Source organism: Heptranchias perlo, chromosome 5 (assembly GCF_035084215.1).
Source record: "Heptranchias perlo isolate sHepPer1 chromosome 5, sHepPer1.hap1, whole genome shotgun sequence".
Classification (NCBI taxonomy): Eukaryota; Metazoa; Chordata; class Chondrichthyes; order Hexanchiformes; family Hexanchidae; genus Heptranchias; species Heptranchias perlo.
In genome coordinates, this window is record NC_090329.1 from 7,893,030 (window position 1) to 7,965,118 (window position 72,089).

Sequence of the window (72,089 nt, forward strand, 5' to 3'; positions counted from 1 at the left end):
TAATGGCCAATTCCTGTATTTCTGAGTTCCATAACTGCTTTACCATTGTTCCGAATGTACCTTGATGGTTCACCTTTTGTCCTGCAATCACTTCCTGCTCGAATTTTGATGTGTTGGCCGGCCATGTTGATAGCTTGCCTCAGGGCTAGAATGCAGCTGCATTGTTTAAAGAAACCTGTCTGAGACACGAAACCTGCCAAGTTGTTGAGAATGCAATTTCAAATCTGCCAGTCCTCGGCCATGTGTCTGACTGCAGCCATTTTGAGAGACCTTGGATTTTTTAAAACAGTCACACCAGGGTTTCTTTAATAACTCCAATAAATCTTCGGGGTGGGGGGGAACATGTGAAATTTTGCGAATCCCTTCAAAGTGCAGACTGGTATGAGAAACACCCACGTTTTAAATCTGTGAATTAGAAATCCCTATGATACATTTAATTGTCTAATTTTTCTGTAGTACTTTTTGACTCTTGAGCTAATCTGTAATCTTATGTATTACCACATCTTCATTCAGTATGAGCACCCATTTGATACACAATGCACGCAAAAGATTCCATGCCTTATTTCTTTTACTCTTGTCTCTCTATATGTTAAATATATTCAGAAATGTATGCATCTTCAAATCTCTGTTTTATCACTCGCAATCAAGGGGACAAAGGTGTTCATCGATTTTACCAAACCTAGTTGAAAAGTTTAAAATAAACACTTGCTTAAATGAAATTAATTTACCTAAAAAATGGCAGAATCCAAAAATATCATGAGAATTGAAAACAATAATTTATGGAAACTCAACAAATGTAAAACTGAGTACCTCTGACAATTCTCTCACCCATTCATAGAAAAGAGGAAAGAAATAAGCAATATTACCTGTACAGTGCATCAAATGGATAATCAGACTGAACAAGGATATGGGTAATATTTTTTTTGAGAGAAGTTAGATGTAAAGCAATGGCCAGCATATAGTATATGAATCACAGGGGAATATTTCCTCTGTACTTTATAGGGGAAATATTGCAAAGCTCCACTACCAGCATGGAGCCTTGCTCATGACAAGCAAGTGTTGGAGAATTGGGGCTGTAGTGATAAAGCCCTATCTGTGATCTTCACTTGCATCTAGCTAGGATCTGTGCCCATTCGTGTTGTGAAATCGTAAACAGTGCTTAATAAATGGCTGATCCATTTTGTTGCACACAGTACAGTGAGGAAATTGGAACCCCCTTCCACCATGTCACTGGAAGTTTGTTTGCATGTAGATAAATAATTGACCCCAAGTTAAAAGAATATTTGACTGTGTGAAAGTTTCATAAACAAATTCCCTGCAGAAACTTTGAAAGAATATTAGTTGCAGGATTCTTTAAAGGATTTTCACATCACCCAACTTGAAACTCACATTGATTGGATTTTTAAAATCCTATCCTTTTGATCAATACATTGCATCTTAGTTCTTAGAAGCATTGATATTATGTCTGCTCAATATTCTTATGGACAAACATACTTAGCTAGATGGTCAATCCTCATGGAATCATTATTGGTTTTGGGGAGGGGGGGCAACTTTTAAAGGAAGGATGCCAACAAGTGTACTTTCTCTATTTTCTTTAAAACCGAGCACATTTTTCATGAACTTGCAAAAAAAAATCACTAATTATGTTTGGCCCTCATTCGAAAACCTAAATACTGTATTTTAGTAATTGATTTGCCAAGTTAATTGTTAAAGACATAGGGCACGATTTTAAAAGGAACGTGTGGGCGCATTGGGGGCGGGGGAGCAAAGAAAATCATGTTTTTTTTGAGCGGGCAGGAATCCCGGCTCCATCCCACTGAAGAATGCACACGACCCCAGAGTCATCTGGCTCCGTGCGCCATTCCCGAACCCGGAAGTCCCGCAGGCGATTAAAGCCGGCGGGACAATATTTAAAGCAGTAAATCAAGTACTTAAAGTACTTGAAATGTCCATAAATCCAATTAACAATGAAGGCAAGCAATTTCAACGCTGCCTCAGTGTGTTTCCCGTGCTGTGTGAAACATGCCATGGTGAAGGAGTCGTGTTTCAGCCGGCAGCCATTTGGACATTTAAATCCCTGTTTGACAGATGGGGATAAAAGGTGAGTTATTGCAGCAGGGCACTCAGTTCTCTCAGACAAACTTTTGGCTGGGAGATCTTTGTGTTTAGACTGAAAATTCTTGGTTCACACACAGAATTGTTGTGTTTACATATATTTACCAACTTTTCGGACCCCCTCAAACTGACACCATCAGGATGGGGGGGCACGATGGCTGCATTCACCAGTACATCCGAGGACGAGGAACATCACAATCCTCGCCAGGCACGGCATGCACTTCCACCACCTGTAGCTCCACAACACAGTGGTGCGCCACAGGCACCTGAACAAGAGCACAGAGGGGAACATCAGAGGGACTGAGGCTCAGCTTCCTGGACCTCTCTGAGGAGCAGTGCACACGGGGGTTGAGAGTGAGTCACCAGGAGGTCGCAGACATCTGCAGCCTCCTTCATGCCGAGCTGCTCCTGGCTGGGCCTGGCGGTATGTCATTACCCATCGCAGTTAAAGTCACCACTGCCCTGAACTTATTTGCCTATAGATCATTCCAGGGTGCCACCGGGGACATTGCCGGGGTCTCTCAGTCGTCTGCCCACAAGTGCATAAGGCAGGTCACTGACGACTTGTTTCGCAGGGCCTCGCTCTATGTCAACTTCCCCATGGACGACCTCAGCCAGACGGAGAGGGCAGTGGGATTCCACGCTGTGGCTGGCTTCCCACGGGTACAGGGTGCAATTGATTGCACCCATATAACAATATGAGCACCTCCACATGAGCCAGGACTGTTCATCAACAGAAAGGGCTATCACTCCATCAACACTCAACTCGTTTGTGACCACCGCAAAAGATTCCTTCACGTGTGCGAGATTCCCTGGCATTCTGAGGGAATCCAACATCCCGGCCCTCTTCCACGGACCAAACAGCCCTAAGGTCTGGCTCCTCGTGGACAAGGGATACCCCCTGCACACGTGGCTCATGACAACTCTGAGGAACCCCATCAGCGAGGAACGGTGTTAATACAACGACAGCCGCATCGCCACCAGGTCTGTAATTGAATATGTGATAGGACTGCTGAAGATGCGATTGCGGTGCCTCGATCATTCTGGGGGAGCGCTTCAATACGCACCAGACAGAGTGGGTCGAATTATCGTAGTGCGTTGTGTCCTCCACAACATGGCGCAGCAGAGAGGGGTACCGGTTGATGAGGCCCCATGCAGTCATCCAGCATCCACATCTGCCATCAACATTGAGGAGCAGGAGCAGCAGTAGGAGCAGGAGGAGGAAGAGGAGGATGAACCCATCGGCAGACCAGGCTCACCTGGCTGCTCATGAGGCCAGGGAGTCACTAATATGTGAACGATTCTCATAAGGGGATCACAAAGTGAGAATAGTCCAGTCCTCAAACCACCTGGAAAGAGCAGTGCCAACACCTATCCCACCCCCTGCACAGAACAGTCCTGCAACTACACATACACCCACTGTGTGGCATTAAGTCTGGTCATTCACGATGAAGCACATGAAAGGGCGTCATTACAAAAGGCAGTCAAGAATGGGCAAGACGTGGCAGTAGTGGTGAGAATGATATCATTTAATGTGACTTTATCAAAAACCAAATATAAATGAAAAACACCCGTGTGCATCCACTTTGTGATCACAAAACCTTCGCCTTTCTCTTCCGACTCCTACGTGGTGCACCCCCTGTGGCTGCAGCAGAGGTAGTGACAGGTTGCTCTTTTTCATGCTCCGACTGCTTAGATGCTCTCGGCCTACGCCCTCTGGGTTTCGGTGCCCGTGAGGGCCCCTCCAAAGACTGCTCCACCTGCACCTGTGCAGGGACAGACGCGGCCACCTGGAGAGGAGGCAGCATTGTGGGTACTGGTTGAGAGGGGGGCAACGGGCGAGACGTGGGAGTGTTTTGAGTGGTGTCCCCACTTCCATGTCCCCTGTCGCCATCATCCCTCTCCTAGGCCAGGCCTACATCACTCCTACCACCCTGCGGGAGAACAGTTTGGAGGACATGTATGATGCCTTGGAAGCCCAGTTGTAAAGTTTCTGTCTGCCTGTTTAAGGTGGCAGAATGTTGTTCAACCTGAGTCCAAATGGCCATTGTCAGGGCCCAGATGGATTCATTTGTGAGCCGTACTTGAAGCTCAATGGAGGCTAGCCTTCCCTCCATCGCAGACATTCCCGCACTTACCTGTGACACTGTCTCAGACATTTCCGCAGTTACCTGCGACACTATCTCAGAGATTCCCTCCTGTACCTATGCCACCATTCGACTAATGCAGGAGTTGGACTCCTTCATCCCTTGCGCTATTGTGGAGCGTGTGCGTGGGACCTGTTCCAGCATCTCGCAAATGTGCTGCTGTCCCTCGATCATTCTCCTTTTAAAGGATGGCCCCCAGGGTTCAGCATCTGCATCCAGCTGAGCAAAGCCTGGAGAGGAGTGCTCCCACCGATGCGGACTCTCCTGCCACCAGTGTCTGCTCGTGCTCATATGTGTGTGGTGACTCACCAAGTGCCAACCGAACTAACTGACTATTATGACCCACTGAGTTGTGAGTATCTGCGCTGGTGGATGGCTCACTAAGATGTGAAGGTGCACCCTCAGAGGCTGGGAGCTCCTCTGAGGAATCGCCCTCTCCCGTCACTGCGGTCATTGAAGGGCCTGTAAGAGATCAGAAGGCAATATTAAGCCTCATCACAGATGTGTCATGTTGCGATGAGCATACTGAGGTGTTCAACATGCCAATCATTGTTAACATCAATTCACGTTGTGTGTGATGAATGTTAAAGTTGTGTCACCAGATGTTTGTGGGGTGCCTGTCTCAGCATCCCCCATGAACAGGCACTTGAGGGTATGACTGAGGGCCTCCTCCTTCGCCTCTGTGAGGACCACTATTTCTTGTGGCCCCCCCTCCAGTCCTCACCCTCTCCCGTGCATTTTGCGCTCTTTTCTCCTACAAGGGGAGAAAGTACAGACGTGTGAGTGAGTGAGTGAGTGAGTGAGGGTGAAGTGGCCAACCGATGAATGCATTGCCTTGGGTGCGGCTGACCGTGAAATAGGTGCATCAAAGGGTGAGTATCAGACAGAGACATCATATTGGATCAGGATTGGGGTGAGTGGTAATGGTGGGGTCACAAATGGGGAGGTGAGGAAGTGCTTGGGAAGTGAAGGTAAGTTGAAGATGATCTCCCTTTTGGTCCGTAATCGGCCCCAACCCTCTTCTTACTACCCGTTTACTGTTAACCTACCTATAGAAGACTTTTGGATTCCCTTTTATGTTGACCGCCAGTCTATTCTCATAATCTCTTTGCCCGTCTTATTTCCTTTTTCACTTCCCCTCTGAACTTTTTATATTCTGCCTGATTCTCACTTGTGTTATCAACCTGACATCTGTCATACGCCCCCTTTTCCTGCTTCACCTTACTCTCTATCTCTGGGCACTGCACTTTAAGAAAGATGTGAAGGCCTTAGAGAGGGTGCAGAAAAGATTTAATAGAATGTTTCCAGGGATGAGGGACTTTAGTTACGTGGATAGACTGGAGAAGCTGGGGTTGTTCTCCTTGGAACAGAGACAGTTGCGAGGAGATTTGATAGAGGTATTCAAAATCATGAAGTGTCCAGACAGAGTAAATAGAGAGAAACTGTTCCCATTGGCGGAAGGATCAAGAACCAGAGGACATAGATTTAAGGTGATTGGCAAAAGAACCCAAAGGTGACAAGATGAAAAACTTTTTTACACAGAGAGTGTTATGATCTGGAATGCACAGCCCGAGGGGGTGATGGAGGCAGATTCAATCATGGCCTTCAAAAGGGAACTGGATAACTACTTGAAACGAAAAGGTTTGCAGGGCTACGGGGATAGGACGTGGGAGTGGGACTGGCTGGATTGCTCTTGCATAGAGCCGGTGCAGACTCAATGGGCCGAATGGCCTCCTTCCGTCCTGTAACCTTTCTACGATTCTATGATTCTAGGAATCATATGAATATAGGAACAGGAGTAGGCCATTCAGCCCCTCAAGCCTATTCTGCCATTCATTTAGATCATGGCTGATCTGTACTTCAACTCCATTTAACTGTCTTTGCTCTCTATTGCATACATGCTATCTATCTAAGTTAACTTTTTATTTAATGCATTTTTCCTTTCACCTTACTTCACTCCTTACATCACAAGAATGTATTATTTATTTTGAAGGCATCTACCTCTTTCTCTCTAATTTTCTTTTGATTTTCTCCCCCTATCTCCCCTCTCCTAAATGGACAGGCGTATGATTCCAAAGGTTTTAGTAGCCTTTGATATCATGTCTGAGTAGCCATTTATCATGCGTGAGCCTATATAGTGAATTTTGATCAGTACTTTATCCTGCAACGGTGTGATGGTGTCTCACCAGAGATGGCTTCCATTTATGAATTGACGTAGGAACATAAGAATGTGCAATACCAGAAAAGATCATTTTGGTCTATCTGGCCAGTCCCAGTGTGTGGTAACTATGATATCCCACAATATCTTTCACATTACCCTATCAATTCTTTTCTCTAGGAATATATCCAACTCTCTTTTGAATGTTCTGATACAATCAGCCCCCAATGGCTCCCCTTGGCAGTCCATTCCACACATTCACCACCCTCTGCGTGAAGTAGTTGAATCTAAACTATCTTTTCACCATTCCCCCCCCCCGCCAAACTAAGTTTGAGGTTATGCCGTTTTATTGCATAATCTGTGATTGTGCTAAGCATAATGGCCTCAATATTAATCCCCCACAACGGGCGGGAGAGGGTTGAGGGGGTTAAAAAGTGAAATTAGCAGAACCCGGCCCCAACACATCATGCATCAGCCCGCCGCTGTTTTTATAGCGGCCGATATCGGGGCGTCTGACTGTCCCACTGAGGCGGGGCGCTTATTAACATATTTAAATCGGGCTCCTTTAATGCAATTGGGAGCCCGGTTTGAAATTAACTCGGGTTTCTCGGGGGTTGGGAAACTCGGCAGTGAAAAGGAAGGCGGAGCTGCCGGCTCCCCACGGCGAGTGGCTCTTTCAACACGCCTTGTAGGCCTGGAGGAGCAGGAGTGCACCCCACGGGCTCCTCGAGGAAACCTTCGCACTCCCCCAGCCCCGATCTCCAGCCTCCCACCTCCCCCAGCCCTCCCGACCGCAGTCCTCCCTCCGCCCTCCCGGTTGCCGACCGGAGCTTCCTTACCAGTTCCGACCTCCCCTCAGCCCTCCCGAGTGCCGACCTCCCCCGCTTCCGATTGTCAATTTCCCCCCTCCCAATTGCCAATCTGCCCCCCCACCCCACCACCCCAATCGCCGGGGACCGTCCCCAAGGGTCCCCGGCTGTGGCCACCTGCCATTAGTATTCTCTCCCATTCGCTAGGCTGTCCATTTGGCTGGCTGTCAGGTGGAAGGCGGAGTTACAAGATGCAAATGAGTACCTGCCGTTAAGATCGGCAGGACCTACAAATACTCGGTCTTACCTGGTTCACCTGTATCCTCCCTACCTCCCCATAAACATCAGGACCAATGACATTAATTTTCTCCATACCCTTTAGGATATGGAATACTTCAAGAAGTTCAGCCTGAGCCTTCGGTTCTCCAGTGGAAACATTCCAAGTTTCTGCTGCCTCTTCTCGTAGCTCAACTTTCTACCCAGATAACAAATTTAGTTTTTCCAACGCCAAGATTAATTTCCCAAAATACAGTGACCAGAATTGTACAATTTCTATCACTTGCATTAAAAATTTCTTTTTTGAACGTGCATGAACCTGAAACACATTAATAGACTGTCCAACCTGTACATCTGACATTTCTTGCACTGACTCAAGCTACCTTAGTCTATGCTGTGATTTTACTTCAAAATATATTCAAACACCCACTGGAACGTTTTGTTTCATTTTTACTTCATTTGAGTAGCTGGTACGATAAACATCGGTGTCTTGCCAAGTCTTTTCAAATTAATTAAGCAGTTTGTCAATAAATATCCAAGATTGTTGTTTGATGAAGATTGAGCAGGTTCATTCCCAGTGCTTGTATTTCTAACCTGAGATATCTTCTTGTTAACTTCACCATAGATTCACTGCGCAGATTCTATTGCACCTGTCACTGACAGTTTTGCCCAGGTAACACTAACTACTTATTAGCACCTCCATCTGAAACAGCAGCTCCTCAGAGTAAACCATCTATGCCATCTCGCTCTACTACAGCACAAGGACACAAACCTACCTGCATGATAATTCAGAATGGAAAGCCGTTAAGGGAGCACTGTTACTAAAATATCTTTAAAAACGTTTTTGTTTGGTTACAACTACATGACACGATGATGTCAATTCTATCAAATTGCGATGTCATTATGGCACACTGACTCCTGGCTTTCCCCTTCAGTAAACATTACGTTTGCAAAAGACATTTTCACAAAGATGTCCACAAATAATTCAGAACAATATTTTAGCTATTTGGAAATTATGCATACATACTAAGAATTGTTTCAGATTTTTAGTTGAATTTAGCTGACCCTAAGCCTCTTGAACTTAGACATCAGGCAGAACCATTTTCAATCAAAATAAAAATATTAACACAGTTAAAATCAACTTTGATATGATAAAATTCACATATAATAGATTTTATGTAAAATGTATAAAACACATCTATTGCAATATGATTTGTAATGGATAAGATTAATTGCATAAAATAAGTAAAACTTAAGTTCTTATTTTAGAAAAAATTCAGCTGCAATAATTTTCTGCCCTTCTTGTTCTGTAAGATAGTAAATTGCCTTGTAGTTCACTCTGACATAAAGCTGATAATGCTGCAGATTGTACTACGCTATCCAATATGTTTCCATATCCTTCATTAAAAAATTAATAATATCTCAATTAGCACTACTTTTAACTTCAAACACATTGGAAAATGTCCACATCAAGCAATTGGATCACTGCAGTAATCCAGTCTTATAAATTCAAAGACAAGCATAAACAGCCTGAGCTTCACCCTTGTAGTTTAAGATGTTACTTAAACTCTATGATTGGATTACAAGCTTGTAATTCCTTTGCAGCTATCCATTATCCTTCATGGAAAATACTAGATGCAGGCAATATTTCCATCTTTCAAATGTTTCCAAATAGTAATGTGCAAATAAAGACGACAATAGCATTGAAACATCATGGGGGAGGTACTCTCAGCCACGTGACATCTCAGAGCAAAGGCAAGGTAGTTCTCCACAGTCAACAGGATTTTCTCCCACACCACTTAATAATTAGGTATAAAACAGCGGAGGCTTGGGAACCATCATAGGTGGGGAGTGAGATGCATCATATGGATAGGGACCCATAGTAAAGATAAGAATAGTTAGGAAATAAAGTAAAAGAATATTTGTATAATGAAACGGAGTACGGTAGCATAGTGGTTATGCTACTGGATTAGTAATCCAGAGGCCTGGACTAATAATCCAGAGTCATGAGTTCAAATCCCACCACGGCAGCTGAGGAATTTAAATTCAATTAATGAAATAAAACCTGGGATTAAAAAAAATAGTATCAGTAATGGTGGCCATGAAACTACCGGATTGTTGTAAAAACCCATCTGGTTCACTAATGTCCTTTAGGGAAGGAAACCTGCCGCCCTTACCCGGTCTGGCCGATATGTGACTCCAGACCCACAGCAATGTGGTTGATTCTTAACTGCCCTCTGAAATGGCCTAGCAAGCCACTCAGTTGTAAAATCTCGCTAAAAAAGTCATAATAAGAATAAAACCGGACGAACCACCCGGCATCGGACCACTAGGCACCGGACACGACAACGGCAAACCAAGCCCAGTCGACCCTGCAAAGTCCTCCCCACTAACATCTGGGGACTTGTGCCAAAATTGGGAGAGCTGTCCCACAGACTAGTCAAGCAACAGCCTGACATAGCCATACTCACAGAATCATATCTTTCAGCCAACGTCCCAGACTCTTCCATCACCATCCCTAGGTATGTCCTGTCCCACCGGCAGGACAGACCCACCAGAGGTGGCAGTACAGTGATATACAGTCAGGAGGGAGTGGCCCTGGGAGTCCTCAACATTGACTCCAGACCCCATGAAATCTCATGGCATCAGGTCAAACATGGGCAAGGAAACCTCCTGCTGATTACCACCTACCACCCTCCCTCAGCAGATGAATTAGTCCTCCTCCATGTTGAGCACCACTTGGAGGAAGCACTGAGGGTAGCAAGGGCACAGAATGTAATCTGGGTGGGGGACATCAATGACCATCACCAAGAGTGGCTCGGTAGCACCACTACTGACCGAGCTGGCTGAGTCCTGAAGGACATAGCTGCCAGACTGGGCCTGCGGCAGGTGGTGAACGAACCAACACGAGGGAAAAACTTACTCGACCTCGTCCTCACCAATCCACCTGTTGCAGATGCATCTGTCCATGACAGTATTGGTAGTAGTGACCACCGCACAGTCCTTGTGGAGACACAGTCCTGTCTTCTCACTGAGGACACCATCCAACGTGTTGTGTGACACTACCACCGTGCTAAATGGGACAGATTCAGAACAGGTCTAGCAGCTCAAAACTGGGCATCCATGAGGCGCTGTGGGCCATCAGCAGCAGCAGAATAATTGTACTCCTGCACAATCTGTAACCTCATGGCCCGGCATATTCCTCACTCTACCATTACCAACAAGCCAGGGGATCAACCCTGGTTCAATGAGGAGTGTAGAAGAGCAGGCCAGGAGCAACACCAGGCGTATCTAAAAATGAGGTGCCAACCTGGTAAAGCTACAACTCAGGACTACATGCATGCTAAACAGTGGAAGCAACAAGCCATAGACAGAGCTAAACGATTCCACAACCAACGGATCAGATCAAAGTTCTGCAGTCCTGCCACATCCAGTCGTGAATGGTGGTGGACAATTAAACAACTAACGGGAGGAGGAGGTTCTGTAAACATCCCCATCCTCAATGATGGCGGAGTCCAGCACGTGAGTGCAAAAGACAAGGCTGAAGCGTTTGCAGCCATCTTCAGCCAGAAGTGCCAAGTGGATGACCAATCTCGGCCTCCTTCTGATATCCCCTCCATCACAGAAGCCAGTCTTCAGCCAATTCGATTCACTCCATGTGATATCAAGAAATGGCTGAGTGCACTGGATACAGCAAAGGCTATGGGCCCCAACAAATTCCCGGCTGTAATGCTGAAGACTTGTGCTCCAGAACTAGCCGCACCTCTAGCCAAACTGTTCTAGTACAGCTACAACACTGGCATCCACCCGACAATGTGGAAAATTGCCCAGGTATGTCCTGTCCACAAAAAGCAGGACAAATCTAATCCGGCCGATTACCACCTCATCAGCCTACTCTCAATTATCAGCAAAGTGATGGAAGGTGTCGTCGACAGTGCTATCAGGCGGCACTTACTCACCAATAACCTGCTCACCGATGCTCAGTTTGGGTTCCGCCAGGACCGCTCGGCTCCTGACCTCATTACAGCCTTGGTCCAAACATGGACAAAAGAGCTGAATTCCAGAGGTCAGGTGAGAGTGGCTGCCCTTGATATCAAGGCAGCATTTGATCGAGTGTGGCACCAAGGAGCCCTAGTAAAATTGAAGTCAACGGGAATCGGGGGAACACTCTCCAGTGGCTGGAGTCATACCTAGCACAAAGGAAGATGGTAGCGGTTGTTGGACGCCAATCATCTCAGCCCCAGGACATTGCTGCAGGAGTTCCTCAAGGCAGTGTCCTGGGCCAAACCATCTTCAGCCGCTTCATCAATGACCTTCCCTCCATCATAAGGTCAGAAATGGGGATGTTCACTGATGAATGCACAGTGTTCAGTCCCATTCGCAACCCCTCAGATAATGAAGCAGTCCGTGCCCGCATGCAGCAAGTCCAGGACAACACCCAGTCTTGGGCTGATAAGTGGCAAGTACCATTCGTGCAGACAAGTGCCAGGCAATGACCATCTCCAACAAGAGTGAGTTGAACCACCTCCCCTTGACATTCAACGGCATTACCATCGCTGAATCCCCCACTATCAACATCCTGGGGGTCACCATTGACCAGAAACTTAACTGGACCAGCCACATAAATGCTGTGGCTACAAGAGCAGGTCAGAGGCTGGGTATTCTGAGGCGAGTGACTCACCTCCTGACTCCCCAAAGCCTTTCCACCATCTACAAGGCACAAGTCGGGAGTGTGATGGATTACTCTCCACTTACCTGGATGAGTGCAGCTCCAACAACACTCAAGAAGCTCGACAGCATCCAGGACAAAGCAGCCCGCTTGATTGGCACCCTATCCACCACCCTAAACACTCACTCCCTTCACCACCGGCGCACTGTGGCTGCAGTGTGTACCATCCACAGGATGCACTGCAGCAACTCGCCAAGCTTCTTCGACAGCACCTCCCAAACCCGCGACCTCTACCAGCTCGAAGGGCAAGAGCAGCAGGTACATGGGAACAACACCACCTGCACGTTCCCCTCCAAGCCACACACCATCCCGACTTGGAAATATATCGCCGTTCCTTCATCGTCGCTGGGTCAAAATCCTGGAACTCCCTTCCTAACAGCACTGTGGGAGAACCTTCACCACACGGACTGCAGCGGTTCAAGAAAATGGCTCACCACCACCTTCTCAAGGGCAATTAGGAATGGGCAATAAATGCTGGCCTCGCCAGCGATACCCACATCCCATGAACAAACAAAAAAAGCCATATGCTGCCTATACAACGTCCTTGTAATGATTTGCAGTGGCAATGACTGATAATTGTAAACAATTTTACAACACCAAGTTATAGTCCAACAATTTTATTTTTAATCCCACAAGCTTTCGGAGGCTTCCCCCTGCCTTGACTGATAAGTAAGAGAACATTGCACGGTGGTATAGCTAGCTTATTACTGAGTTACTCAACTTAAGACCATGGCAGCAGTTTTACTGTTAGTCCTTTATATGTATATCACCTTGGACAGGAGGGAGGAAATAGTCAGCTGCCTGATACACATTCCTTCTCTTCCCTCTGCGATCCCACCTCATTCCTGGCATCACGACGTTCCTTGCCTTTCCCTATTTTATCGATACTGCTCCTCTGAACTCCCGCAAAGTTCTAGACCTCGCATCTACCCGCTTTTCCTCTTCCATCTCACATCACCCCATCTCTTAGTCTAAGTTATTCTTTCCTGAGCTGCGGAATTCCTCACCTCCTTCAACCTTCGCTTCCTCCTGCAATGCACAGGCTTTTTAAATCTCAGCTTGGCATCACCTCACCGTCACTGCTCGTTCTATGTCAGGCTTGGTATTGACTAGCATTATGGGTTTTGGCCCTTTTATCTGGAATGAACTACTTCATATTTCATGTACAGAGAAAATGATTACCATTTGTTAAAATAAGCAAGTAAAAGAGGAACAGATCTCATATTTGGCTTATTTTGTCAAAATTCTAATAATGCTGAAATCTCTTTGTTTTTTTTCCCTGACCGAACCAAGTTTCAAAAAGAAAATGAAATGCATCCTCTGGAGTAATCACCTGTGAGATGCTGTAAAGATCAATGAATTACCGTTCTTTTTCTGTCACTTTTGGAATGAAGTCAGACATACAGATAGATGGAAGGGTCTAAAACTATATAGCTTTTCAATATAAGAACAGGATAAGAAAAGATTTGATTTTTTTAAATTCAGACAATTAATTGCAGTCTCCAAGATGCAAACAGCTTGAAAGTAAATCCATGCCATCTGATGTTTTTGGATTACCAAATATTTATGCATTCAGTTCTAATTATCATTCACAAGTGACTCACAGCCGTACTCCAAATATTCAAGCAATTACCGAACTTTATACATCCATTTCTGCCTTATAATTAAGTGTTTTTGATAACCATAAATTGCAGAAATCCAACTTCATATTTTTTCAGCAACAGAAATCATGTTGTCAGGATTTCCAAGGCAGATAATTTGCAATTAGTATTCTTTTCATTTGCATTCATCCTAAAACTGTATGCGTGCCCTGAAGATTTTGCGTTATAGAAATGGTAGATTTAGCTCGAGTCTTTCTAAAGGCACACAGTACAACAAAAACATTAAAAGCACTTCATTGTATCATGTTATGGCACAGCACAGAAAGAGGCCATTCGGCCCATCATGCCTGTGCCAACTCTTTGAAAGAGCAATCCAATCAGTCCCACTCCCCTGCTCTTTCCCCATAGCCCTGCAATTTATTGTCCCTTCAGAGAAGCTTTTCACGGATGTTACCAGAATTGAGAGGATGCAACTATCGGGAAAGATTGAGCAGGCTGGGCTGCTTTTTTTTCTGGAAAAGAGACGACTTAAAAGGAAACCTAACAGTGGTCTTTAAAGTTATGAAGGGGTGGATGTAGATAAACTGTTTCCACTTCCACTGCATACACGAGGGAGAAGGGAATAGAGGGATAGAGGGGCAAGATGGAAAGAGATAATCGGAGTAGAAGGAGGCTTGTATGGAGTTAAACACTGGCATAGACCAGTTGGGCTTAATGGCCTGTTTCTATGCTGTCAAATCTGTATAATTTTAAGATTAGGATTCAACTCCATTTGCAATTAAAGCATAAATAGTTCCTATCCACCTTGGGCTGTAAGGGTCCCTGTGTGTTCTCGGACTATTTCCTTGTGATTGCAGCCCCATAGCAAAAAACTCTTCATAAACTGATCAAGTCACTTGGACAAGCCATAGGAATTCATGAACAGAAAAAATTATTCTGGTGTAGTAAACACTATTCTTTTGGATTTGAAGTTGAGGTGAAAGCATATTTCAGAGGCAGAGTAGAGGAAGTTTCATTCTCCATCTGCTCCTGCTACAGCTGACCTGAGAGTGCTAGAAATTGATACTAGAGGGCGATTCCCATCTGTCTATCGCATCGTTAACAAGACATGTACCAATGGTACCAGTCACAGAGCGGCCTAACCAGTGATCACTAAAAGGAGGCAGCTCCCAAATGCCTAAAAGGAGACCTCCTGACCCCATCAAAATCTGCCCACCTGCTCCCACCAACTCAATGGCCCCTCCCTCCTTTAAATTTGACCCTCCGGTTCAGCCCCTCGGAGGAGCTGTTAGATACGCCGGCCTCCTGGATCAGCGAGCACTCGTTGAGCACTGGCAGCTCGCCGATTCCATTCAAGTGAGGCCCGACGATGAAAATAGCTCAGGACTCTCGTGGAAGCCATTGGAGAGGAGAATCAGTCGTTCCACCCATCAGCCGCCCGATATGCGTCGATATGGAAATCAGCTCCGGGTTCCAAAAGTCAAAGTAGAACTTTGCCTTAGGTGTTTAAATGAGTTGGGTAAAGGTGATGATGATTCGGTAAACTGAACCTCTTTTCTCATTCTGACGGCAATTATTGTTTGCCCTCCATCCCATTCATGCTGAAAATCGGAGTGGTTGGCAGTCGATGATTAAAAAAAACAACTCTCGTCCATTGGCCACCCAAAGCCTGCCCAACTTGATTTTCGACGAGGCTTCGAAATGTGCAGCCCATGTCCCTGTCCAAAAATAGACGGAAGCCTCATTTCAATATTTTAAATGGGGTCCTATGCCAATTGTAGGACCCCCAGTACCAGTGGGTGGAGCATGTGCTGCATGCACTCTGCCCATTGGTACTTGGCGTTGAGTGACGTTACCAGTAGTCCTTAAAGGGATCACTGCAGACCACTCAAAAAACAGGCAGGGACATTTAAAAAATAAATTTTCTGCCACAAAAATCTTCCAGCCTACTGCTGGCCTGCCTGCGCCCTCCCCCTGCCCCCCGCTCTCTACAATGATTGTCTCCTCTCCATTAACTCATTACTTCCAGCTCAGTTCCACAGAGGAGCCACCAGGCTGCCTGTGAGTGGTGTTTCAGTGCTCGCAGCTCACCAGCATTATGGAAGTGAAGGCCGACCGGGGACCTTGGTCGGGTCTTCGACTGATTCCTTCGGACGGGGAATGGGCTCGCACGGACCACCCTCCTCCTGATGGAATCGGTCACCCGAGCACCGCTCCCTCTGCGTTTTCTTTCAGGTATTCTGATTGTTCCAAAGGCAATTTGCAATCCTTTCTCCTTTGAGTTATAAAACTTCCAACTGGTACTCCTCTCCATTAGACGCAATTAGTTAGAAATAGTTTAATTCATTACTTGTCACAAGTATTATTTACCTTTCATTCCACCTATTGAAATGACCTATTTCTCGATGATACCATTAACATGTATATCTTTGTCCAAGATAAAGTGAACATTTTATTACTCTGTTCTAGATAGTGTATTCATCCAGACAATCAGTCCTGTCAGAACCAGGAAGAAAAATGTGATTCTTTCCAAGGACTCAGCTCAGGTAATCCATCCTCTCAACAGGAGCACAAGGGGAAACAGTTATTTTCTCTAGAGGGTCTCTGCTCTCATCATGAGTAGGAAGGAGAATGTTAATCACTTCAAGGAGTCAGCTAAAGGTAATCTTTCTTGTTATCAGAAGCAGCAGGAAGAATGTTGTTTGAGGAAGTCTTAAGGTAGAATCACTGGAGGCACTATTGTGTTTCTTTATCTTGATAACAAGGTTCTGACTGAGGACGGCTGAGTTAGTCTCAGGATCCCTCAGCACGGTTTAGGTGCTTTTATATATGTATAATAACACTATTCGGCTATCTGCCTCTTTTTGTGCGTTCACTCGAGTTTCACAGCCATGCGGCTCTGTACTCATGAATTAATGAAACATAGGAGGGGATGATGTTCCTCTTGTTACCCGTCCCATTTATGTCTAAAAACTAGGCCGTAGCAGGACCAAAATGGCATAAGAAACTGAACCGCTAGCTTACCGCCGGACGTTCGTTCATCCGATTTAGGTGGCCAGACCCCCCCGCCGGAAACAGGCGGGGGCCTCATTGATACATGTGAATCGGGGCCAAATGATATCGTCAAGATCCCAACTCCATTTTCGTCTCTACCCGCGTTGCTACTGCCAGTCCTTCAACCCGCCCCGCAAACCACGGGCGGTACAAATTGGGAGGAGGCCATTTCCAGTGGTATTCTCACCTGCTCTTGGCTAAAACACCGCAAAGGTTTGGGAGACATGTTGCTTGTGTTAGATAATGGTATTTTTGCTACTTAGACGATTTTAAAATGCTTGTGGTGGCTGTAGAATGTTCTGGACTTTTGACGGGATTCTGGCAACGCCTTTTCTTCATGGGAGTCCTCTGGCTAGAAGATGAGGAGGAGGAGTGACAACAGGAAGGAGAAGCAAAGAGAACGGTGGGTAGAACTAAATAGGATAAGGCCAGCTCCCAGGAATTCTTACCCTCCCAACAGAGCGTATAGGCCCGAGACAATATACCTGCAGTTCTTTGAGGAACGAGGCATAAGGGGCGCTAAATTGGACCGTTCAGCGCCCTGCTGTTTCTGCGCTGCATGGCCTCCCGAACATCCAAGATGGCGTCTTGGATGCACACACATGCTTCTAGCGTGATGTGCACTGGACATCATCTTGATAAATGGTTCAGCGCGTGTGCAGATGACAAACGTAATTTCTGTAAACCAAGGGTATTAAGGGATATGGGGCGAAGACGGGTATATGGAGTTGGGGTCGCAGACCTACCATGATTCATTGAATAGTAGAACAGGCTCGTGGGCTAAACACCACTGCCACTTGTTGCCTCCTGTTATGCGCCACCGTCTCCTGAACGAAAGGGAGAAGTCTGTCTGGGCGATGTGCCTGTCATGGTTGAATAGCTGCCAGTGTGTGTGGCCTGTGAATTGTGGGTGTACTGCTTGCAACTGTGGTAATGTGTGAGGGTGAGAAGAAACATCTGATTGGAAGAGCTGAGTACTGATTGAAAGAGTTTGTTGGTAGGTGGGTGATGGGGATGTGGTGCATGGAGCAGTGGATGCGGCTAGTGGTACAGTTGGTAGGAGATGCCACTTGACAGTTGACCTCACTCACCTTGACCACTCATGTCAAATCGTTGAACTTCTTCCTGCACTGCATCCATGTTCGTGGTGCTATGTTGCTGGCATTGACTGCGCCCCCTACTGCCTCCCACTTTTGGGCACATGTCTGGAGGGCCTCTTGCCCCCACCACCCCACCCCCCAGTGCACGGATATCGGATGCTCCTCCTTCTGTCCACCTCTTGCACCAAGGCCTCTCGTGCATCATCAGGGAACCTTGGTGCATGCACTCTCGCAGGCCTGGTACAAACTCAGACCGGCAGATTGGTGAGGTCTGGTGTGCAGATTGGAGGATGTGGGATTTAGTAGTGCGCAAACTTTATTCAATGTTTTAACGTAACTCAACAGTGTGTAAACATAGGGACGGGACCTGCATCTGTGTTTTACGTGTGCGATGTCTGATCTCTGTTCAGACTCCATGCAGACCCGTATCTTATTTTTAGCAAATAACAGATACCTTTAAGAGATGCAGGCTGCCTTTAAGAGATTCGGGCTCCCCCTGCTGGTGGAAAGTGCGAATGTCATGAAATCCTTGTGAGAAGGCCTGGTTTTCTCACATGCACGAGGTACTATTTCTGGTAGCACCAATGTCTCGTGCTACCTGAGACGGGTCGACCGGGTGCGGGTTAATCGTGCAATGCGATGCCCGCGCCTGTTTTCAGGGGTAAACCAATTAAACCCCCAAGGAGTCTGCGCTTCTCCAGGGAGGCGGTCGCACAGTTGTGTTATCTCCTGCAACGGACCTCGTACCAACTGCCACAGCTGGCCCCGCATTGACCGTGAAGGTGACTGCAGCCCTCAGCTCCTTTGCCTCCAGCTTATTCCAGGCTGCCACAGGGGATATCAGCAACATTAGTCAGTCAGCAGTGGATGCTTGCATTAAGCAGGTGACTGATGTCATGTTTATCAGAACAAACACTTTATCACTTTCCCCATAGACAACCAAAAGCAGCAGGATGGGGCTTTGCACATATTACAGGCTTCACCCAAGCTCGGGTTCTCATTCACTGCACTCAGGATAACCAGTGGCGCATCGTGCAGCTCTGAGCCTGCTTTCTTGGCAGCTGCCATGTCGCTTTTATCTTGTGCCAAATTTCCATCTTCGCCCCTCCACGTAAGTGAGAGGTTGGCTGCTTGGGGACAAAGGCTATCGCCTGCACAGTTTGCTCACAACTCCTCTCAGGATCCCATACTCAGTAGCTGAACTGTGTTGTCATGAGATCCATGGGTTAACTAGAGCCCTCATCAAGCAGCCCATTGAAATCCTCAAGCATTGATTCCACTGCCTGGACAGGTCTGGTGACTTCCTGCAATACAGCCCACAAAGAGTGTGGATGATAATGGGTTTGTTGTATACTGCCTAACTTTGCGATGCAATGGGGACAACAAGCAGGGCCACCACTGGGTGAGACACTTCATCATGATTAGGGAGATAATACTGATGACAGAGCATGGCGAGGAAGTGGGAAGACTCCGACACTTGCCTGACCTCAGAGCGTTTCAGTAGCAGCTCAGTGAAGAGTGTTTCAGCTGAACAATCCCTGCCTACCCTTACATTGATGTGGAGATGCCGGTGATGGACTGGGGTTAACAATTGTAAACAATTTTACAACACCAAGTTATAGTCCAACGATTTTATTTTTAATCCCACAAGCTTTCGGGGGCTTTCCCCTTCCTCAGGGGGTGTACTACCCTTACATTAACAGTTATGTCCAACAAGTCTCCTAATCCTTCTACCCTCAAATAAACTGCATCTGCATAAAGACCAACATTGATATTCATGTCAACTACCAATGCAGGGTCATTAACTGCTACAGGAACACTCTCTGCACACAAAGCTTTCAAAAGGATTTATAATTTTACTTACACAAATACCTACACACCAAATATCATCCTGGTGTGCACCCATAGTCCCTGTCTTATTTGTGTTTTATAGAACCATACAGCACAGAAGGAAGCCATTCGGCCCATTGTGTCTGTATTGGCTCTTTGAAGAGCTATCAAATTAGTCCCAATCCTCTGCTTTTTCCCCATAGCCCAGCAAATTTCTCCTTTTCAAGTATTTATCCAATTCGATTTTGAAAATTACTATTGAATCTGCTTCCACTGCCCTTTCAGACAGTGCATTCTAGATCATAACAACTCACTGCATAAAACGATTTCTCCTCATCTCCCTCCTGGCTTTTTTGCCAATTATCTTAAATCTGTGTCCTCTGGTTACCGACCCTCCTGCCAGTGGAAACAGTTTCTCCCTATCTACTCTATCAAAACCCTTCATAATACTCTTTCTTTTCTGTCTCTTAAGCCAATTTTGTATCCATGCTGCCACTGCCTCTTTAATCCCATGGGCTTCAATTTTGCTAACAAGTCTACTATGAGGCACTTTATCGAATGCCTTCTATGGGGTGCTCCTCTAGTGGCTTCAGCATGGCAGATGGAGGGCTGCTGTGGCTCAGACAAGGGTTCTTGAGATGCTCATGGTCAGCGATCTTGGGCCTAGATCCTAGGATCAGACTGCAGCAACTCGGCGGCTGCTGGGACAATCCGGACCAGTTGGTGCCCTGGTGTCGGGGCTGAGGAGGTGGAAGACGTTCTGTCATCCTGAGAGTGGGCACCATGTTCTAATCCCATTGCACAACAGGCCCTGAGCTGCAGGAGGGCAGGATGTAGGAGACTCATGATGTGACCGAAGCCCCTATGCATTCAGTCTCCCAGCCTGTCCAAGGTGGAGGAGATGGTGGAGCTCAGTGCCTGCATGGCCCCAGGGAGGTCACCCTGAGAGTTGCCTCCAGCCTCACCCTCCCCTACTCCCTCCATCAGTAATTATATCCCAGTGAGACTTCTTCAAAAAGACTTCTGTGGTTTCTAATTGAGGGCCCTCCCCTCATGTGAATCCACTCCCTCCTGTTATGAGCCAAATTGCCTTGCAAGCAGAAAAGTAGTGTTGAGATGTTTTAAGTTTCAAGAGTGCATAAAATGACTTTCACGTGCCCATCCTGGCGTCATAAAGTACGTGTGAATAAATGACAATGTATTGTATAGCTATGTTGAACTAGAAGGACTTGTTGTGTGAAGCCCTTTTAAGATATTAGAGTTTCAGCTTGAATATATGTCCTGCTGGAGAATGTGCATGCACGGTAAGCAATGAAAAAGTTGTAAGTTTATTTGAGCTCATTACTTGGGCCAGCAGTAAATGTGTTTGAAGTTGACAGGTAACACTTTGCAGTGTGCATACTTGGGCTATCTACGTGTTATATGATATTGTTGGATAGCCTCACATTGACAATTTCTTTAAGGTCCGCTATCTTCTTCCATATTTGTTCTGAGATCCTGGAGGTATCATACGAAGCAGTGACTCTGGCTGCCACCTCCTGCCAGGGATGCTGCACTGCTGTCCTCTCGCAGGGTGCCCTTGGGTGTCAAACAGGCCACTCATAGAGTCATAGAGTCATAGAGTTATACAGCATGGATAGAGGCCCTTCGGCCCATCGTGTCCGTGCCGGCCATCAAGCCCTGTCTACTCTAATCCCATATTCCAGCATTTGGTCTGTAGCCTTGTATGCTATGGCATTTCAAGTGCTCATCCAAATGCTTCTTGAATGTTGTGAGGGTTCCTGCCTCCACAACCCTTTCAAGCAGTGAGTTCCAGACTCCAACCACCCTCTGGGTGAAAAAGTTCTTTCTCAAATCCCCTCTAAACCTCCCGCCTTTTACCTTGAATCTATGCCCCCTTGTGATAGAACCCTCAACGAAGGGAAAAAGCTCCTTAGTATCCATCCTATCTGTGCCCCTCATAATTTTGTACACCTCAATCATGTCCCCCCTCAGCCTCCTATTGACACCAACCTCATGCACCAGTACCTCCACTTTGATATCCATCAGACAATGTGTTTGAGCAGTGTGCCACTCCATCATTTGTCCAGAAACTCTCTTTGCTGTGACGCTCTTTTTGACTCTTCTGTTTTGTCATTAGTCACTTTTTAGTCAGCCATTTCTGTTTGCCAGGCAAATATTTTTTGCCTTCTACTTTTGGCCAATTACCTTTAAGTCTTCACTTGCCTTTAAATTGCTGTTGCAGCCCTTTGCGCTATGCACAAGCTCCATAGATTCTGCCCTCCTCCACTCCGTGAGCTTTCAGTGGTACACTGATTAACTGCCAGGAACTCACTGTGCGGATGTCATTAGGCCTGGCCCCAGTATGAGTATCGCTGAGAGATTCTACTACTGGTCCCACAGACTCCTGCAGGGAGGGCCCCAGCTGCAGCAACGATTGAGGTGAGCCTACGCTCCTTGGTTAGCCTTGTGGAGCGCAAGTGGGCGCATAAGGTATGATTTAACCTAGCACACACAGTGGGAACAGGGCGAGTGTGGGTTAAAATCATGTCTGGTGGCTCCCTGCACCCTTCGTGCACCGTTCCCACCTATGCCCCACCACCCCGTAATTTTAACTCGTCCGTTTTTGGCTCTGGGGACAAGGGATACCCTCTAGTGACCTGGTTGATGAAGCCCTTGTGCAACCCCACCTTACCCCAGTAGCACAGATACAACTGAAGTCAGGAGACCACCAGGATCATTATGGAACACACCATAGGAATGCTCAAGCAAAGGTTCAGGTGTCGTGACCACTCGGTGGTGGGGGGGCTCCCTACTATATTCCCCAGATATAGTCTCCAGCGTCACTGCAGTGTGCTGCATATTGCATAACCTCACGTTACAGAGAGGCCTGCAATTGGAGGAGGCCGAGCACCAGCAGCAGTTCCTCATCAGATAACAAAGACCAGGGGGGTGGAGAGGAAGCCACCTCAACATCTTGCAGCCAGAGGTGTCAGAGGTGTGGCAGAGCAGCCTGCAGAGGTTGACCAACCCCCTTCAAACCCCAATCAATTTGATCCATCAATCTCTCGATCGTGGAGCCCACGGCAGCCGTTTGAGCTTTCACCAAAGTGACAAATCGTGTGAACAGGGACTCCCGTTGTGAGGACCTGGCTGCAACATCTCTGGAGGTGGCCATGCTCTCCAGGGACAACTGCCATCAGGATGCCATGTGAGATGACACCACACAGGTTGGATGTAGCCTCCTCCACACTCTCAGCCATAGTGCTGAAACTCCTTGGCACTGCTTCCAATGCCTCATACAACTGCTTGTGTGAGGCAAGCAGTTATCTTCTCATGGCTGGTCCCATGAAGTCCTCATCTCCGTCCTCCTCAGCAGAGCTGGGATTAGGCCATGCCCTCTGGTGAGCTGGTGGTTTCATATGCAGACCCTCTCTGGCTCACTATCTAGTTGACACGGAGTGCCAATGTCTGGGCGGGTGCCTGGGAGGGATGGAGCGCGTTACAGTGCTTCCTCAGCAAGATTGTCCCCCTCCAAGGTGTCTTCTAGTGCAGTAGCATCTTGCTGTCGAGAAGGACCTGTAAGAAAGAGAAAAGGGAGAAGAGTTAGGATGGGAGATAGAAGCCGAACATTAGCAGATGGCTGTCTTGAGAATGCAGGTTGATGTTGCTCAGCTTACTGTATATCTGCTGTGTTGAATGAAGGATTAGAAGTAATATGCAGACACCTGCTTAAGAGTGCCACCAGCCTCTCCTTCCCCGATACTCATGACACTGCCTGGGCCAGTGATCTCTAGGGTATGCAGGCGATGACGTTGGGGACTCTTCCACCCACCTTCATCCTCTCTCCCTGGCATTATGCACGGTCACAGTATTTATGTGGCTGGTCCAGTTAAGTTTCTGGTCAATGGTGACACCCAGTATGTTGATGGTGGGGGATTCAGTGATGGTAATGCCGTTGAGCAAGTGGCGGTGGTTAGACTCTCTCTTGTTGGAGATGGTCATTGACTGGCACTTGTCTGACGCGAATGTTATTTGCCACTTATCAGCCCAAGCCTGGATGTTGTCCAGGTCTTGCTGCATGCGGGCTCGGACTGCTTCATTATTTGTGAATGGAACTGAATACTGTGCAATCATCAGCAAACATCCCCATTTCTGACCTTATGATGGAGGGAAGGTCATTGATGAAGCAGCTGAAGATGGTTGAGCCAAGGACACTGCGCTGAGGAACTCCTGCAGCAATGTCCTGGGGCTGAGATGATTGGCCTCCAACAACCACTACCATCTTCCTTTGTGCTAGGTATGACTCCAGCCACTGGAGAGTTTTCCCCCTGATTCCCATTGACTTCAATTTTACTGGGGCTCCTTGGTGCCACATTCGGTCAAATGCTGCCTTGATGTCAAGGGCAGTCACTCTCACCTCACCTCTGGAATTCAGCTCTTTTGTCCATGATTGGACCAAGGCTGTAATGAGGTCTGGAGCCGAGTGGTCCTGACGGAACCCAAACTGAGCATCAGTGAGCAGGTTATTGGTGAGTAAGTGCCACTTGATAGCACTGTCGCGACACCTTCCATCACTTTGCTGATGATTGAGAGTAGACTGATGGGGTGGTAATTGGCCGGATTGGATTTGTCCTGCTTTTTGTGGACAGGACATACCTGGGCAATTTTCCACATTGTCGGGTAGATGCCAGTGTTGTAGCTGTACTGGAACAGTTTGGCTAGAGGCGCAGCTAGTTCTGGAGCACAAGTCTTCAGCACTACAGCCGGGATGTTGTCGGGACCCATAGCCTTTGCTGTATCCAGTGCACTCAGCTGTTTCTTGATATTATGTGGAGTGAATCGAATTGGCTGAAGACTGAAGATGGTGGGAATATCGGGAGGAGGCCAAGATGGATTATCCACTTGGCACTTCTGGCTGAAGATGGTTGCAAACGCTTCAGCCTTGTCTTTTGCACTCACGTGCTGTACTCCGCCATCATTGAGAATGGGGATGTTTACAGAGCCTCCTCCTCCCATTAGTTGTTTAATTGTCCACCACCATTCGCGACTGTTGAATTTTGTTGTATTATCATGCATTTGTATTCAGCAAAGGGAACAATTTAAAATTATGGCAGTGCACATTTGTAATAATTGACTGTCTGGCTTTCTTTATTCCAATTATTTCTCTTTAAAATTTCCATTTTCATTTTCTTCTTTTTTCTCTTAGTTTATATATCCTGCTGTGCAATTCCACACAACTTTCCTTGCAAAACTCCTGAATAATGTAGTCACAGTGTGCCATTTTTCGAATAATAATCAGCTTCATCACTTCTATCCTTTCTTCTGTTAGTTCAAGGATCCTCTTATGAACCACTTCTTGTCATAGATCAGTCCCGGTAAAACTCAAGGGCCTCTCGGCCCAGTATTCACATTCGCACTGTGCTGTTGACCACAGAAAATATTTAAGGATCTCCCTCCTCATCCCCAGTTTGAATTTACAGTTGCACAGTAATTCCTTCATTTTAGATGCCTCTTTTGCAATTGCTATCCTTTGCTTAACCTCTTTGTTACTTCGGACATCTGACAACCCAGGCAAACAATTGTATCTACGTGCTATATTTTCATATTGCTCGCTCTGACAGCAATTTTTGGGAGGTTCTCTTTTTTTTGTGATTGCCATTGATTTTGTCTTCTTAGCGTTTATTATCAATCCATACACCAAGCTCGTCTGATTTATGGTCTCAAGTATGTCTTGTAATCTCTCTTTTGCATCTGCAATCAGTAGTGTATCATCGGCATACCTTAGCTTGTTTGTCAATGCTTCCATTGATCTTGAACGCAGCTTTGAAGTCACCCAGTCTGTCTCTCATAATAAATTCAGAGTATATATCAAAAAGATTGAGATCCTCGTCTCATACATCTTCTGATCTTTGTCCCTTTTGTTAACTCTTTACCAACTCTTACTGCTGCTTATTGTTCCCGGTAAAGATTCCGTGGGGTAAATTTTAACCCCAAGAACGGGTGGGTGGGGGGTGGGTGTGGAGTAAAAATCTTCCGTTTTCAGAGCTGGACCGCGTCGCAGCTCCAACTGGCCCACTTCTGGGTTTAACCCAGGCAGGTTTGAGCAAACACCAGGAAGCCCTGCCCCCCACTTAAAGCCAGCGGGCCGATACTTAAAAGGGCAATGTACCTCATTGAGATACTTGAGGTACTTAATGTTTTGTGTATTGGAATAATAAAACAAACTTAATCTTACCTGTTCGGGTTTCCCATCGCTTCCGATTCAGGTGGAAGCAAGTGGGAAGGGCCGAATCCATGAGGTGAGTGCCTTTATTGCACTAGTTGTGGGCCCGGAGGAACAGAAGTGCATCATCCAGGCCCAACAAGCTCACCTGGCCAACAGGACTCTTACGATCAGCCAACGCCCCCCACCATGGTGGACCCCCACCTACCTGTGACTCTTCACCCAACTTCCAACGATCGCTAATCTCTTTCCCAGCCCCCCGATCTCTACCCCGGCCCCTCGATCTCTTCCCCGGCCCCCAATCTATTCCCCGGCCCCTCGATCTCTTCCCCGGCCCCCCGATCTCTTTCCTGGCTCCCCGAGCTCGTCCTCGGCCCCCAGATCTCCTCCCTGGCCCCCCGATCTCTTCCCCGGCCCCCCGATCTCTTCCCCGGCCCCCCGATCTCTTCCCTGGCTCCCCGAGCTCGTCCTCGGCCCCCAGATCTCTTCCCTGGCCCCCCGATCTCTTCCCCGGCCCCGCGATCTCTTCCCCGGATCTCCGAGCTCTTCCTCGGCCCTCCCCAATCTCTTCTCAGACCCCTGATCTCTTCCCCGGCCCCCCCGAACTCCTCCCCACCACCATGTGATGGGAAACCCAAACAGGTAAGATTAAATTTGTTTTATTCTTCCAATACACAAAACATTAAGTACTTTAACTAGCGCAATGAGGTACATTGCCCTTTTAAGTATCAGCCCGCCGGCTTTAAGTGGGGGCGGGACTTCCTGGTGTCTGCTCTCCGCACACAGACAAACCTGCCTGGGTTAAACCCAGAAATAGGCGAGTTGGATCTGGGATGCGGTCCCACTTTGAAAATGGAGGATTTTTACTCCCCACCCGCCCCCAACCCACACGTTCTTGGGGTTAAAATTGACCCCATTAAGTCGACAGTACAGAAACAGGCCATTCAGCCCAACTAGTCAGTGCTGGCATTTATGCTTCACATGAGCCTCCTCCCTCCTTACTTCATCTACCCCTATCAGTATACCCTTCTATTCTTTCTCCTTTCTGTGCTTATCTAGCTTCCCCTTAAATTTATCTGTGCTATTTGCCTCAACTACTCCTTGTGGTAGCGAGTTCCACATTCTTACCACTCTTTGAGTAAAGAAGTTTCTCCTGAATTCCTTATTGGATTTATTACTAACTATCTTATATTGATGACCTCTAGTTTTGGACCCCTCCACAAGTGGAAACATTTCCTCGATGTCTACCCTATCAAATCCTTTCATTATCTTAAAGACCGCCATCAGATCAGTTCTCAGCCTTCTCTTATCTACAGAAAAGAGCCGAAGACTGTTTAGTATTTCCTGATAAGTAAATCCTCTCAGTTCTGGTATCATCCTTGTAAATCTTTTTTGCACCCTCTCCAATTCCTTTATATCCTTTTTATAATATGGAGACCAGAACTGTTCACATAAGAACATAAGAAATAGGAGCAGGAGTAGGCCATATGGCCCCTTGAGCCTGCTCTGCCATTCAATAAGATCATGGCTGATCTTCTACCTCAACTCTACTTTCCTGCCCTAACTCCATATCCCTTGATTCCCTTAGTGTCCAAAAATCTATCGATCTCAGTTTTGAATATACTCGACTAAGCATCCTCAGCCCTCTGGGGTAGAGAATTCCAAAGAGTCACAACCCTCTGTAAAGAAATTTTTCCTCATCTCGGTCCGACTTGGCCAACCCCTTATCTTGAGAATATGCCCCCTAGTTCTAGACTCTCCAGCAAGGGGAAACATCTTCCAGCATCTACCCTGTCAAGCCCTTTAAGAATTTTATATGTTTCAATGAGATCACCTCTCATTCTTCTAAACTCCAGAGAGCATAGGCCCATTCTACTCAATCTCTCCTCATAGGACAACCCTCTCATTCCAGGAATCAATCCAGTGAAACTTTGTTGCACCCGCTTCAAGGCAAATATATCCTTCCTTAGATAAGGAGACCAGTACTCCAGTTGTGGTCTCACCAGAGCCCTATATAATTGCAGCAAGACCATTCGCCTTCCTAATTGCTCGTTGCATCTGCATGTTACCTTTCTGTGATTTGTGTACAAGGACACCCAAATCCCCCTGACTAACAACATTTCTTAGTCCCTCACCTTTTAAAAAATATTCTTCTTTCTATTCTTCCTACCAAAGTGAATAACCTCACATCTCCCCACATTATACTCTATCTGCCTCCTTCTTGCCCACTCACTTAACCTATCTATATCCCTTTGCAGACTCTTTGCATCCTCCTCACAGCTTACTTTCCCACCTAGCTTTGTATCATCAGCAAACTTGGATACATTACACTCGGTCCCCTCATCTAAATCATTGATATATATTGTAAATATCTGAGGCCCAAGCACTGATCCTTGCAGCATCCCACTAGTTACAACCTGCCAACCCGAAAATGACCATTTATTCCTACTCTCTGTTTTCTGTCTGTTAACCAATCCTCAATCCACGCGAATAAATCACCCCCAATCCCATGAGACCTAATCTTGTGTAACAACCTTTTGTGTGGCACCTTATCAAAGGCCTTTTAAAAATCCAAGTCTACTACATTCACTGGTTCCCCTTTAACTACCCTGCTAGTTACACCCTCAAAAAACTCTAATACATTTGTCAAATACGATTTGCCTTTCATAAAACCATGCTGACTCTGCCTAATCATATTGTGATTTTCTAAGTGCCCTGTTACTACGTCCTTAATAATAGATTCTAGCATTTTCTCTACTATTGATGTCAGGATAACTGGCCTATAGTTCACCATTTTCTCTCTCCTTCCTTTATTGAATAGCGGGGTTACATTTGCTACCAACCTATCCACGGGGTCCATTCTTGAGCTAAGAAACCCTGGAATATCAAAACCAATGCATCCATTATCTCTGCAGCCACCTCTTTTAAAACCCTAGGATGTGGGCCATTAGGTCCATGGGATTTTTTGGCTTTTAGTCCCATTAATTTCTCCAGTACTTTTTTTTTACTAATCTTAATTACTTTAAGTTCCTCGCTCTCATTAGACCGTTCATTCCCACTATTTCTGGTATGTGTTTTGTGTCTTCTACTGTGAAGACAGATACAAAATATTCATTTAATGTCTCTGCTATTTCCTTATTCCCCTTTATAATTTCTCCTGTCTCATCCTCTATGGGACCCAAGTTTGCTTTCTCTAATCTCTTCCTTTTTACATATTTGTAGAAGTTCTAACAATCCGTTTTAATATTTCTTGTTATTTCACTTTCATATTCAATTTTCTCCCTCTTTATCAATTTCTTGATTATCCATTGCTGATTTCTAAAACTCTCCCAATCCTCAGGCTTACTATTCTTTTTGGCATCATTGTAAGCCTCTTCTTTTAATCTAATACTATCCTTAATTTCTCTAGTTAGCCACAGTTGGATCACTTTTCCTGTGGAGTTTTTATTCCTCAAGGGAATGTACATTCATTGAGAATTATGAATTATTTCTTTAAACGTTCACCATTGATTATCTACTGTCATATCTTTTAATCCAATTTCCCAATCTACCTTAGCCAACTCACCCCTCTACCTACATAATTGGCCATGTTTAAATTTAAGACCCTAGTTTCAGACTTAACTACATCACTCTCAAACTCAATATGAAATGCTTTCATATTATGATCACTCTGCCCCAGAGGATCCTTTATTATAAGATTACTAATTAACCCTGTCTCATTACACAATACTAGGTCTAAAATAGCCTGTACCTTAGTTGGTTCCTTGACATATTGTTCTAGAAAGCTGTCTCAAATGCATTCCATGAACTCTTCCTCCAACAATTTGGTTTGCCCAGTCTCTATGAAGATTAAAGTCCCCAACGATTATTGCATTACTCTTGTTACATGCTCCTCTAATTTCCTGATTTATACTCTGTCCAACACTATAGTTCCTGTTAGGGGGGTCTATAAACTACTCCCACCAGTATTTTATGTCCCTTGTTATTTCTTAGCTCCACCCATACTGATTCTACATCCTGATTTCCTGAGCTAAGATCAGTACTCCAAGTGTGGTCCAACAAAGGCTCTATACAAGTTTAACAAAACTTCTCTGCTTTTCAATTCTATTCCTCTAGAAATGAATCCCAGTACTTGCTTTGCCTTTTTTATGGCCTTATTAACCTGCATTGCAGCTTTTAGTGATTTGTGTATCTGTACCCTGAGATCCCTTTGCTCCTCTACCCCAGTTAAACTCTTATTATCCAAGCAGTATGTGGCCTCCTTATTCTTCCTACCAAAATGCACCACCTCAAACTTATCTATATTGAAATTCATTTGGCAATTATTCATCCATTTTACAAGTTTATTTATGTCTTCTTGCATTTTAACACATTCTTCCTTTGTAACCTCCCAATTTGGTGTCTTCCGCAAATTTTGAAATTGTACTTCCGATTCCCGAGTCCAAATCATTGATGTAAATTGTGAAAAACAGCACCGATCCCTGTGTATCATTGCTTCCCACCATTTGCCAGTCTGAGTAGCTACCCTTAACCTCTACTCTCAGTTTTCTGTTTTGTAGCCAACTTGCCATCCATTCTGCTACCTGTCCCCTGTCTCCACATGCTCTGACCTTAGGCATGAGTTTACAATGTGGTACCTTATTGAAGGACTTTTGAAAATCACAATTAAATTACATCTACTACACTATCCTTGTCTACTCTTTCTGTTACTTCTTCAAAGAATGCAATAAGGTTGGTCAAGCATGACTTTCCCTTCTGAAATCTGTGTTGACTATTCTTCATTATATTTTCATTTTCTAGATGTTTTTCTATTACATCTTTGAGTAAAGATTCCATTATCTTTCCTACCACCGACGTTAAGCTGACTAGTCTATAGCTCCCCTGCCGTGTTCTATCTCTCTTTTTAAATATAGGAATAACATTAGCTGTCCACCAGTCCTCTGGCGCAATTTCCTTTTCAAATGAATTTTTAGATATATGTAATAGTGCCTCTGCTATCTCTTCCCTAACTTCTTTTAATATGTGCGGATGCAATCCATCTGGACCAGGGGTTTACCCTCCCCTAATTTGATTAGTTTATCAATTATTTTCCTTTTCTATCTTAGATATCTTCATACCTTTTTTGATCTCCTCTGCCAATGTCAAACCCAATTTGTCAGTCCAACCTGGTAAATACTGAGGCAACCTAACTATTCAATAGTTCTGCTATTTTGTTGTCATTACCTGTGAGTTTACCTTGTGCATCCCTTAGTGGCCCTATCCCTATCCTGATTTTCCTTTTGTTAATCACTGAATAGTTGATATTGTATTGCATTGATTAATGTCCATAGGATGGATCAAGTATCTAGCCCTAGTTCTGTATCAACATGGTAAAGGCTACTGCTATTTTTCCAGTTGCACGTGAGTTGATTTTATTTGAACCTAACCTGTCATTTTTCCATCTTTCTCATCTGATTAATACAAGGGCGTCCTTCAATCCTGAAACAAAGAACTACCTATTTCGAGTTATATGTATATAAAATGTCAACTTATTCAACCATGTGATTTTAAAATAATGTGCTCCAAGATAATGCAAAGCTTTTGTTCTTTCTAGCTGCAAGTTGGCACCAGTGAAAAATGGAATATTTTAGCACAGAGCCAAAGATAAATGTGGAAATTTCAATATTTTTGTGGGAAAGAATGCACAGGGCAGAAAATAAAAATTAAATTGAACATTTATCATGCTGAGAAAATCCATTGAATGGTATTATTTTGTAACTAGTTGTCAGCCTTGGCCCAGTTGTAACATTCTTGCTTCCAAAGTCAGAAGTTTGTGCGTTTAAGGCTCGGCCAGAGATTTGAGCATATAATCCAGGCTGACACTTCGGTGCAGTACTGAGGGAGCACTCAGCTTAAATATCTATCGGATGAGACTCACAGGTGGACGTAAAAGATCCCATGACACTATTTGAAGAAGAGCGCAGGAGTTCGCCAATTTCCTAGACAACATTTATCCATCAACCAACACCACAAAAACATCTGGTCATTTATTTTATTGCTGTTTGTGAGACATTGCTTTGTGTACATTGGCTGCCACATTTCCCTACCTTAACATACTTCAGGAGGATATAGGTAGACTGATGAAATGGGCAGACACATGGGAGATTAAATTTAATGAAGAGAAGTGTGAAGTGATTCATTTTGGTAGGAAGAATGAAGATAGGCAATATAAACTAAATGGTACAATTTTAAAGGGGTGCAGGAACAGAGAGATTTGGGGCTGTATGTAAACAGGTCTTTGAAGTTGGCAGGACAAGTTGAGAAGGCTGTTAAAAAAGCATATAGGATCCTTGGCTTTATAAATAGATCAACCGGGATCTTGGGTTCATGTCACGCTACACGTAACCCCACCAGCAAAAAGGGGGAAAAAAATTATATGTTTTTTAATATTCTCTCTCTCTCTCTGCCATTTTGGGTTTCTTTCTGCCTGCCTGTGTAATTGACACAATGTATATCCAGTGTACTGGGACGTGCTGTTCTCCGTGACTGGCCTGTTTGAATAACAACGACACCTTTTGGTTGGTGTGATGCTGTCCCAGCATTGTATAAGATATGCGATTTGAGAACCTTTTCACTCATTCATCTGACGAAGGGGATAATCTCCAAAAGCTTGTGATTTTAAAATAAATTTGTTGGACTATAACCTGGTGTTGTAAGATTCCTTACATTTATAAATAGAGGCATAGAGTACAAAAGCAAGGAAGTTATGCTAAACCTTTATAAAACACTGGTTACGACAATTTAGGAAGGATGTCAAGGCCTTAGAGAGGGTGCAGAGGAGATTTACTAGAATGGTACCAGGGATGAAAGACTTCAGTTACATGGAGAGACTAGAGGAACTGGGGTTGTTCTCCTTAGAGCAGAGAAGGTTAAGGGGAGATTTGATAGAGGTGTTTAAAATCATGATGGGTTTTGATAGAGTAAATAAGGAGAAACTGTTTCCAGTGGCAGAAGTGTCAGTAACCAGAAAACACAGATTTAAGGTAATAGGCAAAAGAACCATTGGTGTGTTGTTATGATCTGGAATGCTCTGCCTGAAAGGGTGGTGGAAGCAGATTCAGTAGTAACTTTCAAAAGGGAATTGAATAAATGCTTGAAGGGGAAAAATTTACAGGGCTATGGGGAAAGAGCAGGAGAGTGGGACTAAATGGATAGCCCTTTCAAAGAGGCACGATGGGCTGAATGGCCTCCTCTGCGCTCTATGATTCTATGATTACAACAGTGGCTACACTTCCAAAGTACTTTACTGGCTGTGAAGCACTCTGGGACATGAAAGGTGCTATATAAACGCACATCCTTTCCGTTTTAATTGAATGTAATGCTGCCATGTAAAGAAAACACAAGGGAAGGCAATTTTTGAGATTGTAAGAAATAGAGCATTACCAAATGGCAAATAGGTAAATGAAACATAATCTGCATGTATCTAAGGCTACAGAGATATGAAGCCTCCAATGCGGTTGTATTGTCCTAGTGTCAGGACTCAGCTAGTGATGAAGATACAGCCTTTTGTAACATTATGATAGGTGACAATCACTGTCCCTCTTCTGACCTTCTTGTCCACCTTGCATAATACATATTAGGCGGCTGAAATTCTGAGGGCCAACAACCCAATTTAAAATACCCACCAGACTGGGAAGCCTGGTAGTTCTGGGAACCGTCCCCGCCCTACTCCCTGAAACATCCTATAACCCGTCTCATCGGTCCCCAAGGGGCTGAAAAACAAAACAAAGATCTTCAGGGGCATGGGCTAAATTCCAGGCTTTGGACACCCAGGTGGGTTCTGCTTCTGCTGGCTGGAAGGCCAGCAGGCCTCTTCTCATTGGGTATACTGGCTACCAAGCTACTCCCAGGCTAGGCATGACGAAACTCCCAGCCTCAGAGTTCCCTCCCCCTGGCCATACCCTCTCTGATACAGGGGACTGTGTTTGGGATGAATGGTGGTTCTGCTTCAAACAAGGTCCCGCAGAAACTGGAAGAGGCCCGGTATTGGCATATCTGGGTCCCAGTGTAATTTCCTGCTGCTCCTTTGGCGCGAATGTGCTGGGAATTTCAGCTCCGAGATCTTTGAAGTTGCTTCTTCTGAAGAGGCAAAGTACAATTGTGCTGGAACGAGATGTCCATTTTCTGCAATGGTAGATCCAAAAATAGGCCAGATGGAAATAAATGGAAAAATATTACCAAAGTGTGTAACATACATGAATGTCACTGATTTATTTCTCAGATTTAACATTCCTTCTATATTTTAGGCAGTACATCGCAAACATTAAGCAAGAATTTTGCATTGTCAGATTTTGGACTTCACCATGCCTTTAAAGTAGCCGCACTGGGATGCACGTTTGGAGACAGGCAAACCACCAATTCTATTTAAATGAGGCCCAGGCCTCGAAATGACCGCGGCCTCTTTGCTTCCAGCATGGGCAGACGCCCAGCCTGCTATGCCTGTTGGCTGCCCAAAAGTTAACATCTACCTCTGCGAGTTATTTTTTCTTATCACTTAGAGCCCCAGATTCCTGAATCATTCTTGTTGGGTTTCTGCTCTCCACTGCATGAATATCCCTTTGAAGGTAAAATGCTCAAAATTGTGTGCAGTAATTCCAAATAAAGCCTTAGCAGTGATCGCTACAAGACTGGAATCATTTTCTTTTTGACTTATTGTCAAATGCCCCTGAGATGTAGCCTGGTATTTAATTAACTGTGTTGATAACAGCTTCAAATGGACAGGAAACTATTCAATGAATGATCAGCAATCACTCTTTGATATTCCATCTTCAATGTTCATTTGCTCTCCACATCGTGTATGCACTCCAGACAGAAGAGAATTCTGAAAATCTATTTTCAGGTTAAAAAAAAAACTAGCTTAATTCAACAGTCACAGTTGTATAACCTTTTACCAAGTTACGCAATATGACTTCAGCAACTTGATTTTCAGTAAAATTGCATATGTAATGGGAGAAATGCCATGCTCGATCCAATCGGGTGAATAAGAATCATTTATGGAACTTTCGTTTTCACTTTGTGAGTAATGGTTTCATTTTTATGGCTGTTAAAATTGATGATACTGTGAGATTATTCAAAGCACTGATTCTCTCCTTTCTCCTGGCACCCTGTCACAAAACACATCACACAGATGTCGTAGTAATAGACCAATTACAATATATTCTGTTGGTGAACTTAATCTTAACCATCTGTAATCTTGTGCAGTGACGGATTAAATGACATTCAGAAGCAGAGGTTTTGCTCTGTTTGGTCTGATTTATTTTGATTTCCATGCCCATTGATGGAGTCTCTAGATGTTAGTATGCGCAAGAACCTTGCAGTCTGTTCTCTTGGTCTTGAGTCTGCCCAAAGAGACTATGGGGGTGGGGGAGGAATTTAGGAGTGCCCACTTTTGGGCTCCACTCCGGCCCATTGTTAGTACTCCCTAATAAATGATGAGGTCTGGGGAACCCCCAATATTGGGCCTCGGACCTCATCATAATGAAGATGGCACTGCAGTTGGAGGCTGCACAAGTAAGTGTTCCAAGTTTGGGCCGCTGCCCGACAGGTAAGTGGTCGGGTCGTATCGTGGGGGTCACCAGTGGTGGGGGGGGGAGCGGAGATCGGTTGGACCGTGGAAGTTGCAATCAGGGTTCGGGGGGGGGGGATCGGGTTGTCCATGGATGCTGCAATCGGGGTTCGGGGGAATGGTTGTGCCGTGGAGGCTGCAGTTGGGGGTCGGGGGGACATCAGGGGCCATGCGGGAGGATCGGGGTATCGGAGAAGACATCGGGGGCCGGGGGAAAGGGATTGAGGGTCGTGGGGGGGGGGGGGGGGGGGGGTCTGAAGGTCAGGCCCGGGGGCTCAGGAGGGAGATCAGGGCAAACCAATGTTGCAGCAGGGATCTGAAGCAGGTGTTGGGCATAAGGGGCCTAATGCCTGCTTCAGGCGGGGGTAAAGGATGGCCTCTTGTTTGTCCTTATCCAATATGGCGGCTGGCGCACTTTTGGTCAGAAGTGCGCACACGCTTCCTGCCCGCCATTTTGGGGCCATAGGAGCTGCGTAGTGCCTGAAAAACGGGAGCTACATGGCCCAATTTAATCACTTATGTCTGTTAATGAAAAACAGTCAGTTGTTGGCCTACAGATTAGCAGAGAAATATATTCTCTTCTCTTCTCTTTCTATAGCTTCTGCGTTCTTTCTTCTGTAAAGCATCAGTGATTGAATAAACTCCCTGGTTACGTTAAATAGGGCCGAACTAAATAACATGACTAAAGAGTGAGTGAGTGTGCACCAGCCGTATCTAAACCTTTAATTGTGACATACTGTCCACATGGGGCATGAGGGAATCCAAAACAGAAGATTGTAGGCTGCCTTATTCCAGTCACATCTGCCCCTAATAGTTTGATTTAAGTTGCGCTCAGTCACCGAGGGACCTATTTTTAGCTGCTCAAAGACAAAGGCCTCGATTTTAACCAGGACTGACCAACCCGACCCCAGCCCGATCCCATTTCCTTCCATTTAAATTTTTACAAATCCAAATCAGGCCATCGATGAGGCTCCAGCGAAAGGCTGGCGGGGGTCTAATTAACATTCAAAAGTCGCGGACCGATGACATCACTGGCACCGCGTCTTAAACTTAATTTGTAGGTCAGTGGGAGGCCCACTCTGTCGGCTGCCCAGCAACAGATCCCAGGCGGGAGGCACCGACTGCTTGAGGTAAGTACTGAAGATCGACACCTTTTAACAGTCCTTGTGGATTAGGACGAGCAGGGATCCTCCCCCCCAAGGCTGCACAAGGAAGCCTTCGGCCATCACCCCCCACCACCCCCCAGACTTAATCTTGGCCCTGAGCTTCTGCCTCCTCCCTTCCCTCACCCTCCCATAGCCCCAATCATGGCCCTGATGGGCTCCCTCCCCTCCCGATCATGGTCAGAGCCCTCCCCCCCCGCCCCCCCCCCCCCACCGCCACCTACAGGATGCTGGAGACCACCCCCACAGGTCCCCTGCTGCGGCCTCCTGCCGCTACTTACCGTTCCCGCCCTCCAGCCAAGCGGTCAAACTGGCCGGCTCTCGAGCGGGAGTCTGCCCAAAATTAAGATGGGCAGGGCCTCCACGACCCCGGCCTCTCTGGGTTCTTTGCCCGCTACCAGGCTCCCTCGCGCCCTGCCCGGCTCCCCATTAAAATCAGGGCCAAAATATCAGTTTTTCTTCAGAACTTTTGATCCACTAATTAAATTGTGGGATCACAGGAATTATTACTTAATTAGATGCTATCTTTCATTCCCTCTAACAAAATCATTGTACGTTTTTGGAAGTCAGACATTTTCTTTGTGATTTGTAATTTATAATCCACAAATGAAATTGTGGTAATGCAGTAATTATTATAGTTGTATCATGATTGATGGTTTTGTAAAGTGCGTTTCCCGAGAGTGTAAGTTTGTTCAGTGAAACAAAAAAAAAACTGAAATGCATGAATTAGGAGGAAAATGACTCAACAAAATGTTGAGAACAGCCTGCTTGACTGAGCGGGCTCTGGGTATTCTCCAATGAGCTGTTATCGAAAAGCGTGGATACATTTTTGATTGGGGAAGACAGTGCTCTGATATGCAAAATGAGGCAACAAGCATGGACAAGCAGAGGCCGAGGCTCCTGCAATGCTACCTCCTGGATCCCTGTACCTGCCTCACTCGCAGTCACACCCCCTGACCACGTGCCAATTCTACAGTATTTACTCTAAGGGGTGTGACTGCCTCCTGGATCAAAGTGTCCAGGTAACTTTCTCCCTCCTTGATGCCTCGCAATGTCTGCAGCTCGGACTCCAGCTCCTCAACTCGGAGCCGAAGTTCCTCGAGCTGCAGACATTTACCGCAGATGTCGCCCTGGACAAAACTGTCCAGTAGCTCCCACATATTGCAGCAGCAACACATCTTCTGCCCTGTCATAACTATTTTATTTATTTAATTGATTACTGCAATGCCAATCAAATTATTTTTAGGTTGAACCAAGTACTGGCCTCGTTTAATTTATTAAATTAAGTTTAGTTCTCAAGGGGGAGGGTGAGCAGGCAGAGGTCGTGGTCCACATTGGGACCAACGACATAGGTAGGAAGGGAGATGAGGTCCTGCATCAAGAATTTAGGGAGCTAGGTAGCAGATTAAAGAGCAGGACCTCAAAGGTTGTAATCTCTGGATTACTCCCAGTGCCACGGGCTAGTGAGTATAGAAATAGGAGGATAGAACAGATGAATGCGTGGCTAAAGAGTTGGTGCAGGAGGGAGGGTTTCAGTTTCCTGGATCACTGGGCCTGCTTCTGGGGAAGGTGGAACTTGTACAAGTCGGACGGGTTGCACCTGAACCAGAGCGGGACAAATATCCTTGCGGGGAGGTTTGCTAGCACTGTTGGGGGGGGTTTAAACTAACTTGGCAGGGGGATGGGATACAGAGTGGAGCTACAATAGGGGGTGATGTGCAGCCAAATATAGAGAAACAAACAAGTCAGCTTGGAAGACAGGGCAAATATGTGAGGGCAAGGCTGGATGGCATCTATTTTAATGCAAGGAGTCTTGCGAATAAGGTGGATGAACTGAAGGTGTTGATAAACACATGGGAGTATGATATTGTTGCTGTCACAGAGACATGGTTGAGGGAGGGGCAAGACTGGCAGCTCAATATTCCGGGGTACAGAATCTTCAGGAGAGACAGAGGGGGAGGTATAAGAGGAGGGGGGGTCGCAATATTAATTAAAGAATCAATTACTGCCATAAGGAGGGATGATATATGAGCAGGTTCCTCTACTGAGGCCATATGGGTGGAGCTTAAAAACAAAAAGGGGGCAAGCACTTTGATGGGAGTGTACTATAGGCCCCCAAACAGTCAGGGGGAGATAGAGGAACAGATATGTAGGCAAATCTCAGAAAATTGTGCAAATAATAGGGTAATAATAGTGGGGGATTTCAACTTCCCCAATATTAACTGGGATACTCAGAGTGTAAAAGGCTTAGAGGGTACAAAATTCTTAACATGCATCCAGGAGAGCTTTTTGAGCCGGCATGTAGAAAGTCCTATAAGAGAGGGGGCGGTACTGGACCTAATTCTAGGGAATGTGGCCGGCCAAGTGGAAGAAGTGCTAGTAGGTGAGCACTTTGGTGACAGTGACCATAATTCGGTGAGATTTAAGGTGGTCATGGAAAAGGACAGGGAGGGGCCGGAAATAAAGGTTCTAAATTGGGGGAAGGCCGATTTTAATAGGATAAGGCAGGATCTGGCCAAAATGGACTGGGATCAGCTGCTTGTAGGAAAATCCGCATCGGAGCAATGGGAGTCTTTCAGAAGGGAGATTGAGACCATACAATGGCAACATGTTCCCGTAAAGGTCAAGGGTGGTTCCAAGAACTCCAGGGAACCTTGGATGTCAGGGGATATACGAGAATGGATTAGGAAAAAAAGGAGGGCTTTTGGCAGATACAAAAGGCTAAAGACGGAGGAAGCCCTAGAGGAGTACAAAAAGTGCAGGGGGATACTTAAAAAAGAAATTAGGAGATCAAGGAGGGGCCATGAAATAACACTGGCGAGCAAAATAAAGGAAAATCCTAAGATGTTTAATAAGTATATTAAGGGTAAGAGGATGACTAGGGAAAAAATAGAGCCCATTAGGGACAAAAATGGCAATCTGTGTGGGGAGCCGGCAGATGTAGGAGGGGTTCTAAATGAATTTTTTGCATCTGTTTTCACTATGGAGAAGGACGATGTAGACATAGAAATACGGCAGGGGGACTGTGATATACTCGAACATATTAACATCGAGCGGGAGGAGGTATTGGCAGTTTTAGCAGGCCTAAAAATGGATAAATCCCCAGGCCCGGACGAAATGTATCCCAGGCTACTGTGTGAGGCAAAGGAGGAGATTGCGGGGGCTCTAACACATATATTCAGAACCTCTCTGGCCACAGGGGATGTGCCAGAGGACTGGAGAACCGCTAATGTAGTACCATTATTCAAGAAGGGGAGTAGGGAAAAACCGGGGAACTACAGGCCAGTGAGCCTAACATCAGTGGTAGGAAAATTATTGGAAAAAATTCTGAAGGACAAAATTAGTCTCCACTTGGAGAAGCAAGGATTAATCAGGGATAGTCAACATGGCTTTGTCAAGGGAAGATCATGTCTGACTAATTTGATTGAATTTTTTGAGGGGGTGACTAGGCGTGTGGATGAGGGTAACGCAGTGGATGTGGTATACATGGATTTCAGTAAGGCCTTCGATAAAGTCCCCCACAGGAGACTGGTCAAGAAGGTACGAGCCCATGGAATCCAGGGTGCCTTGGCACTTTGGATACAAAACTGGCTTAGGATGGATACTAAGGAGCTTTTTCCCTTCGTTGAGGGTTCTATAACAAGGGGACATAGATTCAGGGTAAGAGGCGGGAGGTTTAGAGGGGATTTGAGAAAGAACTTTTTCACCCAGAGGGTGGTTGGAGTCTGGAACTCACTGCCTGAAAGGGTTGTGAAGGCAGGAACCCTCACAACATTCAAGAAGCATTTGGATGAGCACTTGAAATGCCATAGCATACAAGGCTACGGACCAAATGCTGGAATATGGGATTAGAGTAGACAGGGCTTGATGGCCAGCGCGGACACGATGGGCCGAAGGGCCTCTCTCCGTGCTGTATAACTCTATGACTCTATGACCTTGCATTGGGCTACACGGCCCTGAAAATCATTTGCTCCCAACTGCACTGAAGAAGACGATGATAAAGAGGCTACTGTCAAAGACCTACCAACCACAAATATTTTTAAAAAAATATTATTAATGTTTGTTTTATTAACAAATGCTTGATGGCCGGCGCGGACACGATGGGCCGAAGGGCCTCTATCCGTGCTGTATAACTCTATGACTCTCTCTATGACTCTAAAAAAATTAGTTTTATGCTATAAGTTTCTTAGCACACAGTCCTAATAGTGAGAAACGATCTTGGCTCAGAAGATCAAGATGTCAAATCAATTTGGGTGGAGGTAAGAAATAGCAAGGGAAAGAAATCACTGGTGGGAGTAGTATATAGGCCCCCTAACAGTAGCTACAATGTAGGGCAAAATATTAATCAGGAAATAAGGGGGGCTTGTAAAAAAGGTAATGCAATAATCATGGGGCGATTTTAACTTTCACATAGATTGGACAAATCAAATTGGCAAAAATAGCCCTGAGGAGGAGTTCATAGAGTGTATTAGGGACTGTCTCTTAGACTAATACGTCGGGGAACCAACCAGGGAACAGGCCATTTTGGATCTGGTAATGGGTATCGAAACAGGATTAATTAATGATCTCAAAGTAAAGGATCCCTTGGGAAGCATTGATCATAACATGATAAAATTTCACATCTAGTTTGAGAGCGAGGATCTTGGGTCTGAAACTACTGTATTAAACTTAAATAAGGGCAATTATAAAGGAATGAGGGTGAAATTGGCTAAAGTGGACTGGGTAAACAGATTAGATGGTGTGATGGTGGATAAGCAGTGGCAAACATTTAAAAAGATATTTTATGACTCGCAACAAAAATATATCCCTGTGAGGAGGAAAGACTCCACAAAAAGGGTGAACCAACCATGGCTAACTAAGGAAGTCAAGGATGGTATCAGGTTAAAAGATAAAGCATACAACATGGTAAAGATTACTGGTAAGCCCGAAGATTGGGAAAACTTTAAAACCAGCAAAGGATGACTAAAAGAATAATAAAGAGGGAGAAAATAAATTATGAGAGTAAACTAGCAAGAAATATAAAAACTGACAGTAATAGCTTCTACAAGTATATAAAAAGGAAGAGGGTAGCTAAAGTAAACATTGGTCCCTTAGAGGATGAGACTGGGGAAATAATAATGGAAAACAAGAAATGGCAGAGGAATTGAACAGATATTTTGTATCTGTCTTCACAGTAGAAGACACTAATAATATACCAATAATAGTAGAAAATCAAGAGGCAAAAGGGAGGGAGGAACTAAAACAATCACTATCACTAGAGAAAAAGTACTAGGTAAACTAATGGGTCTAAAGGCTGACAAGTCTCCTGGACCTGATGGCTTGCATCCGAGGGTCTTAAAGGAAGTGGCTACAGAGATAGTGGATCCATTGGTTGCAATCTTCCAGAATTCACTAGATTCTGGAAAGGTCCCAGCGGATTGGAAAACCGCAAATGTAATACCCCTATTCAAGAAGGGAGTGAGACAGAAAGCAGGTAACTGTAGACCAGTTAGCCTAACATCTGTCATTGGGAAAATATTAGAATCCATTATTAATGAAGTAGTAGCAGGACATTTGGAGACTCATAATACAATCAAGGAGAGTCAACATGATTTTATGAAGGGGAAATCGTGTCTGACAAATTTATTAGAGTTCTTTGAGGAAGTAACGGGCAGGGTGGATAAAGGGGAACCAATGGATGCAGTATATTTGGATTTCCAAAAGGCATTCGATAAGGTGTCACATAAAAGATTACTGCACAAGATAAGAGCTCATGGTGTTGGGGGTAATATATTAGCATGGATAGAGGATTGGCTAACTAACAGAAAACAAAGAGTCGGGATAAAAGGGTCATTTTCAAAATGGCAATCTGTAACTAGTGGGGTGCTGCAGGGCTCAGTGCTGGGGCCTCAACTATTTACAATATATATCAATGACTTGGATGAAGGTACAGAGTGTCTTGTGGCCAAATTTGCTGATGATACAAAGATAGGTGGAAAAGCAAGTTGCGATGAGGACACAAAGTGTCTGCAAAGGGATATTGACGGGTTAAGTGAATGGGCAAAAATTTGGCAGATGGAATATAATGTCGGAAAATGTGAAGTCATCCTCTTTGGGAGGAAAAATAAAAAAGCAAAATATTATTTGAATGGAGAAATACTACAAAATGCTGCGGTACAGAGGTTATCTGGGTGTCCTCGTACATGAAACACAAAAAGTCAACATACAGGTGCAGCAGGTAATCCAAAAGGCAAACGGAATATTGGCCTTTATTTCAATGGGGATGGAGTATAAAAGCAGGGAAGTCATGCTACAACTGTACAGGGTGCTGGTGAGACCACACCTGGAGTACTGCGTACAGTTCTGGTGCCCTTATTTAAGGAAGGACATACTTGTATTGGAGGCAGTTCAGAGAAGGTAGACTAGGTTGATTCCGGGTATGGAAGGGTTGTCTTATAAGGAAAGATTGAACAGGTTGGGTCCATACTCATTGGAGTTTAGAAGAACGAGAGGGGATCTTATTGAAACATACAAGATTCTGAGGGGACTCAATAGGGTAGATACTGAGAGGATGTTATCCCTCATGGGGGAATCTAAAACTAGGGGGCATAGTCTCAGAATAAGGGGTCGCCCGTTTAAGACAGAAATGAGGAGGAATTTATTCTCCCAGAGGGTCGTGATTCTTTGGAATTCTTTACCCCAAAAAGCTGAGGAGGCTGAGTCACTGAATACATTCAAGGCTGAATTAGACAAATTTTTGATCAGCAAGGGAGTCAAAGGATATGGGGAAAAGGCGAGAAAGTGGAGTTGAGATAAAAATCAGATCAGCCATGATCTCATTGAATGGCGGAGCAGGCTCGAGGGGCCGATTGGCCTACTCCTGCTCCTATCTCTTATGATCGTATGGCAGTGTGTCACAGAAAGAGTAAACACAGTGTCAGTGACTGGTGGGAGGTCCAGATAAAGGCCTCAGGCCTTCCAAGTTCTCCCTCTTGAGCAACTGACAATTGTTTCCCCATAAGGAGTTTGCAACTTCATGTCTGAGGCTCCAACACTTTGCGAACTTCAGGTGTACGCCAGTTTTATCTTCTAACATAACAGTGGTGTGCAGATTTGCATTTTTGCCCATTTTCTCAAACAGGAGAATATGACTCCATGGGGTCGAAATTCGCCTTTGGGCGGGAACGCAAAACGTGCGGTATCGAATCGGCCACCTGTTATACGCCCCACTTGATATTCACTTCTATTAACTTCCAACACAAACGAATATTGGATGGGGTCTGCAACAGGCCGTCGATGTGATACCACCCGTTTAGCGTTACCGCCCAAAGGCGGATCTCTACCCCCCCCCCAAAATCTTTTTTTTCCCCCAATTTGTGTTTGGAATAATATCTGTTGAACATTGTAGGGAACGCACTTGGGTATAAAGGATCACCTGGGCACAGTGGATAGTGGAAAATCAGGCTGGGAGAATCGTACACGTCCAATGGAATCCACCTGATTTTCTGCCCATTTAATTTAATGAACGGGGGATTGTGCGAGCTCCATTATAAAGTTGCAATTCTCCCTGTTTGATTTCCTTCTATGTGCTACACTTGGATGATCCTTTATACCCAAGTGTAACAAGAGGAAAATCTGTCCTCCTATATCCTAGTTGGCCTGTCACACAAACAACCAAGAAACTCTACGTTTACATTTTGTTCCTTCACCACCATTACAGATTCCAGTCATTACCAATGATTATTTTGACGGTGACATTCTGAAACAGTTCTTTGACCTTTTTGGTCCCAGTGTGAGAAACCCTTCTCTTTATTCCATGGATTGAATGCAGGTAATGATTAACAATGAGGCTTTCGCTTTTTTTAATGAATATTGGAAAATGAAATTAGATTTAGTTTGTTAAAATATCTTGAATAATAATTTTCAAATAATGACAGTATTCTACTGAGGAATATTTTTCAAACTCTTCCCTTGGTTTTGTTGGAGAAACAAAAAAAAATACAAAATGCCACAATCTTTGGCTGTTCCTGGGCTTAGTGAAAGATTATATTTTAAAAAAAACATACACACAGCTTCCTAACATATATTTAAACATATTCCATCTCCTGTCCAACTGTTACACCTCATGCCTATTGCATAATACAAAGTAGGGGACAAGTATCTTATAATCACAACAGAGGCTCTGAAATTATGCTGTGGCTTACTACATGTGAACATTTCATCCATTCCTGTGACATTCCTCTCTCCATTATTTTAGTTGAGGTGTTTATCCGTTTATTTGATTGGTCCTGTGGATTTAGCTTGACCATGCCCTGGCTTCCTGGGCTTTACTGCTTTTGGCCCTTGGGTTTTAATCCCACTGCTCCTCACCCCTATTTAAAGAACTTATATCCACTACATACAGGCAAGTTGCTGGTTTGTCCTTTTAGGATGCTGGTTAACTTCTTGGCCTGTTTTCTGACTTTTATAACCGAATTCTGACTAAGAAGTCTTTGCTGGTGTTGGACTGTTATTGTCTGCCTTCAAAACAGTTTGATTGTAATCATAGGTGGTCTGGTAAAGCTACCTTTGGGGCTTGAGGACAAGAGGGAGCAGTAAAGAAGACAGGAGCGAGCAGGAGCAGCTGGGAGAAGAGGGAGGAGGAGGAAGGGATTGTGCACTCGGCCATATCCATAGCAGGTATTCAGGGAACACTTCTCCTACCTGAACTTTTCTAAGGAGCAATGTCTCAGGAGCCTTTGCTTCACAAAGGAGTTTATCACTGAGCTATGTCACCGACTGCAGCCACAACTTGACCAGGCAATGATCAGCACTGCATGTGACTGTCAAGGACACTGTGGCCCTAAACTTTTATGTAACAGGCTCCTTCCAGGCTGCAGCAGGTGACATCAGCGGCATCTCAGTTTGCAGTCCAGTGCTGTATCAGGGAGGTCACCGAGGCTCCCTACACCAGGAGCTGCAACATATCTTTCCCCATGGACAGAGCAAAGCAGGATGAGAAAGCACTAGGCTTCACATGGATTGCAAGTTTCACTCGGGTGCAAGATTGAAAAGACTACATTCACATTGCCTTCCGTTCTTCCAATCACCACCATGGCATCTTTCTGAATCAAAAGGGATTCTACTCCCTCAACATTCAGCTTGTTTGCGACCACAAGCAGTGCATCATGATGGTTTGTGCCCAGTTTCCTAGCAGCAGTCATGATGCATTCATCCTGCTGAAGGCCTCTGTGCTGTCTTTGTTCCAACCAGGCCGTAAGGTTACAGGCTGGGTACTAAGTGACAAGGGCTAATTTCTCCAGACATGGCTCTTGACTCGTATCAGGAACCCGCGCACAGCTGCAGAGCTGGCCTACATCGAGAGCCATGTCACAACCACACCAAGCAGTTGGCTTCCGCTGCCTGGACCGTTCGGGAGGAGCTTTGCACTATAGTCCTGAGCAGGTATCCAGATTTGTGGTCGTCTGCTGCACGCTGCATAACTTCGCTGAGGGACCAGCCCTTACCACCACCTGGGCAGCAAGAAGTGCAGGAGGAGGAGGAAGAGCAGGAACGGCATTGATCACCAGTGCTCCAAGCTGCCAGAGATCTCAGAGTAGCTCATCCCATCCCTAATACACCAACAATCCTGCAATCATTATCACCATCATCCTCACTGCCACCATCTGATTGCCTTCCTTCAGTCCAGCCTCATGGGTCTTGCCCTCACCACTACAAATATAAACCAACACCAGATCCAGAACAAAGTTTTCAAACAACTCAATTCCATCTGTGTCTAATAGTTAATGAATTGCCCTAGTGCATGCCCTTGGTGCCTGTCTAGTGTGCTGATTTACCTATCCTAGTGCCCCTATGAAGTATTTCCCCAGTGGCTATAGTTTGGGAGGTGGAAGGCTGTGAGCCTCCTTAGAGGACAGCTCTGGGCTTTGAAGGCATGGCTGCAGTCTGGCTCAGCTGGCTGTGGTGACAGGGCACTGGCGGAATGGGTGGTGAGGGAGCAGACACGCTGTTGTCCTGAAAGTGGGCAGCAGTTGCCTCGCCCATGGAGCTAAGGCTACTCCCCTGGGACTGCACTCCAACACCCCTACTGCTCTGTGCAAGAACAGAGTGCAGGAGTGATGTGATGCTCTTGGATATCCTGTCAACACTAGATCCCAAAGCCATGATGGCAGCCTTCTGAGCTTCCATGTGTTAACTGCCATGGAAGTTGTCAGAGCTGTCAGCAAAGGCTCCATAATGGTGGGCGCCACTGCGGTGTTCATGGAGCTGACTGCCTGGTTCAAGTTGCACAGAATGGTCTACATGCTCTGCGCGAAGCCTTGACACAAGTTGGAGCTAGACTCCGCCATGCTCTGAGCCATTGTGCAGAATCTCACTGGCTGGCTGCCAAGTGCACCGAATATTTTCTAGCAGATGCCCATCAGCCTTCTTCGGTAGCCTGGTCCCTTGAAGTGAGGATCTGAGCCCTCTGTGGCAGAGCTATTTTGTGATCTTGCCCTCCAGCGAGCTGGCACTTGTGGCGTCCTATCCCCCTGCCCTAGCTCCTGCACACTTGTGGCCAGAGATTCACCATGTGAAGACCCCTCCTCTAGCCTAGTTCCGAAAGTACATGTGGTGCGAATATCTGAACTGGTGCTTGCTAGAGTCAGATCGAGTTACGCTGCATCTGCAGGAAGGCTGGCCTCCTCTTCCTGAAACGGCAGAGGTACCTCCCCATTATCTGTACCTGAAATGAAAGAGAGGGACAAGGGTTAGCTTTTAGTGCGATGGGAGAGCAGAGATAGAAGTGGCTGGTGAAAGCATCTGCAGTTTGACATGTCGAGTGTATAGGGAGAGATAGAAGCAAGAAGGGAAAAAAAGAGGATGTACGAAGAAGCCCTGCGTGATGTCTCCTCCGGCGTTACCACTCACTATGGCCATGAATTCTTCCCAGCACGTTTTCATCCACGGGGGAGAGGGTGTGCCGGCGGGGCTCGGCCTCCTCCGCTGGCAGCCTCCTGGTGCAGTTTGTGCGCAACCTTCTGCTGCAAGAGAGAAGGGAGTGTGTTAGTGACAGTCTTGTGAGGTGTTCGGGGAATGTGCCTGTCCACCGCCTGAATCAGGGCCAGCAAAGCAGCAGCGGAGCCCCTGAGGGCCCAAGCTGCAGGTCTTGCAGCCATTTCTCTCCCTACAGGCATTCTTTGCTTTCTGCAGCCAGAATGCATCTCCCCTTTAAGAGGTGATGGCTACCTTCAAGTGGCATCAGAGACGCCAGATTGCTCCCCCCAAACTGACAAGCACCCAATGAATAGTGAAGGTAGTGCAGGCTTCACACCAGAGTCATGATAATGAATAGGAGGGGGAGCTAGTCCTGATAATAAAGGATGACATAAGGACAGTAGTGAGAAAGGATTTTAGCTCAGAAAATCAGGATGTAGAATCAGCATGGGTGGACCTAAGAAATAACAAGGGGCAGAAAACATTAGTTGGAGTAGCTTATAGGTCCCCTAACAGTAATTATTGTGTTGGACAGGGTATAAATCAGGAAATTAGAGGAGAATGTAACAAGGGTAATGCAATAATCGTGGGGGATTTCAGTCGTCATTGAGACTGGGCAAACCAAATTGGCAAAAGTAGTTTGAAGTAAGAGTTCCTGAATTGTATCCGAGACAGTTTTCTAGAACAACATGGCGAGGAACCAATAAGGGAACAGACTATTTTATATCTAGTATTGTGTAATGAGACAGGATTAATTAGTAATTTTATAATAAAGGATCCTCTGAGGAAGAGTGATCATAATATGATAGAATTTCATCTCGAGTTTGAGAGTGATGTAGTTAAGTCTGAAACTAGGGTCTTAAATTTAAACAAAGCCAATTACATAGGTATGAGGAGTGAGTTGACTAGATTGGGAAATTAGATTAAAAGATATGACGGTAGAAAAGCAATGGTGAACATTTAAAGAAATAATTCATAATTCTCAACAAATGTACATTCCCCTGAGGAATAAAAACTCCACTGGAAAAGTGATCCAACTGTGACTAACTAGAGAAATTAAGGATAGTATTAGATTAAAAGAAGAGGCTTACAATGATGCCAAAAAGAGTAGTAAGCCTGAGGACTGGGAGAGTTTTAGAAATCAGCAAAGGATAATCAAGAAATTGATAAAGAGCGAGAAAATTGAATATGAAAGTAAACTAGCAAGAAACATAAAAACAGATAGTAAGAGCTTCTAACAAGTATGTAAAAAGGAAGAGATTAGTGAAAGTAAATGTTGGTCCCTTAGAGGTAGAGACAGGAGAAATTATAATGGGGAATAAGGAAATGGCAGAGACATTAAGCAAATATTTAATATCTGTCTTCACAGTAGAAGACGCAAAAAATATACCAGAAAAATGGGGAACCAAGGGTCTAATGAGAGGGAGGAGCTTAAAGTAATTAAGATTAGTAAAGAAAAAGTTTTAGAAAAATTAATGGGACTAAAAGCCGACAAATCCCCTGGACCTGATGGCCTACATCCTAGGGTTTTAAAAGAGGTGGCTGCAGAGATAGTGGACGCATTGGTTTTGATCTTCCAGAATTCCCTAGATTCTAGAACAGTTCCCGTGGATTGGAGGTAGCAAATATAACCCCGCTATTCAAGAAAGGAGGGAGATAGAAAACAGTGACCTACAAACCAGTTAGTCTGACATTAGCAGTAAGGAAAATGCTAGAATCTAATCATTAAGGATGTAGTCGAAGGGCACTCAGAAAATCATAATATGATTAGGCAGAGTCAACATTGTTTTATGAAAGGTTATCATGTTCAACAAATCTATTAGATTTTTTGAGAGTGTAACTAGCAGGGTAGATAAGCGGGAACCAGTGGATGTAGTATGGTTTGATTTTCAAAAGGCATGTGGCAAAGCGCCACATAAAAAGTTGTTACACAAGATTGGGGCTCATGGGATTGGGGTAATATATTAGCATGGATTGAGAATTGGTTAATGGACAGAAAACAGAGGGCAGGAATAAATGGGTCAGTCTCAGGTTGGCAGACTGTAACTAGTGGGGTGCTGCAGGGATCGGTGTTTGGGCTTCAGCTATTTACAATTTATATTAATGACCTAGATGAAGGGATAATGTATCCAAGTTTGCTGACGATATAAAGCTAGGTGGGAAGTAAGCTATGAGAAGGACGCAAGAGGCTGCAAAGGGATATTGACAGGTTAAGTGAGTGGGCAAAAAGGTGCAGATGGAGTATAATGTGGGGAAATGTGAGGTTATTCATTTTGGTAGGAAAAAATAGAAAATTGGAATATTTTTTAAAATGGTGACAAACTATTAAATGTTGATATTCAGAGGGATTTGGGTGTCCTTGTACACAAAACACAGAAAGTTAACATGCAGGTACAGCAAGCAATTAGGAAGGCAAATGGAATGTTGGCCTTTATTGCAAGGGGATTGGAGTACAAGAGTAAGGAAGTCTTGCTGCAATTGTACAGGGATTTGGTGAGGCCTCACCTGGAGCACTGTGTACAGTTTGGTTTCCTTAGAGGCAGTAAAATGTAGGTTCACTAGATTGATTCCTGGGAGAGAGGGTTGTCCTAGGATGGATGATTGAGTACGTTGGGTCTATAATCTCTGGAGTTTAGAAGAATGAGAGGTGATCTCATTGAAACATATAAGACTCTCAAAAGGTAGATGCTGAGAGGATGTTTCCCCTGGCTGGAGAGTCTAGGGGTTAAATTGTTTAACCCCCGAAATGGGGCGTGAGTATCACAATCCGCGATTAACCCGTTCCAGGTGCTTCCTTCACACACTTCCAGTGTCCTGAACACTTACATAAACCAAGTGTTCCAAACCAGCATTGACACGAGGATTCAATGACACGTGCACTTTCCACCAGCAGGGGGACCTCGAATCTCTTTACAGGCAGGCTCTATCTCTTAATGGTAGCGCGTACCTGTTACTTGCGAAAAATAAGATATGGGTCCGCACAGAGTCTGAACGAAGATCAGATATTGCACACGTAAAACACAGATGCAGCTCCCATCCCTATGTTTACTGTAAGATTCTCAAAATTCACAGATCCCCCAAAACTCGGAGAAAAACCCTAAAGAAAAGGACTTTGGACTCTTTTCTAACCATTTCAGGGTGACTCACACACGCCGCACCAGGAAGCATCAACCAGGGAAAAGTACTTTTCGAGGAATCCATGTCCTTTAAGGGACTCGCTTCCTCGTAGGGGCGACTGTAAGAATTCTGGGAATTCCACCTTTTCCCTGAATATGTAAAACTTTGGCCATTGACCAAAATCCTAAGATGGAAGGATAGGTGAGAGGCCACCAGACGAATCAACAACACACACAGTGGAATGTGGGAGAATTACTGCTTCAGACATGTCTCTGTTTTAATGCAAAACCTACAGCAGGTGGCCAACACTCACTGCCATTGAAAGAGGCAACTGCTCCAGACATGGTGGGGCCATGTCTTTGTTTTAAAGCAAAACCGATCAACACCTAGGACGTTGGATACAAAAGGAAGCCTTGTGTGACAAGCTCTAAAAATCAGAATTAACAATGACCTATCAGGAGAAGCAATTGCAACATGATGAGAGACCATCAAAAAACCATCAAAGATTCTTAAGGACTTTGTAAGAACTGTTTAAACAAACATGAAGTGTTTTTTTAAAGTGACGAAGACCATTGTAAGAGAGGGATATAGAAGTGGAAACTTGAAACCTCTCTCTCTCTCTCTCTCTCTCTGGCTCTTGCTGGCTGCTTGTCTTGTTCTGCCTGTCTCCGGAAGGAAGAGCAGCTTCCAGCGAACAACAAGGCAAGGGGGCAACAGGAAAGCAGTTCGACAGGGAAGGTCAGCAGCTCTAGAAGCAGGCCGACACACAAGAAGAAACCAGAGCAACAGCCCCAGTGACCATCAGACACCTCGCGGCAACAAGGGCCTTACGAAACAACCAACCGAATATTACCACCAACCAACCGGGTAATATTGGGCCACCGCGACCAAAGAGAACCAACTCGGGAGAATACCGAAGATCCGCAAAGTTTCCACTCTACAATCTATTCCTGACTTACCCCTGGGTGAATTACTGTCAAGGATTCATTTGGTGAGCATTATCTCTGGTCCTTTAGAGTCCAACTTAGCTAGTACAGTGGGATTGGGAGGGGTGAGGTATCTTTCTACTGTAATTTCCCTCGTGTATACCGAAGTGTTCCCCATTTTATTAGAGTGTTAAGATTGTTGTGTTGTATTTTCTCTCTTGAATAAAGGTCAAAGTTTCTTGCACCAAAACCGGTTGTCTGCTGCACTTTGTCACAACCCCCAAATAAGTCCAAGGTCTAGAACCCAGGGAGTGGGAGCGATTTGAACCGCTCAGAAGTCAGAGACGAAGCTGACACACACCACCACCCCCTACATTACAAACTGTTGACTTATGTTAAAACATTGAATAAAGGTTGTGCACTACTAAATCCCACATCCTCCAATCTGCACGCCAGACCTCACCAATCTGCCGATCTGAGTTGGTACCAGGCCTGCGAGAGTGCGTGCACCGAGGTTCTCTGCTGATGCACTAGAGGCCTTGGTGCAAGAGGTTGACAGAAGGAGGGAGATCCTATATCTGCAAGGCCCTCCAGACATTTACTCAAAAGGCAGTGGGAGGCAGCATGGGACACAGTCAATGCCAGGCGCATAGCATCATGAACATGGATGCAGTGCAGGAAGACGTTCAATGCATTGACATGAGTGGTCAAGTTGAGTGAGGTCAAGTGGCGTCTCCTACCAACCGCACCACTAGCCACATCCACTGGTCCACACACTACACCCCCCCATCACCCACATACCAACAAACTCTTTCCATCAATACGCAACTCTTCCAATCAGATGCTTCCTCTAACCCTTACACATTACCACTGTTGCAAGCTGCAAACCCACAACTCACAGGCCACACACACTGGCAGCTATTCAACCATGACAGGCACATCACCCAGACAGACATCCCACTTTCTTGCAGGAGAAGGTGGCGCATAACAGGAGGCAGCAAGTGGCAGTGGTGTTTAGCCCCTCGAGCCTGTTCCGCCATTCAGTGAGATCATGGTGGACCTGTGACCTAACTCCATATACCCGCCTTAGCCCCATATCCCTTAATACCCTTCACAGAAATCTATCAATCTCGGATTTAATATTCACAAGTGAGCTAGCTTCAACTTCCATTTGCAGAAGAGCGTTCCAAACTTTTCCCACCCTTTCCGTGTAGAAGCATTTTCTAACTTCACTCCTGCACGTCCTGGCTCTAAATGTTAGGCTATGTCCCCGCGTCCTAGTATTCAAGTGTAGGAGACCTCCAAAAACAGTTACAATTGTATCACCAGCCAAAAGCAATAACCTAGCAACTAATCTGTAAATCCTGCATGGTCCCTTTAAATAGCGCTGGTGGGGGGTCCTCCAGGCACTCTAAGATATGTTTAGATGCTTGTGGTTAAAACAATGCATTGAGTGAAGCATTAAGTGCCAAAAGCAGCGTTGCACACTGATCGAACGCATATTCTCCCTACTTTACATGATGCTGGTGTTCAGTATTTGCGCATGCGCTAAACCCTTTACCAAGATGGCGTCCAGTGCACGTCACGCTAGAAGCGTGCGTTCGCATCCAAGACGACATCTTGGATATCCGGGAGGCCGTGTAGCGCAGAAAAAACGGGTGCTACACGGCTCAATTTAGCGCCCTAGAACGAGAGATCATGGTCTCAGGATAAGGGGTCGGACGTTTATGACTGAGACGAGGAGGAATTTCTTCACTCAGAGGGTCATGAATATTTGGAATTCTTTACCCCAGAAGGCGGTGGACGCTCAGCCGTTGAGTATATTGTCATCGAGTATATTCAAGGCTGAGATCGATAGATGTTTGGACTCTAAGGGAATCAAGGGATATGGGGATTGGGCGGGAAAGTGGAGTTGAGGTTGAAAATCAGCCATGATCTTATTGAATGTCGGAGCAGGGTCAAGGGGCCGGATGGCCTACTCCTGCTCCTACCTCTTATATTCCTATGAGCTGACAGCACCAATTTCACACGGTGCCTGCGACCACGTGAACAGACAGGTAGAGCAAGCACCCTGTGTGCCCATTTTCGGGCGTGATTACATTTCTCGCTCTATTATTTCTATTCCTTATTTCATAGTATCATAGATGGTACAGCATAGGAGCAGGCCATTCGGCCAATCGTGTCTGTGCTGGCTCTTTGAAAGAGCTATCCAAGTAGTATTTAAGTGCTATAGAGATGAATAGCAAACAATCTGTACAGAAAATATATATTTTATGTTATCTTTCTATCTTAGTATTTATAAATTTTCTGACTTACATTAAAAGAATGTCAGATGATCATTTCTAATTAATATAGAATATAGATATATATTTGTATATAATAGAATCATAGACCTACTCCGTTAATGGTAGGGCGTTGGGGAGAGTTATAGAACAAAGAGATCTAGGAGTACAGGTTCAGAGCTCCTTGAAAGTGGAGTCACAGGTGGATAGGGTGGTGAAGAAGGCATTCGGCATGCTTGGTTTCATTGGTCAGAACATTGAATCCAGGAGTTGGGATGTCTTGTTGAAGTTGTACAGGGCATTGGTGAGGCCACACTTGGAATACTGTGTACAGTTCTGGTCACCCTATTATAGAAAGGATATTATTAAACTAGAAAGAGTGCAGAAAAGATTTACTAGGATGCTACCGGGACTTGATGGTTTGACTTATAGGGAGAGGTTAGACAGACTGGGACTTTTTTCCCTGTAGAGTAGGAGGTTAAGGGCTGATCTTATAGAAGTCTATAAAATAATGAGGGGCATAGATAAGGTAGAGAGTCAAAATCTTTTCCCAAAGGTAGGGGAGTCTATAACGAGGGGGCACAGATTTAAGGTGAGAGGGGAGAGATACAAAAGGGTCCAGAGGGGCAATTTTTTCACTCAAAGGGTGGTGAGTGTCTGGAACGAGCTGCCAGAGGCAGTAGTAGAGGCAGGTACAATTTTGTCTTTTAAAAAGCATTTGGACAGTTACATGGGTAAGATGGGTATAGAGGGATATGGGCCAAGTGCAGGCAATTGGGACTAGCTTAGTGGTATAAACTGGGCGACATGGACATGTTGGGCCGAAGGGCCTGTTTCCATGTTGTAACTTCTATGATTCTATGATTCTATGATTCTATGATAGAATGATACAGCACAGAAGGAGGCCATTCAGCCCATCGTGACTGTACCGGCTCTTTTAAAGAGCTATCCAATTAGTCCCACAGCCTTGCACATTTTTCTCCTTCAAGTATTTATCCAATTCCCTTTTGAAAGTTATTATTGAATCTGCTTCCACCACCCTTTCAGGCACTGCATTCCAGATCATATCAACTCGCTGCGTAAAAAAAATTCTCCTCATCTCACCTCTGCTTCTTTTGCCAATTAGCTTAAATCTGTGTCCTCTGTTTACCAATCCTTCTGCCATTGGAAACAGTTTCTTCTTATTTACTCTATCAAAACCTTTCATGACTTTGAACACCTCTATTAAATCTCCCCTTAACCTTCTCTGCTCTAAGGAGAACAACCCCAGCTTCTCCAGTCTCTCCACGTAACTGAAGCTCCTCATCCCTGGTATCATTCTAGTAAATCTCCTCTGCACCCTCTCTAAGGCCTTGACATCCTTCCTAAAGTGTGGTTCCCAGAATTGGACACAATACTCCAGATGGGGCTTAACCAATGTTTTATAAAGGTTTAGCATAACTTCCTTGTTTTTGTACTCTATGCCTCTGTTTATAAAGCCCAGGATCCCGTATGTTTTTTAACAGCCTTCTCAACTTGTCCTGCCACCTTCATAGATTTGTGTACATACACCCCCAGGTCTCTCTGTTCCTGCATCCCCTTTAAAATTGTACCATTTTGTTTATATTGCCTCTCCTCGTTCTTCCTACCAAAATGCATCACTTCACAATTCTCTGCGTTAAATTACTTCTGCCCATGTCGATATCCTCCTGAAGTTGGTTACTATCCTCCTCACTGTTTATTACATCTAGATTATAGATACAAAATAACAGCCACAGTCCATTGAATGTCAGTATCTTTGCAAATCTCATCCTCAATAATTGTTTTCATGAGTCTCCCATATTAGCTCTATATAGTCTCAAGATTCACGTACAGTTGAGCATCATTAGTACAAACCCATATGAAGCAGAAAAGTATTCCTTCTTATCAGGGATTCATCTCATTGAGACCAGAGTTTGTCTGCTCACTATAATGGAGTTTCTGTTTCAATCAAGGAAAACATTTGTTCAAATGAAAGATTTGTATTAACAAAATTCTACGTTATATAACTTATTTCTCTTCATTATGTGTAAATGTCCATTATGTATATTGTGTTTATATTTATTTTAGTTGCTGTAAAACAATTTTCATATGGAATGTTTGGCAGTGCAGCTACGTTATTTTTCCCCTAGCGTATGCAATAATGGCCAATCAACATCCACAATACCGCAGAATGATGAACTACCACTTGCTGTATCGTCCTCCCGGCTGACATACCTATACCCAACCAATTTCCACTGAATAATGCATTAACATTCTGTGCTGAGTGGCAATATATTGTGTCAACAGATTGCCACAGATCAACAATGACACTACAATCAAGCAATGAAGAACAAGCTCTATCTGAATGACTGATTAAAAACTGAAAAATCAAAAAATGAACATTACTCTGATTATATGTGCTGTTACACTGCCAGAAACATCTTGTACTTCCCATTGTGGTATGAAACAAAGCCTGCCTTATTTTTCGCCTACCGTTAATTTATTTTGCCTCCTCATTTTCTTTTATTTTCTCCATTCCCAAGCTGGAAGAGATTGTGGCTGAGGTCATTTCATAGAATCATAGAAATTTACGGCACAGAAGGAGGCCATTCAATCCATCATGTCCGTGCCGGCCTGAAAAGACCCATCCAGCCTAATCCCACTTTCCACTCTTGGTCTGTTGCCTTGTAGGTTACAACACTTCAAGTGCATATCCAAGTACTTTTTAAATGTGATGAGGGTTTCTGCCTCTCCCACCCTTTAACGCAGTGAGTTCCAGACCCCCACCACCCTCTGGATGAAAAAACTTCTCCTCAACTCCCCTCTAATCCTTCTACCAATTACTTTAAATCTATGCCCGTGGGTTATTGACCTCTCCACTAAAGGAAATGGGTCCTTCTTATCCACACTATCTAGTCCCCTCATTATTTTATAGACCTCAATTAAATCTCCCCTCAGCTTCCTCTGTTCCAAAGAAAACAACCCCAGCCTATCCAATCTTTCCTCATAGCTAAAATTCTCCAGTCTGGCAACACCCTCGTAATCTCCTCTGTGCCCTCTCTACAAAAAGCAAGGGACCTAGTACTGAGCCCTGCGGAACCCCTCTGGATACAGCCTTCCAGTCACAAAAACACCCGTCAACCATTACCCTTTGTTTCCTGCCACTGAGCCAATTCTGGATCCAACTTGCCACATTCCCTTGGATCCCATGGACTTTTACTTTTCTGACCAGTTTGCCATGTGGGACCTTGCCAAAAGTCTTGCTAAAATCCATGTAGACTACATCAAACACGCTACCCTCATCGACCCTCCTTGTTACCGCCTCAAGAAATTCAATCAGATTAGTCAGTCACGACCGTCCCTTAACAAATCCATGCTGACTGTCCTTGACTAATCCTTTCCTTTCTAAATGACGATTAATACTGTCCCTGGACAGTAGGTCATGGAATCTCCATGGCCACCGTTAGTTTCACTATCTGATTGTTCAACAGGCAATATTATCCAAGTCGGCTCAAAAATCTCAGTTTTTTTCCTTCTTCCAGGATGGATCTTCTCTGCTCCATATAATGTGAGGGAGAACTCCCCCATTGGAGGCATCCCTGGAACTGAGAATCACAGTCCCCTTGCTAGACCCAAGCGCTCAACCATTTTATCCATTGTGTCACTCCCTTACATCTAAGAAAAAATGTTGCTTGTGAAGTGCTTAAGCTCTCATTTGAAAAATTCATAGCGGTTTCACTTTTGATTATCTTCAATGTCACGTGAGGCTACATTGTCCTTTTTGTCCGATCTTAGTGCAGTTGCCATCTCAGAAGATAAATATTTTGCCTTGACACTAGAAAGTGAAATTGACACTTTTAGCCCCAGTGCTCGTCGCGTCTAACTTTAAATGAATTAGCGGATGATGTAGAAGAAGACCTTTCTCTCTGCCTCTGCAATCATTTTCTCTTTGGCATGTACATATTCTTTCCGGTGCCCTGCAACTCTTAGCTTTCCACATTGCTGGACATCATATTTATGCAGCCCTGATAAATTGATCGTCAGTGACCTGATACCACATATACAACTTGTTACGAAGTTGAGATCTTGCTTCTTTCATTGAGAGTGATGACATAACTCGCCATTATGCACTAGTCTGGTCAACATTCTTATTATATTCCTCCGTTCTGCCTTAATGCATATAACATGATTTCCCTGGACTCTCGGGATCACACTTAGTAAGATTTTTTTATGCAGTGTGACATAAATAATGTTTTGTTTTAATCTATAATATATAACAGCACTGGCTTTTTTTCTGCTTGTCATATGAGCAGATCTGCTCAGAGAACAACCCAGGTTATCAATGTTTGGTTTGGGCTCTCCCTTGGATTTAACCTTTCAAATCAAATAAAGCATATTTTGACTTTTATTTAAGAACATAAGAACATAAGAAATTGGAGCAGGAGTAGGCCAATCGGCCCCTCGAGCCTGCTCCGCCATTCAATAAGATCATGGCTGATCTGATCCCAACCACAAATCTAAAGAACACAAGAAGTAGGAGCAGGACCCGGCCACACAGCCCCTGGGCCCTCTCCGCCACCACAGGGCATTGACCGATCCGAACTCAGCTTCATGTCCAATTTCCTGCCCGCTCCCCATAACCCCTAATTCCCTTTACTTCTAGAAAACTGTCTATTTCTGTTTTAAATTTATCTAATGATGTAGCTTCCACAGCTTCCTGGGGCAGCAAATTCCACAGACCTACCACCCTCTGAGTGAAGAAGTTTCTCCTCATCTCAGTTTTGAAAGAGCAGCCCCTTATTCTAAGATTATGCCCCCTAGTTCTAGTTTCACCCATCTTTGGGAACATCCTTACTGCATCCACCCGATCAAGCCCCTTCACAATCTTATATGTTTCAATAAGATCGCCTCTCATTCTTCTGAACTCCAATGAGTAGAGTCCCAATCTACTCAACCTCTCCTCATATGTCTGCCCCCTCATCCCCGGGATTAACCGAGTGAACCTTCTTTGTACTGCCTCGAGAGCAAGTATGTCTTTTCTTAAGTATGGAGACCAAAACTGTATGCAGTATTCCAGGTGCGGTCTCACCAATACCCTATATAACTGCAGCAATACCTCCCTGTTTTTATATTCTATCCCCCTAGCAATAAAAGCCAACATTCCGTTGGCTTTCTTGATCACCTGCTGCACCTGCATACCAACTTTTTGATTTTCTTGCACTAGGACCCCCAGATCCCTTTGTACTGCAGTACTTTCCAGTCTCTCGCCATTAAGAAAATAACTTGCTCTCTGATTTTTCCTGCCAAAGTGCATAACCTCACATTTTCCAATATTGTATTGCATCTGCCAAATCTCCGCCCACTCACCCAGCTTGTCGATATCCCCCTGCAGGTTTTTTATGTCCTCCTCACTCTCTACTTTCCCTCCCATCTTTGTATCATCTGCAAATTTTGATATGTTGCACTCGGTCCCCTCCTCCAAATCGTTAATATAGATTGTAAAGAGTTGGGGACCCAGCACCGACCCCTGTGGAACACCACTGGTTACTGGTTGCCAGTCCGAAAATGAACCATTTATCCCAACTCTCTGCTTCCTGTTCGATAACCAATCCTCCACCCATGCCAGAATGTTCCCCCCAATCCCGTGATTTTTATCTTAAGTAATAATCTTTTATGTGGCACCTTGTCGAATGCCTTCTGGAAGTCTAAATACACTATGTCCACTGGTTCCCCTTTATCCACCCTGTACGTTATATCCTCAAAGAACTCAAGCAAATTTGTCAGACATGACTTCCCCTTCATAAAGCCATGCTGACTTTGTCCTATTAAATTATGCTTATCTAAATGTTCCGTTACTGTCTCCTTAATAATAGACTCCAAAATTTTACCCACCACAGATGTTAAGCTAACTGGCCTATAATTTCCAGCCTTCTGCCTACTACCCTTTTTAAATAACGGTGTTACATTAGCAGTTTTCCAATCAGCCGGGACCTCTCCTGAGTCCAGGGAATTTCGGAAAACTATCACCAAAGCATCCACAATCCCTACTGCCACTTCCCTCAAGACCCTAGGATGGAAGCCATCAGGTCCAGGGGATTTATCCGCTTTGAGTCCCATTATTTTACTGAGTACCATCTCCTGAGTGATTTTAATCGTATTTAGCTCCTCCCCCCGTAGAGTCCCCTGTTTGTCCAGTGTTGGGATATTCTTAGTGTCCTCTACTGTAAAGACTGAAACAAAATATTTGTTCAGCATTTTTGCCATCTCCATGTTTCCCACCATTAATTTCCCGGTCTCATCCTCTAAGGGACCTACGTTTGCCTTAGCCACCCTTTTTCTTTTTATATAACTATAGAAACTCTTGCTATCTGTTTTTATATTTTTTGCTAATTTCTTTTCATAATCTAACTTCCCTTTCTTAATCAATCCTTTAGTTACTTTTTGCTGTCTTTTGAAGAATTCCCAATCTTCTATCCTCCCACTAAGTTTGGCTACCTTATATGTCCTTGTTTTTAGTCGGATACTATCCTTAATTTCTTTACTTAGCCACGGATGGCTGTCATTTCTTTTACACCGTTTTTTCCTCAGTGGAATATATTTATTTTGAAAGTTGTAAAATAACTCCCTCAATGAACACCACTGCTCATGTACCGTCTTACCCTTTAATCTATTTTCCCAGTCCACTTTAATCAATTCCGCTCTCATACCATCATAGTCTCCTTTATTCAAGCTCAGTACTCTTGTTTGAGAATCAACCTTCTCACCCTCTAATTGGATATGGAATTCAACCACGTTGTGGTCGCTCGTTCCAAGGGGATCCTTAACTAGGACATTATTAATTAATCCTGGCTCATTACACAGGACCAGGTCCAAGGTTGCCTGCCCCCTCGTAGGATCAGTTACATACTGCTCAAGAAATCCATCCCTGATGCACTCAATGAACTCGTCCTCAAGGCTGCCCTGCCCAATTTGATTTGTCCAGTTAATATGATAATTAAAATCCCCCATAATTATAGCTGTTCCCTTATTACATGCCCCGACTATTTCCTGATTAATACTTCTTCCAGCAGAGTTGCAACTATTAGGAGGCCTATATACTACGCCCACTAATGTTTTTTTCCCCTTATTATTCCTTATCTCCACCCAAACTGTTTCATTATCTTGATGCTTTGTCCCAATATCATTTGTCTGTATTACAGTGATTCCTTCCTTTATTAACATAGCCACCCCACCTCCCCTTCCTTCCTGCCTGTCCTTCCTGATTGTTAAATACCCTGGCATATTTAATTCCCAGTCGTTGTCACCCTGCAGCCATGTTTCTGTAATGGCCACAAGATCATACCCATACGTAGTTATTTGTGCCGTTAACTCGTCCATTTTGTTACGAATGCTACGTGCATTCAGATAAAGAACTTTCAAATATGTTTTGTGACACTTAGTTCCTGCTTTTTCCTTTTTTAACACTTTACCTTTTACTCCATACCTTCTGTCCCTTCCTGACACGCTTTCCTCTGTCTCCCTGCTCAGGTTCCCAAACCCCTGCCACAGCTTTGATCTTGGGTTAAATTACGTTGAAATTAGAAAATGTTAACTATACTAGGGACCTAGGTTCACTGAAAAAAAAACACTATCTGCTATAAAACCTGCAGACCTTCCCTTTCTTATTACTTTACTAACAGTAAAATGGTAGAAATACTCACCTGAACCTACTCACCAATCAGCTGCCTCCCCTGTGCCGCTTCACTTTCTGACTGGTGACGTCACCCCGAACTGCCGCTGGTCTCAGAGTCTCGCTCTCAGAGTAAGCTCTGGTCTCGCTCTCTCCCGCCGCTCACCGACTGAACTCTCGCTCTCTCCGCACTGTTTATATCCCCGCTCTGGTCTCGCTCTCTCCCGCCGCTCACCGACTGAACTCTCGCTCTCTCCGCGCTGTTTTTATCCCCGCTCTGGTCTCACTCTCTCCCGCCGCTCACCGACTGAACTCCCGCTCTCTCCGCGCTGTTTTTATCCCCGCTCTGGTCTCGCTCTCTCCCGCCGCTCACCGACTGAACTCTCGCTCTCTCCGCGCTGTTTTTATCCCCGCTCTGGTCTCGCTCTCTCCCGCCGCTCACCGACTGAACTCTCACTCTCTCCGCGCTGTTTTTCTCCCCACTCTGGTCTCGCTCTTTGCCGCCGCTCACCGACTGAACTCTCGCTCTCTCCGCGCTGTTTTTATCCCCGCTCTGGTCTCGCTCTTTGCCGCCGCTCACCATACATGTTTGTTTGTTTGGAAACTCTTTGGCATTCAAGGAAAAAAGAAATACATTTCCTTAAAAGGATGTGGATGCTGGGAAAATTAGAGCTTTCAAGACTGAGATCGATAGATTTGTGTTAGGTAAGGGAATCAAGGGATTTGGAGCTACGGCGGATAAATGAAGTTAAGATACAGGTCAGCTATGATCTAATAGAATGGTGGAGCAGGCTCGAGGTGCTGAATGGCCTGCTCCTGTTCCTATGTCTCCTTAGTCCTTGTAGTTTTGTTTCAGACGCATTTCTTTAAATAGGATAAAAAGTTCACACTAGTGGAGAAGAGGGTGCTCGTCTAAGGTTGGAGCTGATACACATTGTTGGGGCAGAGAAGAGAGAGTTTTACTATACCTGATCTCAGAATGGTTGATTCTGACACTGGAGCCCCTTAACACAAGGCAGTAGTCGGGCAGGGGGCCGAAACAGGCAGCAAATCACCCCAACCTCAGCGGCGTGAGGCCTGGGACATTTTAACTCCCGGGCCTTATCTGCACAGGCCCAGTCAGTCCCCTGCCTGAAACCGGCGGGAAGCAGCGGCTGGTCGAAGGCCAGAAGTGCAATGTCGCGCGGCAGGAGACCGCCACTGGGACCCAAAGGAAAGGTCCCTGGCACTCAGGTAAGTGGCTGAGAGGCGGTTCGGGAGGGCCTCGCAGTCAGGTTGGGGGGAGGGGGTGGTCCTGGGCCGAGTAGACCTAAACTTTCCATTTGGGACCCGGAGGAGCAAATCAAAAAAATAAAAACACTTACCTTTATAGCTCTGACTCCTCTTCTTGCTAGTTTGGCCTGGCAGGGAAGCCACAACGGCTTCCCATGTAAACTTTGGTTAAAATAGGAGTCGAGCCCCAATTATGTCATCGGAGCCCAATCTGCATATTTAAAGAAGGACCCCACTGGTTTCTGGCTGATGTCCCTCTCGCCTGCTCAGAAGAGTGGGTTAAAATCGGAAGATGCTTGAAGAGTGCGGGACCTTGGCAGGTAAGTCTCACGGGCGATTTTAACTGCCCTCCCACATAGTTTCCGCCAGTGGGGGCAGGGTTAAAGTCAGCCCTTGGGTGTCTGAGTTCCACTCCCCAGCACTAATATCCCTCACCCTGATAAGCACAAAAATTTAAAAAGTAAAAAAAAAATCTCAGCCCGTCTGCTAAAAATTGGATAGTCAGTCGGAAGCCATCAGACAGAGAGAGAGATAGATCAGAGAGAGAGCTAGAGAGTCTGTGGACAGTGAGAAAGAAACCCCACATAATGGGTAAGAGTCAGGACCGGTTCATTTTATATTGCCGTTTAGCCCAGCAGATGCATCTATTTGTTATTTTCTATCTTTGAGGATAGTTAAGCCTTTAACTACCGTAAACCTACATCCTGTCACTGCTTCTGCTTATTTATCCATTTAATATATCTATTTAGCAGTTTATAGCCTAAGACACAGTCCAGTGACATGTTTATTCTACCTTCCAAAGTTGAGGGAAGATCATGTGAAGGCGATATAACTAATGAGGTGAAACACAGTGAAGAGGGCTCTTTGGCTTCCCTGCCAGGCCCCTGGCATTGATACAGATAACCTACAGGCAAACTCTGAATCATGGAGGGTGAGGGCTCGCCTGCAGGACTGATCTGAGATTCTGAACTAAAAGAAAATATCTAGAGTAAAGAACCAAAATTAAAACAAGCAGATCAGCTTTGGCATTTCTCACAGAGAATTGGTGATATTCTATAAAGAAAAGAGTATAGCATCCAACACAGCCTGTGACCTAACTCTATATACCCGCCTTAGCCCCATATCCCTCAATACCCTTGGTTCACAGAAATCTATCAATCTCAGATTTAGAATTCACAAGTGAGCTAGCATCAACTGCCATTTGCAGAAGAGCGTTCCAAACATCTCCCACCCTTTGCATGTAGAAGCATTTCCTAACTTCACTCCTGCACGTCCTGGCTCTAAATGTCAGGCTTTGTCCCCGCGTCCTAGTATTCAAGTCTAGGTGACCTCCAAAAACAGTTACAAATGTCTCGACAGCGAGAAGCAATAACCCAGCCATTCACCTGTAAATCCTGCATGGTCCCTTTAAATAGCGCCAGTGGGGGGGTCCCCCAGGCACTCTAAGACATGTTCAGGTGGTTGTAGTTAAGACTGTGCATTGAGTTGAGCGTTATGTCCCAAAATGGTGTCTATCACTTCAAATCAGCGTTGCACATTGATTGTATCCATTTTCTCCTTACATTACAAGCATCTGGCGTTCAGTATTCGCGCGTGCGCTAACTCCTATCCCAAGATAGTGTCTGGCGCACGTCACACTGGAAACGTGCGTGTGCGCGCAGCCAAGACGCCATCTTGGATGTTCGAGAGGCAGCGTAGCACCGAAACAAACGGGCGCTACACGACCCAATTTAGCGCCCCTTGTACCTGACGCAAGTCTGATTCTTGCTAGTTCTGCCAAATTGATGCATTGTCAGATCTTGATTTATTAAGGGAAAGACTCTAAATGCTCGTACTCAAATTGATATTAAGGGATTGCCTTTAAATCATATGCTATGTCATTACAATATGGTGCTCTGAAAAAATGTAACTGTCAGCTTGAGGTCATTGCCCATAGCATCCACCTAACCAGAATTATATTCTTATCTTTTCATTCTATACAGTATATTAATCACACAGTTCTATCAGCATTGTATATTGAATTCATTTAGCAGTATTAAAGAAACTTAAGTTATCTTGTTTAGATTGATCCATTTTGTACAGTTTACCTCTGAGATGCTTCAATAATGTCGTATGGTTCAACTCTCCTTCACTTCTATGTTGTGGGTCTTCTGGCTGCTAGTCGTTAATATTTATACAATTTGTTGATATGTAATTCTGAATTCTATCTAGCGTTTACAATTATTATAATTGCTACATTGCTTCACCATGACAGCAAAAGAATGTATCTGTTCAGATCACTTTCAAGTATCTTCTAGAAGAATTTCTCAGTCACTTACAGGGGCTGGAAACAGCAATATATTGTGCAGTAAATCACAAATTAAGTGACTGATGTCTCCTGAAGTGGCATTTGACTCCATTTTCTCTAAAGTCACCTGTATTGCACATTCCAGATGGATTAAATTATCTGCGTGTTTGGGTTGGTGAGCCTGTGATAGACCTGTCACTAATCATATTCTGTCAGCCCATCTCTGGAACCAAAAAACAACAGAATGAATTTTTAATTCTATTCATAGTCCCTGCTAAAATATTGCCTCACTATGTCTTTACAATTATGTGACAAATGCATGTTTAGAACATTGCATCCCAACCAACTTTCATGTAAAATTAATTGCCTGTCAGACACAATTGAATGTTTGCAGACAGTAACCTTAACTCACAACATTCCTCCGATCTACATCATGTGATGGAATTATCTCTGTTGACTTCATCTCTAATTAAAAAAAGAGAATTTAAATTATGTTTTCCAAGCCTTTATAATAATATTCTTATTTGAAAAACTCCATTCAATCTTTTACTTGGAGAATTTTTTTTAGATACTAAGACACTGCCATTTTGTCCCTCTGAGGCATAGAGGAGAGGGAAGGGGAGGGGAAAGAGGTCGATTAGGAGAGAGGATGAGAATGGGTAAAGGTGGGAGTAGAATGGAGGGAGAAGAGAGGGAGAGGGAGGCAGGAAAGGGGAGCGGGAAGAGTGTGAGGGGAGGGAAGTGAAGAAGCTTAAGCACAGAGGTTGGGAAAGACAGAGTGAACCTCTAATGGAGTGATTTGCTAACAGAGTGAGGACCTTCAACTGGGAATTTGGTGAGTGTGGGAATCAGGTGCAGTTAGGGAAGGAGGTGCTATGTGATTTAAACCAAAGAACTACAGACTCAGACGGAGCGGAGCATAAAGGGAGCAGCACGAGGAATCAAAAATCAAGAGAACGTCAAAAGTGACGTCATAAGACAAGGAGGAGCGCAGAGGGTAAGTCATATAGGGGATAAAAGGAGCGGGAGTGGAGGCCCGAGAGCAAAGGAGCGGGACCAGTGACCGAGAGCAAAGTGGGGACATAAAGGAGCAGGATCAGTGACCGAGAGCAAATGGTATGGCAGCCTTTATTGCAAGGGGGTTGGAGTATAAGAGTAAGGAGGTCTTGCTGTAATTATATAGGGCTCTGGTGAGACCACACCTGGAGTACTGTGTACAGTTTTGGTCTCCATATTTATGGAAGGATATACTTGCCTTAGAGGCGGTGCAACAAAGGTTCACGTCGATTGATTCCTGGGATGAGAGGGTTGTCCTTTGAGGAGAGATTGAGTAGAATGGGCCTATATTCTCTGGAGTTTAGAAGATTGAGAGGTGATCTCATTGAAATGCATAAAATTCTTAAGAGGGAGAGAGATAAAAAACAATATGATGTCAGCACAAGGGAAGGAGCTGATTGGTGAGTAGCTGGTTCGTGTTTTTTAAGCCTTTAAGTTCATTTCTATTAAGTTGAGTTAATAATCTAATAAACCGAGGCAGGGCAGGGCAGTTCAGTCCCATGGAATGCACAGCCTGGGCCATGTGGGAACTCCAGGATGCTTTCTGTGTCCTGGACAACCACAGGTGCAGGAAGTGTCGTCAGCTGGAGGAGCTCGAGCTCTGGGTTTCGGAGCTCAACGTTCCTAGGTACAGGGTTTTCAGACGAGATAGAGAGGGGGATAAAAAGTAATTGGTGGAAATATTGGTTAAAGATCAATAACGGCTGTGAGGAGGGATGATATGTTAGAAGGATCATCAAATGAGGGCATTTGGGTCGAGCTAAAGTACAAAAAGTACAAAAAAGGGACAGTCACACTCTGGGAATGTACTATAGATCCCCAAACAGTCAGAGGGAGATAGAAGAGCAAATATGTAGGCAAATTTCTGAGAAGTGCAAAAATAGGGCAGTAATAGTAAGGGATTTCAACTACCCTAATATTAACTAGGATCCTTCAATTCCATTCAGGAGAAATTTTTAGCCAGTACATAGCAAGCCCAACAAGAAGGGGGGCAGTTCTGGGTTTAGTTTTGGGGAATGAAGCTGGGCAGGTGGAAGGAGTATCAGTGGGAGAGCATTTTGGTGGTCGTGATCATAATTCAGTTAGATTTAGCATAGTTATGGAAAAAGAAAAAGACAGAACAGGAGTAAAAGTTCTAAATTGGGGAAAGGCCAATTTTACTAAGCTGAGAAGTGATTTAGCAAAAATGGACTGGAAACAGTTACTTGAAGATAAATTAGTGTCAGCAGTGGGAGGCATTCAAGGGGAAGATTCAAGGGGTGCAGAGTAAACATGTTCTCACAAATAAAAAGGGTGGGACTGCCAAATCTAGAACCCCCTGGATGACAAGGTGCATACAGGGTAAGATAAGGCAGAAAAGGGAAGCTTATGTCAGACACCGAGAACTCAATACTACAGAAAGGCTAAAGGAGTATAAAAAGTGCACTAGTGAAATTAAAAAGGAAATTAGGAAAGCAAAGAGAGGGCATGAAAAAATACTGGCAAGTAAAATTAAGGAAAACCCAAAAAAGTTTTATAAATACATAAAGAGCAAGAGGATAACTAAGGAAAGAGTAGGGCCTATTAGAGACCAAAAAGCTAACCTATGTGTGGAGGCGGAAGATGTTGATATGATTCTTAATGAATTCTTTGTATCTTTCTTCACAAAAGAGGGACGATGCAGAGATTGTAGTTAAGGAGGAGGAGTGTGAAATATTGGATAGGATAAACATAATAAGAGAGGAAATATTGAGGGGATTAGCATCTTTGAAAGTAGATAAATCACCAGGGCCGGATGAAATGTCTCCCAAGCTGTTAAGAGAAGCAAGGGAGGAAATAGTTGAGGCTCTGACCATCATTTTCCAATCCTCCCTGGATACAGGCATGGTGCTGGTTGATTGGAGGACTGCTAACGTTGTACCATTGTTTATAAGGGGAGATAGAGATAAACAGAGTAATTATAGGCCAGTCAGTCTAACCTCGGTGGTGAGCAAATTATTGGAATCAATTCTGAGGGAAAGCATAAATTGTAATTTTGAAAGGTACAGGTTAATCAAGGACAGTCAGCATGGATTTGTTAAGGGAAAGTCGTGTCTGACTAACTTGATTGAATTTTTTGAGGAGGTAACAAGGGGAGGGTCGATGAGGGTAACGCGTTTGATGTAGTCTACATGGATTTTAGCAAGGCTTTTGAAAAGGTCCCATATGGCAGACTGGCCAAAAAAGTAAAAGCCCATGGGATCCAAGTGGCTAGTTGGATCCAAAATTGGCTCAGTGGCAGAAAGCAAAGAGTAATGGTCAACTGGTGTTTCTGTGACTGGAAGGCTGTTTCCAGTGGGGTTCCATAAGGCTCAGGACTAGATCCTTTGCTTTTTGTGATATATATTAATGATTTGGACTTGAATGCAGGGGGCTTGATCAAGAAGTTTGCAAATCATACAAAAATTGGCCGTGTGGATGATAGTGAGGAGGAAAGCTGTAGACTGCAGGAAGATAGCAATGGACTGGTCAGGTGGGCAGAAAAGTGACAATTGGAATTCAATCTAGAGAAGTGTGAGGTAATGCATTTGGGGAGGGCAAACAAGGCAAGGGAATACACAATAAATGGAAGGATACTGAGAGGTGTAGAGGAACAAAGGGACCTTGGAGTGCATGTCCACAGATCTCTGAAGGTAGCAGGACAGGTAGATAAGGTGATAAAAAAGGCATATGTGATACTTTCCTTTATTAGCCGAGGCATAGAATATAAGAGCAGGGAGGTTATGCTAGAACTGTATAAAACATTGTTTAGGCCACAGCTTGAGTACTACATACATTTCTGGTCACCACATTACAGGAAAGATGTGATTGCACTAGAAAGGCTACAGAGGAGATTTACGAGGATGTTGCCAGGGCTGGAGAGTTTTTGCTGTGAGGAAAGATTGGATAAGCTGGGGTTGTTTTCTTTGGAACAAAGTAGGATGAAGGGGAGATTTAATTGAGGTATATAAAATTATGACGGGACTAGATAGAGTGGATAGGGAGGACCTATTTCCCTTAGCAGAGGTCAGTGACCAGGGGGATAGATTCAAAGTAATTGGTAAAGGATTAGAGGGGAGTTGAGGAGAAATTTTTTCACCCAGAGGATGGTGGGGGTCTAGAACTCACCTGAAAGGGCAATAGTGGAAGAAATTGCCAGCTCTTTTAGAAAGTACTTGGATATGCACATGATGTGCCGTAACCTACAGGACTACGGACCAAGTGCTGGTAAGTGGGATTTAACTGGATAGCTCTTTTTTGGCTGGCATGGACACGAAGGGCCGAATGGCCTCCTTTTGTGCTGTAACTTTCTATGATGCTATTATTCTTTGACATGGTAGATGCTGAGGGGTTGTTTCCCCCAGTTGGAGAGTCTAGAACTATGGATCATTGTCTCAAGATGGGGGTAGGCCATTTAGAACCAAAATGAGGAAAAATTTCTTCACTCAGAGGGTTGCAAATCTTTGGAATCCTCTACCCCAGAGGGCTGTGGATGCTGAGTCATTGAGTATATTCAAGGCTGAGAGCAATAGATTTTTGGACACTAAGGGAATCAAGGGATATGGGGATAGGGCAGGAAAGTGGAGTTGAGGTAGAAGATCAGCCATGATCTTATTGAATGACGGAGCAGGCTGGAGGGGCCGTATGGCCTACTCCTGCTCCTATTTCTTATGTTCTAAGAGGGAGTGGAGGAGGAGGGGAGGAAGGAGAAGAGGGAGGGGCTGAGGAGAGGGCGAGGAGGGTAAAGAGATTGTGGAGAGGAGGAGAGAGAGGAGTGGAAGGGGAGGAAAATTGGGGAAAGAGAGGATGTTGAAGGATAAGGGGAATGGGGAGATGCAGACGAGGTGGAAAGAAGGAGGGGAGGGAACAGAGGGAGGGGAAATTAGGGGAGGTTAGAGGGAGGGAGACAGAGAGGGAGAGGAGGGGAAAGAGGGAGAGGGGGCCATTACCATAATTCAGCTCAGTGGGGAAACGGACTAAAGAATTCACATGCCTGATTTGTGGGGGGTTCTTACCTTATCAGGTTCAGGTTCCAGATTTGCACTCAGTGATGAGGAAGAATGCTTACCTTCTTCCAGATTACTTTTCCATTGTGTGTGGGGGGGGGCGGGGAGTGGGGGGAGGGGAGGGTGTTCAGTGCCAATGGCTGTTTCTGGTGCCTTTTGTTGCTCAGTGGTGGATGGGGGAATGGTTGTAGCTACTAAAGATGACAATTCCTCTTTAGTAGTGGGGGAGAGGGTTTTATTCACTGACCTATTTCCCATTTATTTAAACGCAATGAGGGACTGTGCCATAAACGGCTGATTTTAGCATGCGGCTTTGAAATGCTGGTTGTCTAGGGAATGGCCCTTTAAAAGTAGCCAAGTTAAACAAATGGGAATTGGATGTTCTTTTGGAGCTGCTTGAGTCTATGAAGTTATCAGAAAGTATTTCACTTCCAGGTTCTGTTCTGGGTTAGCTCAGTGTTGGTGTCACATAACATTAGGTAGAGCCCAGTGTACTCAATTCATCACATAACGTGATGATCACCATGCCACAGATGATCTGGTCATTACCTCATTGTTGTTTGTGGGACCTTGTGTGTGCAAATTGGCTGCTGCATTTCCTACATTACAACGGTGACTATACTTCAAAGAAACAAAGTACTTCATTGGCTGTAAAGTGCTTTGGAATGTCCTGCAGTTGTGAAAGGCGCTATATAAATGCAGCTCTTTCTTTTTTCTTTCTTTTTATTCGTTCATGGGATGTGGGCGTCGCTGGCGAGGCCGGCATTTATTGCCCATCCCTAATTGCCCTTGAGAAGGTGGTGGTGAGCTGCCTTCTTGAACCGCTGCAGTCCGTGTGGTGAAGGTTCTCCCACAGTGCTGTTAGGAAGGGAGTTCCAGGATTTTGACCCAGTGACGATGAAGGAACGGCGATATATTTCCTCAGAATTTTGGCACCATGTACTGTTTTTAATATGTTAAGATCACATATCTTTATTAAAGTGTTGACACACATTTAAAAAAAATCTATATAAGCAAAAAAATTATGTCCACGTGATGAAGTGTTGTAGAGTTCCTTTAGCCAATCATATCCTAGAACCAGAATCGTATTTCACAAGACTTTTCTCTGCCAAATGTTTTCTGTTCAAGCACACTGGAGCAAAAATAATTCTTCAAGATACTGCTGCCATAATTCTCCCCACCCAGGCTCATCCATGTTTGATAAGAATGTTGCTTTAAATGTTGTGAATTCTAAAGGTGAATGAATCATATGTATCTCGGAATATGCTAGGATCTAGGAAAATGCAGACAGAGCACTTGCACAAGCCTAAAACTCCATTTACAGCACACTGATATAGAGATACCTCGTTTCCACAAGTCTCGGGCATGACTAAAGGAGCCAAGGCCTTGCTCTGCTCCAAGTGCCCACCTGTGCTTGACCTCTGACCTCTCCCTTGCAGGCCCAACCTGAATGTCCCAGACTTTAGCTTCACTTCCCTGCTTTATTTACAGACGTACCAAAGGATCCACCTAACTCCGCAAAAATAAATGCCGGCCAGTTCCTTGCTCTTTGCTCTGCCTGAATACTTGCTGTCCGGCCTTTGAGCTCTCTGCCTTAGGTTTCATCCTGCTCCAGTGTAGCTGGACACCTCTTATTTTAACTGTGCAGAAACCTTGGCAGAGAGGTCAATTTTAAAGCAGATGTTGCTGAATTGGGTCAGTGAAGGCC